Below are 71,541 nucleotides of genomic sequence, written 5' to 3'. Positions count from 1 at the left end.
CCAAGCCTAGCATTTTACTCTGGGGCAGTTTTCTCCAAGGGGGGAAGAGGTGTCTTTTCTAATGCACTTAAGGACACCTATGGGCGAGACGTTGTCTAAAGAGATTGCCATACAGGTCCAAAATTGGTCACATAGGAGGCTGCTCATGGCAGCAGTGTTTTGGGTGGTGGGAAGTCAGAGGCACTGGGGGTGCCCATTACTGGAGTACTCTGCAGCAGTCAGGAAGGATGGACTGGATGTGCACATAGCAATGTGGATAGGTCTTACAAAATGTGGAGTGGAAACAGTAAGACACGGAGTGAGACCTGTAACACAATGCTATTGTGTAAATTAAAATACAGGCAGAGCAGACAATAACACATCCACATGAACATATAGAAGCCAAAAAATATGAGTAAATGGATTAGAATGGTTGTTTGCAGGGAGGAAGGATAGGAGTGAGGAGCAGAAATAGGAGAAAATACAGGCATCCATATTTAAGAGTGGCCTTGTATGGACCGACTAAGGGAATGTGATCTGAACTAAAAAGTGCAATTAATTTAACACTCAACACCTGAGGCCTAATAAGTTTTTTAAAAAAGGTGCTCTAGACCTTGCCATTTGAGGCTTTCCTCAACCCAGCTGTTGACCAGCAGCATCGCTAGATCAACATGATCACAGCTTTTTAATACTCTCACCGACAGAGACTTCTATCTGGACTTGAGTGAGTTTCCTTGTAACATGTCTGCCCTTATCAAACTCAGGTTGGTCTGATGTTCTCCTGGTCCTTAAAATCCTTGGAAATTACCTGGCCTTATCTGCATTATTTTATTTTCCTGATAGCCGTAAACAGAAATGAAAGCATTTACTTCCCTGGAGATTTAATCAAACCATAAAAGCTATGTTAATGAAGAATAGGGACTGCAGAGAAGAGAAGAAAGCCCTCGGTTCTGTTTGGCCTTGTTTCCTATCCATCCTGTAATGACTTTTTGCATTCACTCAAGGCTTGCAGCAGATAGGTCAGATTGGGCCTATGGTCATTGGGACACGGTGTCTAAGTTTCTTTCAAGATACATCTAGAACGGGCGCCTGGGTGGCTCAGTTGGTTAAGCGACTGCCTTCGGCTCAGGTCATGATCCTGGAGTCCCGGGATCGAGTCCCGCATCGGGCTCCCTGCTCGGCAGGGAGTCTGCTTCTCCCTCTGACCCTCCTCCCTCTCATGCTCTCTGTCTCTCATTGTCTCTCTCGCAAATAAATAAAATCTTTAAAAAAAAAAAGATACATCTAGAACATTCTAGACCAATGCAATCAACAGTTGTCTGATGGCTAAAAACTTGCACCATTTAACAAGTATATGAGTAAATCCAGGACCATTTTTGAGATATTTCTTAGTCAACTTGGTGCTGCTTAAACCAAAAAAAAGATAATATTCTTCAAAGTAGCATGTGTTCAATAGGTATCTAAGAAGTGTCAGTTAGATTGAATGACCTTTTACTATCCATCCAGGGACCCCTCCTGTCCCTGTGGTACCTTACATGTATTAGAGCAGGTGCCTCTTCTTCCCGGCGACACAGCCCCAGAGTCAGGCACAGGCATAGCAAGTGGACTTGGTCTCAGCCCAGTCACCCCCTTGGTTATTAAGGGTATAATTTACACGACTGTAGGATGTGACCCTGCAAACAAATAAGCTCCCCCACCTTTCTCTCCTCCACCAGGTTCCCATGATTTGCAACATTTCTCTGGTTGATGTTGGAAAGGCAGGCTTGATTGACCATCCCATCCCCAAGTAGAGCGACAGTATCTGCCATGCTTCCATGCTCTTCTGCAGCTTTACCCCTGCCTCTGTAAAGGGGGAGTGTGATTCTACTCTTTTTGAGTCTGGGTGAGCTTTGGACTTGCTTGCCACCAACAGAGCACAGCAAAAGCGACAATGTGATTGATTTCTGAGGTTAGGTGATAGAAAGTGATGATCTAGCATCCACCTGCTGACTGGAATGCTTGGAGTTGGAGCCCTAAGGTGCCCTGTAAGAAGTCTATCCTGAGAATACCAAGCTGGGAGGCAGCCGTGCCACATGGGGAGGCTGTGTGTAGGTGCTCTGGTCAGCAGTCCGAGTTTTTGAGTGCTCCGGGCTCAGACACTGGACATGTGAGTAAACAGACCTGAGATGCTTCTAGCTCCCAGTTATGAAGTCATCACCAGACTTTGAATCTCCCCAGCTGGGGCCCCAGATAGCTTGGAGCAGAGAGAAGCTATCCCAACTGTGCTCTTTCTGAATTTCTGACACCTCGAATCTGTAAGCACAGTAAATTGGTATTTTTGTTTTATGTTACACAGCATATTTGAAACTTCCCCTAAGATAAAGTTCCCCGAAACAAAAGTGGGGGGAACTCACTTGTCTTCTGTCCTATTCTTCCAGGCTGTGGTTCTGTGCTAACAGGTGCTGATGGTTTAAATCGATTGCTCCTCCTGTAAGCATGACCTCTGTGTATTCTTGGAGGCTTCTTGGGACCTGGGACCCTACAGCAATGTGAGATTTCAGGCAGGGAAAAGTACTAAGGGGGAAAGCATATTCTTAGGCAAATGTTTTAGGCACTCCTCAAATCATTATAATTTGGGGTGGCTAGAATTCCCCTTGAAGACAAAATTCTCTTCTCTGACAATACTTAGTCCAGCCCTAGGTACACAAGTGGACATCCATGAATTCCTGGCGAAATGATGGAAGAAAGTTTTCAGGATTTACTCATCAGCCTACCCTGAAGATTAGGGATTGTTCAATTTTGAACTTTGAAATGTTTCTGTCCGCAGAAAGACAAGCAAATAGGCTGCACGTTAGTATGCAGATGATGTACTTTGGAAGGTCCTTCTGTCTGCTTGTAGGTTCTCTCCCTTGAAGAAAGACTGTTAACTCATGCTACAGCCTGCCGCTCTCTGCTTGGTTTGGGCTATGTCACTAAGCCCAAAATAGAAAGTTCTTTTACTGCAGGGCAGGGAAAGAGGTTGAAATTTATCAATTCAAATAACAAAGGGTAGCATTATACTGGCTCTCCTCGGGTGGGGGGTAGGGAAGAGATAATGGCTGCTTCATCAAGGAGAAGGAGTGATCTGACACTGGCAGGGGCTGGGACCAGGAGACAAGCTTCCACTGTGGCGAGTTGGGCTTGTTTCCCATCCTGGCCCCCCTCATTCCCTCCTTCCAACCATGTCACCTCTTTTAGGACGTGGGAAAGCAGCTGAGCTACTGGGGAATCAGTCCCAGAAATGTCACTGAAGTTATTAGACTGGAAACAATGCTCTGAGCCAAACCGCTTCTCTCTTGGCTTTTAGAGGAGTCAGGACCTTGCAACAAAGTTACACAGAAGGGAGATGTATCTTTTCCTTGTCACATGGTCAAAAATTTTTAATGATCCTTAGGGTTGGAAAGAGTTTGCAGAAACTGGCATTCCCAGATATTGCTGGAGGGAGGTAGACTGAGTCAGCCACTTGGAGAACAACCTGACAACACGGATCCATGGTATACCAGAGAATGTGGATCTAGAGGCTCTCTCATTTATAGCTGGTGGGGGTGCAAATTGGTTCCCTAGACCAACTCTTGTACATATACAACAAGGAACATTTACAGTATAATGTTCATAGCAGCAGTGGGAGCAAGAGCTAAATCCTAGAAACAATGTACCTGCCCATCAGTGGGAGAGAGGATGATAAACCGCGGTACGTCTACACAGTGGGGTATTTAATACCAGGCAAAATGACTACAGTGGAATACAACGATATGGATGAATTTTAGCAAAGTAAGTGGAAAAAACAAGTCCCCAAAGATTACGTACAGCTTGATGTCCTTTTTATAAAACTGAAGACAGTTCTAAAAAATTACTCTTTAGGAATATATACAGATACAGCAAAATCATATAAAAAGAAAAGGAAACGAACATACAATTTAGAACAGTTCCCTTGGGTAGAGAGCACAGAAGATGGGGTGGAGAGCTTTATGCTTCAGTATTGGTTATTGTTGAGGCCCTAGCTTTTGTTTTGGGTTGTGGATTGACAGGTACTGAATATGTTATTAAAATTAATGAATTTACTACCTAACTTAACAAAATCAGGCCATCCATACCAATTTTGAGAGTGTCAGAACAAAGGATTATGGTTAATCCAATTCTATATACCTGCCATTAAAAAACAAAACAAAACAAAAACAGGTTATAGAGCCTTTGGCACAGTCGTCTCACTTCCAAGCATTTATCTTAAGGAATAAACAAAGATGCAGAGAAACATTCATGAACAAGACACTTATTGTGACATTTATAAATATAAAAATAGGAAACAGTCTATCAAACTAAGGGATTAGTTACATAAATTGGGTTATACTGATATACCTGAAAACAAAGTAGTCTTTTTTTTTTAAGATTTTATTTATTTATTGACAGAGAGTGAGAGAGAGAGAGAGAGAGAGAGCGCGCACAAGCAGGGGGGGGAGTGGGAGAGGGAGAAGCAGACTCCCCTCTGAGCAGGGAGCCTGATGTGGGACTTGATCCCAGGATCCTGGGATCATGACCTGAGCCAAAGGCAGACGCTTAACTGACTGAGCCATCCAGGCGCCCCAAAAACAAAGTAGTCTTTTTTTTTTTTTTTTTTTTTTACAAAGTAGTCTTTTAAAAATATTTTCTAGGGGTGCCTGAGTGGTTCAGTCGGTTAAGCACCTGCCTTTGGCTCAGGTCATGATACTGGGGTCCTGGGATCAAGCCCCGAATCGAGCCTTGTGTTGAGCCCCACATCAGGCTCCCTGCTTGGCCAGGAGTCTGCTTCTCTCTCTGACCCTCCCCCACCTTGTGCTCTGTCTCTCTCTCTCTCTCTCAAATAAATAAATTCTTTAAAAATAAAAATAAAAAAATAAAAATATTTTCTAAGTATTTAACAATATGGGGAAAAGGTCATGATACATCAGTTGAATAAAACAAATTACAGAACAGACATACAGTGTGAACTTAGTTTTATATATATATATATTCCTCATTTCTGGATGTTGTGATTGTTTCTTCCTCAAACTTGTCAGTAGTTCACAAATTTTCTGCAGTGATCATTAATTTTTTTACAACCAGAAATAATTTTATTATGAAAATAGTTAATAATAATAGCTAATGTAGATGGAGTACTTGTTATGTGCTAAGAGCATTACATGGATTCATTTATTTAAAGCTTGAAATAAACTTATGGGGATGGTACTATTATGATCCCCATCCTACAGATGAAAATACTGATGGTTAGGTGGTTCCACAACTTTGCATGAGAACACAGAGGCCATAAAAAGTGGTGCCTTGAGCCAGGCTTCTAGGAGGCTCTTCAAAGGGTGTGCTGATGGTAGGGTCTTGGCCTCCCTGGTACAGGATGGCTGCACCAGAGAGAATGATCTCCCTGTGAGCAGTATTGGGAATTGAACAGTTTGATGTGGAACCTGCAACCTAAACAGGTTGAGGCCTCCAAGGGGTGTCTGAGCCTGAGTCCACATAAGGCAGCCAACCATCAAACATGGGTGTGTGTAGGGGGGCACACGTGGGGAGCCAGGTAGCCCAGTCCTTGAGGGTTTCTGATGAGCCCCTGTGGCAGATCCCAGTAAGTGTGGCCTGGATTGTAGAACAAAGATTTTACTCAGGACTCTGACTAACTCTGGTTCTCACCAGCCACTGTAGGATGGCCTCTAGAGCCTTCAGTGGAGAGGTGCTCTAGGGTTAGGACAGAGCCAGGGCTCAGCTGCGGTCTCTTCTCATCACTCATGCTTTAAATATAAGCTCTGATGTGATCAAGGCGCCAGAGATAAAATGCCTTTCTCAAGCTAAGCAGGCAGGATCTGTATCCCATTTGGACAAGACAGTGGAAAATAGACTCAGGGGGAAAATATCCCTTGGCCTCAACACTTACACGCGGGAGTTGAAGAATCTGATACCTTAACATTGTAGAATAAACAAATGGAGGCATAGTTTCCTATGTTTTCTTCAAAACATCTAGAATAGATACGATTTAAGTGGGTGTGATTTTAACAGCTAGTTCTTCTCTTCTCAGCTGAAGAATTCTGGATTATCCTTCAAGATGTAGCTCAAGCATCAGCTTCTGTGGAAATACTTCCCAAGCCGCCCCAAGCAACAAGGCCGTTCCTCTTCTATACATGTTTAATAAATGATTTGTTTATCTGTCGGAGTGTCTGTCTTCCCCTGCTGGAGCATAAGCTCAGTGGGCTGTGTTTTATGCACCTCTGGGTTTTCCCCGCTTTTCCTCCACTACTTCCCATCACCTCTCCCCCATGCCCATCCCTATGCCTGCCATGTGGCTTTCGGAACAGTCAGCTATAACATTTGGGGTATGGTCTCCTAGAATTCTCAGAGCTGGGACTCAACCCCCTTTTTGCATCTATGATACTTGAGAGAATCTGATGAAAGCTAAGAACCTTTTCCCCAGAAAAAACACGTACAAAAGAAAACTCCCGATTGTATAGCAGTAAAAGTCCCCTCGCCTGCCCCCCCCCCCCCAACACATATAAAAGTGAGTGCATGTAGAACTGGGGAAATCTGAATATGGGTTGTATCCGTATCAATGGCCAGTTGTGATACTGTATTATAGTACTGCAAGATGTTACCATTGGGAAACCGGGATCTCTCTGTATTATTTCTTACACCTGCATATGAATCTAAAATTGTCTCAAGGAGTGCAGTGGCTCCTGGGTGGCTCAGTTGGTTAAAAGACTGCCTTCAGCTCCGGTCATCATCCCAGGATCCTGGGATCCCTGCTGAGTCTCCCTCTCCTTCTGCCACTCTTCTCCACTCGTGCTGCTCTCTCTCAAATAAATAAATAAAATCTTAAAAAAAAAAATGGTCTCAATAAAAATTTCAATAAAAAAGAAAATTCCTTTGGGGGTTGATGGATTCCCCCTGAATCCTAGGTTGAGAGCTCCCCAGTATGTATAGTCCAATTGCTACATGGGTGACCTAGAGTGTGGGGCTTGAACGGGTCCTGAATGACAAGGAGTGCTCATATAGATACAACTGGCTGCCTGGGGAGGAAGACATGTTGCACAAAGAGGTGAAAGTAGGAATGGAGGTGTATAGCACTTCTCTGAGACAGTAAGAGGGCCACCTGAGCTGAGGGTAAAACCTTTTAATGAGAGGGAAGGAAGGAGAAAAGACCATATTGAAATGCTTTGTGAAGAGGCCATGTGAGAAGGCCACATGAAGGTGAGACTACTCTTCACAGGAAAGTGGGTAATATTAATATTCCAGGGCATAGAGGAATATTTAGCAGAACTATTAGCTGCATGTTGTTTGGGGCCTGTGCTTCCCCTAAGAGGTGCCTAGTCATGTTTACTCAGATATTCTGAAATTTTCTTTTCACAATTATGAGCAACATATTTTCATTACAGAAGACTCAAATATATAAAAAGAAAAAAATAAAAATCCCATTCACCAGAAGCAACTGCTATTAATACTTCATTGTGTACATTTCTAAAATCTCTCATGGGGGCACCTGGGTGGCTCAGTCTGTTAAGCATCTGCTTTCGGCTCAGGCCATGATCCCAGGGTCCCAGGATCGAGCCCCACATCAGGCTCCCTGCTCAGCGGGGAGTGCTTCTCCTTCTCTCTCTGCCCCTCTCCCTGCTCTCTCTCTCTCAAATAAGTAAATAAAATCTTTATTAAAGTCTCTCATAAACATCTATTTATAATATTTATTTAGTAAAATTAGGGTTTTACATCCTGTTTTATAAGGTAATTTTGTCACTTAATACTATATTGTGCGTAATGTTCCATGTCAATAAACGTACTTCTCTGATAAGATTTTTAATACCTGCATTGTTAGTGACAGTTTTCTTAAGGCTTATCCAGCCCTCTGGAGTGATAAACTTTGCCTTTTGTTTAAGATTATTTTTTTCCCCTGTAACGGAGAGAAATATTTCCTCTGTAAGTGAGAATGGTATCTAGATGTCATGGACATTACCAAGGGACATGGTTATTTCTCTTTTTTTCTTTAGTCAAACTGCAGTAGCTGGGTGAAAGAGCTTTATTATATTTGTGGCAAAGTTCCTGGCCACAAAATTTTGACCACATCTATAAAATTCTAATTTCAGGTGAAAGGGCAATGTAAGTTGAATTTTTCTGAAAACTGCAAAAGAGAAAAACGGATGGATACCAACGAGTTCCAAGCATCACTGTGTATCCTGCGTACGAAATCTTCTGGTAGTTGGGCAGGTCCAATTGGCCAGAGCATGGCAGGTTTCTCGTGGGCATAGCCACTAAAATGTTGACTAAGTAGGTCTTTATTTTGGAGCTTCTGGGGTATAGAAGGCCTTGGTGCAAAGCGCATGCCATCAGATATGGCACCCTTTACAGAGAAAAGATTCTGGTACAACAGGAACATAAGGCTGACCAACTGTATTAATTCTTGGATTTATTCCTCATTATCTTTTTCTCTACACAACAGGTCTTCTGAATGTTTCCATGATGTCAAGGGAAGAGAGGGGATGTTCTTTTTGTTTCATCTCTACCCTCTTTTCTTGAATCCTTTCCCCCCACCCCACCCATCTTCACTTCATCTAATGGCTTTGTATCTATATGATTTTTTTGATATCATGATGTTCTCTTTCCAAGGACCACTATGTATTTCACGGCAGGCGTTGTGGTGCTCCAAGTAGCATTAGAGGATATTTAGAATCAGAGACCACTTAGAAGTAATAAGAATAAGAATACTTAGGGACCCTTCAGTGACTCAGCCAGTTAAGCATCTGACTCTTGATTTCGGCTCAGGGTCAGGAGATGGAGCTCCGCATCAGGCTCTGTGCAGCCTGCTTGAGATTCTTCCTCTTCCTCTGCCCCACCACCCCCCCTCCCTCCCTCGAAGAAGAAGAAGAAGACGAAGAAGAAGAAGACGAAGAAGACGAAGACGAAGAAGACGAAAAGAAGAAGAAGAAGAAGAAGAAGAAGAAGAAGAAGAAGAAGAAGAAGAAGAAGAAGAAGAAGAAGAAGAAGATCTAACACTTTAATACTTACTGGACATTTATTATATGCTGTGTTGTGTTTTACATTTATAATTTCACTTAATTCTCAGAAGAACCCTATTATTTGGCAATTACAATTATCCCCACTTTATCAATGAGAAAACTGAAACTCAGAGTTTAGGTAACTTCCAAACTTCATGCAAAACCAGAATTCAAACCAGGTCCATCTGACTCCAGAGCCATTTCTTACCTATATGGCTCTACTTTCTGTCTCAGTAAGCTTAAAAGTCAGGGAACTGGAAGGAACAACAACAAAATAAACCTAATGTAAGGCCAAGAGAATTGCTGACAAAAAGATATATCTTTCCTTCTCGATGTTTAATGTCAATTTTTATACTTTGGCTAAGATATGTATTATAAAGCTATTTGCTGAAGGTCATTTTCCTCCTACCCCGCCCTCATCATCAGATGATTTTTATTTATAGCTATGTTTAAACATCATAGGTAACACTTAGACTTGCTGTATACTGAATTTTCCATCTGAGCAAAGATTCTTTCTCAAAGCATATTTGCTTTATTCACTCTCTGGTTTTTGCCAAGAAATTAAAAGGACTTTTTTTTTTCTTTTAACTTTTTGTTTCAAGTATTCCTGAGCTCTAGAATTTAGACAGTCAGGTCCAATTAGTCAAGACCAGATTAATCAAACTGAAGTTTTAGATCCATGGCTAGCTTGAGTTCCGCAAAGTAGAAAACATTCTAGATTATTTTTAAAGGAAAAGACATTCTGATTTAGTTCTGTATTGTTTGTAATCACATATGCTTTACTTCACAGCTTGAATGCTAATAAGAGCTTCCTAGAATTCATTCCTTAAGAAGTTAAGTCATGGCATCTAATTATTTGGCAGGGTGTTTTAAGTATATATAATTATATCTTCTCTCCATTTTGTGGTGGTGAGCCAAGTAATATGCATCAAGAGAAAATAAATAATACGTACATTAGGGCTACCAACTAGGAGCTCACATCACTTTGGAAAAACCCACTCATTTATAATCTTAACACATAGTAGGTGCTCAATACTTTTTTTTAGGGTAGATAAAACTCATGAGGTTTTTATTTTGTTTTTTTAACTACATGACTTCTGACAATATAGCATTTTCTAAATTTCCTTTTGAAAGGAATTTGTTTCTCATTGGAATTATGGTCCATGGAAACTACTTTGTAAAATGCTGCTGCAGATGCTTAAAATTTTGATGTCCTCAGGACACATTTGCACCCATTCAGGACCTCTGAAACATGAATGAATGCAGCCCTTAGGGTGCCCAGTACTTTTTAATGAACCAAACTAATCTCACCCCCACCTTTCTAAACAGGATAACTCGGGCAAAGCGAAATCATATTGACCCTATTCCATATTTCAGTCCTTGGAGGTCGGTTGTGTGAGTGTGCCTGAGACCCTGCACGTGGGACTATAAAGTTTCAAATCCTGATCACTACCTTGGAAGTCCCTTCTCTTTTCTGAGTGCTCCTCTGCTTCTTGCCCTATGAGACAGGACCAGTTCTCAGACAGTACAGGGCAACAGTGAAGAGTAAGACCTAAGATGACAGCACATTAAGCATGGCTTTATAATCATGAGCACTAAGCGATGATTTTTTCCTCATACATTCTGCATGATCTTAACTCTTACTCCTCTATTATTTGGGGATGATAACTGCAAAACATGGTCAGAATTTGGGCTAAAATAACTTTTTTTTTTCAAGTCTGGTAAATTATGTTACAAGCCTTTGGGGAGGTAGATCTGAGACACTTTCCCCTGGGCACGATGCTGGGAGGTAGAACGGAAAGCAGAATTGTCATTTTCAGTCTGGGAAGGCTGACCCTTCTTTCTCCCAAGCGTGCGATCGAGCACGTAATTGGCGCTTTACAGAAACAAATACTTCTGTGAATGCAGGGACTTGGGGATGTGAAAACATTTCACAAACCCCAAAGAGATTCATAGCCAGACCGAGATCTGATCCTAAGGTATCTGAGCTTTCTTTAAAACGCGGGTTGTAGCCGCTTCTGACACCCTCAGGTCGTCGTCCCTCTAGAAAGTAGGCCAGAGAGAATAGGGGTTGGGGCGGGGGGGGGGTGTTGTTCTCATTCCCACCAGGAACCCGAGGGGTAAGAGGGCGCACACCTGGGTGGGAAGGCAACAACGGGCGAGGCTGCGTGGGGCGCGTGGAAGCCAGGCGCGCGGGCTGAGGCTCCGAGAGAAGCCCAAGCCTCGGCCGCAGGCATCGCGCCCAACAGGACACCTCAGGCCCGAGGACAGGTGTGTGCGGGGGGGGGGGGGGGGGGGGGTCAGGTGCACCGCGCGGCACTCCCAGGGCAGACACACCCTCCTCCGCCCACGAGTGACCTAATTACAAGGTGCCTGCCGCGCCCAGAGGCGGAGGCGGTCACTCCAACCAGGCCACCACTCGGCGCCCGTTCCTGCCCCCAAAGATTTGGGTTCCCATACAACTCCAGCGCACCACGAGGTCACAACTCTGGTTTCTGTGACCCGGACGCCAACGCGGGGTGAACCGCAGAGCCGGCTCACCTTAGGGAAAAAGTCTCCGGTAGCTAAGCTCTCCGCCCACACCCTCCAACCCCGGGACTGCGTCTGCGCCACGCCGGCGCCCGCGCCGCGCAGGACGTTGTGCTCCGGAATTAGCTCGGCTCTCTGCCGGAGGCGCCGCACTTGCGGTGCCTCGGTCTTCCCTTCCCCCCACCCCCGACCCCTCCCTTCTGGGCGACCACGCCCTAAAAGCGAAGGTGCCTCAGTTACCAGCCGGCTACACTGCGCCTGCGCCTTGGCCCCTGGTTACCGCCCCCCTAGTCGGCCCTGGCGGCGGAGCAGCGTTGGCTCTGCAGTTGCGCAGCTCCTGTCCCGGCCCTTCTACCCCGCCGCCTCCTGACGCCGGGCGTGATGTCACCACGCCGGCGGCCGCCATTACAGAGAGCCGAGCTCCGGGACTAGATCGAGCGGAGCAGGGCTGCGGCCGGTGGCCGGGTGGTGCAGGGAGAGTTCGCGGGTTCGCGCTAGCGCCGAGCAGCCGCCAGCAGCCACACAGGTACCCCGGGGACCGGCGGCGGCGTGTGCGGTGTGGCCCGTGTGCGGGCGGCGGCGCGGGAGTAGCGCGGAGCGGCAGCCGGTTCGGGCGGGTGGCATCATGGACGAGAAGGTGTTCACCAAGGAGCTGGACCAATGGATCGAGCAGCTGAACGAGTGCAAGCAGCTGTCCGAGTCCCAGGTCAAGAGCCTCTGCGAAAAGGTGAGCTTCTCTCCAGCTACGGGAGGCGCCGCGGGCCGAGCCCCTCGGGAAGGAGGCGGCCGTGGGGAGGGTGCAACATGGCGGAGGCAGCCGGCCCGGGCCCCCCGAGCCTCCAAGACCGGCGCCCGGCGCGGTCCGGCGGCGGCTCCCGGGCGACCCGGCGCCCCCTGCCTCCAGCGCAGGGATTGGTTGTCGCCGCCACCGCCGCCTAAAATGGCGCCGTGCACCCGACTCCGGGGCTCCCGAGCCTCCCGGCTTTGGTGCCGGGCGAGGTGGCTGGGGGAGCAGAGACCCTGTATGTCAGGGTCGGGGACGGTTTTGAGGTGCATGTGCGAGGACTTGGGTTCTACGGCCTGGGATGCGGGACTGTGACTCTACTGTGAGGTGGGTAAGAGGCTTTTTGGTTGTACTCTGGCCTCATTCTTCGGTCCAAAGCTGTCCAGAGGATTCCCCCAAAAGCGAGCTCGTAGGCCGGATCGCAAGTCCTGTCTAAAGGTCGCTCACCTTTAGTACCATCCCTGGTGGTTTGTGTTAAACTCACCGAGCAGTCCTTTCCAGAGACCGATTTAAAAATGTGTGTTACAAGAGTTTAAAAATATATCTCTAGGGGCACCTGGGTGGCTCAGATGGTTAAGCGTCTGCCTTCGGCTCAGGTCATGATCCCAGGGTCCTGGATCGAGTCCCGCATCAGGGTCCCTGCTAGGCGGGGAGCCTGCTTCTCCCTCTGCCTCTCTCTCTCTCTTTGACTCTAATGAATAAATAAATAAAACATTTAAAAAATATATATATCTCTCTAACCTAATTTCTACGAAGGTCACGGTGGTAGGTGCAGGGAGGAGTACAACTTAGGTTTCATAGTTGGAAGAAATGGAGAATTTGGTGAGTCATACTACGTAAGGAGCTTTGGGTTTGGAAATCAAGTGTCAGTTTAATCTGTGATTTATATGCTGACTCAAACTGGGTACTGTGAAACCCTTCTGCGAGCTGAACGTACTTGGCATTTTGCCATCTATTTTTAAAACGAACAACGTAAACTGCGAGCAGCAAATTTTGTATACTGGCTCTTTGTTGGGAAAGTTACTTGTTTGTATTTTTGAGGCTCTAAGTAGCAAGATAATAATAATAACTGTTTGTTGAGCTTTTACTATGTCCCAGACATTGTGCTTAGTGTTTACAGATGTTGAAAATGGAATGCTATAGTTCCTTTAATAAGTCCATTTTAAATTACCTAATTCCGTTTTGTTTTTACCTAGGGGTTGGGGAAACAGCCTATTTAGCTATTGGCTGTGTTGTATTTTTGAAGGTCTTATGACTCAGTTTTCTGATATATAGAAAATGCTTATCTCCACTGTAAATAGTTTAACTTCTCTTGTCAAAATTAACTTGGCAGTATTTCATTGTAGTGCAGAATTGTGGAATACCGTATTTGCATTTTGTGTTAGTGAGGAGAGTTATTAGAGAGCAATTATGCTGACTCCTTTGCGGTTTGTTGGGAAAATTGGGTTCATGAGTTTGGTGTATATGTTCCTAAAGCAGGCTTTTTCAGAAACTGTGCTGTGAATAATTGCAATTTAAATGAGTCAAATTCAGATTGATTTATCCTTAGCCTGAACAACTCTCCTACTAGTTGATGAGGTGGTAAATTGTCTATTGGAGCTGAATTTTAATGTTAGCAATGTATTGAGTCTTTTGTTCCTTCTTTACCCTCGTCAAATAAGGATGGTGTTTGTATTAAGGGTTTAGAAAGAGGCTTTTAATTTTTAAAACTTAACGTATATTGTCAAGTATTAATTTCTAGGTGCTGGAAGTGATGATTTTAATGACTTTTAGGGATCAATACCTTATGTAGACTTTGAGTCAGCATTTGGTTAGATGACTAGTCATTTGTGTAGAAAACATTGGAAGAGAGATAATGATGTAATTGGAAGACCACTAGACTTACAAGTTAGACCTGGACGCTATTCCTCTTTCTGCTGCAGAGTAATTGTGACTGATCTTGGGACACTTAGTCCACATTTTGCTATTTAAACTAAAGAGTTAAAATAGATGTTCCAGAGTCCCTTCTAATCTGAGATTATATAATCCAATTTAAATTAGTATATTGTGTTTAAATATCGAACACCTACTGACTATCTGCGATTGCTTACTTTTATGAAAGGAAAAGCAATGAAGTATAATCACGTTTAGTCTCAAGGAGCCTGAATCTAATTGGAAGTAAGTAGTAGATGAACCAGGGAAGTAGAGGGTTTGTGTTGGAGACTGCAGGAGATAATACTGGGTGCTTAGATTGGGTGTGTCAAGATTGATGAATGTGGTAAAGGTGATTGCTTTCCCCATCTTTGTAAAACTAAGATGTAGTGAGATTAAACAATTTATACTTAGCTCTTCATTGCTTATCCAGTGTGTCCAGATTTTTGTTCTTAGAGCCAAAAAGGTGGAAATAATATTTGGAGGTAGGTTTCCAAGAAATGGATCATTTGAGGGAGAATATTATGCATTCTTCATACTCTTTTTAACTTGAAAGTTTTTGAACTTTTGGAACTACATTAACTTTGTAAACTAAGTTTTAAGGCAGCTTTTTAGGTATGTGAAATGAGTTAGGATGCATGACTTGAAATGATTTTTTGTACTAGGAAACTAAAACAAAAATTCTCTTTTCACTCTTAATTGAATAGCCAATAGCACATCTAGTGAAAGCTACATATTTTGAAAATCTTGAGGGAACCATCTTTCATTTGTATAATAGTTTTTTCTTTTAAAGAAAAGATACTTGTTGGAGATAGGTCCTTGGTAGTAGTTGATCATTTCTTTAATTTTAAGAAGGAAAAGTAATACAAAAGCCCTCCTTTTATCTGCCTGAAGGTGCCTGATCTGAATGAAATATTTAAATGGTAAAGATAGAAGTATACCATGAGAGGTCATGGTGATTAAAAAATTCAGAGACCATTATTATGGTCTCCCATTAGCAATTAACAGTGGTAGGTGTTCAAAATGCAGAGAATTCAGGTGTGTATTTATAGACAAAGGTAACTATGGTTTTTATGCAATTGACTAGTTAAGCTTTTTTCCCTTCAAGGTGTGATTAAGGTTTATATCAAAGCCAAGATGATTGTGTGTGGAGTATACTTTGTCATTTGGGGGATCATAATTTTAGTTGATTGTTGAAAAATTGTGGTGAGTGAATGCAGTTTTGTCTCAGGTACAGTTCTGTAGTCAGTAACATTACTACATTTGTATAACTGGATGGTATGTTTCCATTTACAGATTGGATGAAGTAAATAGTATCAACCACAGTAAACAGTCTTTTATTATGTGACTTCACCAGTAGTTTAATTTAGGTATGATTTTTGGCTTTGTCCTTTCAGGTCTTTCCAAACTTGTGGAGAATGTTGTTTGATAGCCAGTTTTTTTTTTCTTTCCCCAAAGGAATTCTTTACCTAGGTATGCTCTTTTCCATTGCTCTGCAAACACTATAAATAAAATGCAGTCATTAAGGCCTCACATTTGTACATGAGTATGGGAAAAAGCAAACCCTCCTTCTCACTGGATGAGCTGCAAAATGCTTGACTAAGATTAAATTTCTATATGAAGTGGGTAATAAATTTTTGTGAGTCTGTATGTGTGCTTAATTTAAAGGATTGTTTGGGAGCACCTGGGTGGCACATTTGGACTCTTGTTTTTGGCTCAGGTCTTGAACTCAGGGTCGTGAGATCAAGCCCTACATTGAGCTCCGCACTCAGCCTGGAGTCTGCTTGAGATTCTTTCTCCCTCCTGCTCATGTGCTCGCTCTCTCCGCCACTCGCCCTCCCTCTCTCTCTCCCTCCCTCCCTCTCTCTGGAATGGATAAATCTTAAAAAACAAACAAACAAACAAAACCAAACATTTAAAAGGTTGTTTGGCTCATTTTCATAAAAGTAATTTGAATATTGAGAACAAATGGGGAAAGCATGATGCAGAATGTTTGCATCATATTTTCACATACACAGTTCTTTTAACAAATTTGTGAGACAGTTATTATCCTCAGTTATAGACGGAAACCAAAGGCACAGGAAGGTAAAGTGACTTGATTCAGGGGCTAAAGTGAGATTGTGCAGGCTTACAGATTCTCAGCCCAGTGTTCTAGTGTTGCTTTACAGCCTCTCCTCTCTTTTTAGGTGGTGTTAATAATGAAAAATGGAGGTGAATTGGGGGCAAGCCAAACTGTAGAATCAACAGCTCTGTAAAATAAAGCATTATTATTATTCTCATTGCTTGAAAGCTTCCCATTCATGTCACGCACTGTTGTCTTACTTTGTCCTGGAGGAGGAAACCGTAGTTATTCTTCAATTTTGAATGTGGCTGGCAGCATTTGCCCCTCAAATAACATTAATGAGAAGAAAATGCCAGTTCATTTTCTGTGTATCCTTAGTGCAAATCATGGTCTAGAAACTGAACTTTAAAGTATTCCAGGAAAGCATAACTAACATTTATATTGTTCAGTACAGTTTGTAAAATGCCTTATCATGGCTCCCACAGTCAGACCTATATGTGCCTGTGTGTGTTTCATGATCTAGTCATGAAGCAGTAGTGCCCTTGGTTTTGGGTTGACTTAATGAGGAAGCGTCGAAAAGGTGAACAGTCGTACTGTTCCGAAACACAGGTCCCCCAACTTTCCTTTTATTTTCTCTGTCAAAGACAAGAGTTCTGCCTGTAAATATTGGCAGGTGAAACTCATGCTGTAGAAAGCATGAGGGACACTGGAGGAGTGTATGGGTAACATTTCTTTTTTTTTTTTTTTAAGATTTTTATTTATTTATTTGACAGAGAGAGAGATAGCGAGAGCAGGAACACAAGCAGGGGGAGTGGGAGAGGGAGAAGCGGGCTTCCCGCCGAGCAGGGAGCCCGATGCGGGACTCGATCCCAGAACCCTGGATCATGACCTGAGCCGAAGGCAGACGCTTAACGACTGAGCCACCCAGGCGCCCGTATGGGTAACATTTCTATCACTTGTCAGGTGTCTCTCTCCCACGCCCTCTTTAATGGCAGAGGATATTGCTGGTAGCCTTCTAAGTCATTTGTCAGTTACCTGTGGCTTTGTTAGGTTGGAGGAGGTGAGCTAGGAAAACCAGGAGATACTAGGTTTGCGTTGAGGTAATGGTAGGGAAGGGTCTTTTTTGAAGGTGCTCAGAAGAGAGGGAAAGTTTGGTGTGGCAGAACCCCCCCCTTTTTTTTTTACTTTTTTGACACATCTCTCATTTCTTTTTTTTTTTTTTTTCTGTACTCATTTCTCATAAACCTTCAAACGGCGCTTTCCCACCCAAGTGAAATAGGAATTGGACTAGAACTATGAAGGGAAAAGGTTTTGTTTTTTTTGCTGTTTTAAATAGCTTTCCTTTCAGCTTCTGGTGCAGAAGTGGTAGAAGAAGTTGAAATAGAGGTCTGGCTGCTGGTAAATGGTTGGGGAGGGATTCTGAAAAAAATTGTAAAGAGCAATCTGGGATTAACTGCTTAATTTCTTGGGGCGCCTGGGTGGCTCAGATGGTTGGGCGTTCGCCTTTGGCTCGGGTCATGGTCCAGGGGTCGTGGGATCGAGCCCTGCATTGGGCTCCCTGCTTGGCGGGGAGCCTGCTTCTCCCTCACCCTCCTGCTGTTGCCCCAGCTTGTGCTCTCCTGCTCTCTCTGTCAAATAAATAAATAAAATCTTAAAAAAAAAACTGCTTAATTTCTTAATACAGAGTTGCTGTTGCCTACTTATATATTGGTAGTGTGGTTTAGGATGGATGAACAAGGCAGTGACAGGTATGTATATCTGAATCTGGGTATTTTCTTTTCTTTTTTTTTTAATTTTTATTGTTATGTTAATCACCATACATTACATCATTAGTTTTAGATGAAGTGTTCCATGATTCATTGTTTGTGCATAACACCCAGTGCTCCATGCAGAATGTGCCCTCCTCAATACCCACCACCAGGCTAACCCATCCTCCCACCCCCCTCCCCTCTAGAACCCTCAGTTTGTTTTTCAGAGTCCATCGTCTCTCATGGTTCGTCTACCCCTCCGATTTCCCCCGCTTCATTCTTCCCCTCCCACTACCTTCTTCTTCTTTTTTTTTTCTTAACATATATTGCATTATTTGTTTCAGAGGTACGATCTGAGATTCAACAGTCTTGCACAGTTCACAGCGCTTACCAGAGCACATACCCTCCCCAGTGTCTATCACCCAGTCACCCCATCCCTCCCACCCCACCCCCCACGCCAGCAACCCTCAGTTTGTTTCCTGAGATTAAGAATTCCTCATATCAGTGAGGTCATATGATACATGTCTTTCTCTTTTTGACTTATTTCGCTCAGCATAATATGAATCTGGGTATTTTCTAAACTGTGTGTGACCAGTCGGCCAGTCACTCTGGTACTCCATGCCCTCACCTCTGCTTCAGTCATTCAGTTACTACTCCAGATGGGAGTATGGCTGATGTTGAGGGGGCTGCAAGAAGATCGAAAACCTTTTTCCAGAGTGCTCCTGGGAAGACAGTTTATTTACCTAGCTAGAGTTATATACAAAGTGTAGTTCACAAAGACTGTGGAGTGTCAGTGATGCTATTAACGGTGTGACAGTGTTCTGGAAATCAGTCAAAATTTATTAAACTCCTATTATGTGCATTACTCATTTTCACTGTTTAGCTTTGTCTAAGTAGCATTGTTTTAGGGATTTGCGAGTTTTTTGCTCTATAATAGTAGGGTTTCACATTAGCCAGGAGGTTGAACTTGTAGTAAACTCTACAGATGGGAAAGGTTTTAAAATATTTGTGCTAGTGGTGATCAAGTGCATTTCATTAGTCTGCCACCCATTGTTTGTCAACTGGCAGTAGTGCCCACTACCTGTTGGGTGCCTGACTTAGTGAAAAGGCTTAAGAATTGCTTTGGTAAAATTTCAGTGATGGAAGGAACCTTAAAAACCATTTAGGCCGTCACCTGGTACAGATAAGGGAGGAAAAAGACATCCAGAGTGGTTGATGGATTCATGATGGGTTGTTGTGGTGAGAATTTTTAAACAACTACATATATACCAACATTTCTCTGTTTAGATTATATATATTTTTCCCCTATGCAGGAATTATTGGGAATTTTTAATTCCTGCACATGTGTATTTGACAGAGGTGGAAAAACATCAACTTAAGTAATTTTTTTTAAAGATTTTATTTGTCAGAGAGAGAGCATGATCACACACAAGCAGGGGGAGCTGCAGGCAGAGGGAGAAGCAGGCTCCCCACTGAGCAGACAGCCTGATGAGGTACTCCATCCCAGGACCCTGGGATCAAAACCTGAGCCAAAGGCAGACGCTTAACTGAATGAGCCACCCAGGTGTCCCTTAAGTATTTTCCTTTAATACAATTTTAGAATTACCCTCATACCTGACCTTTTTCTTTTGGTTAGATCCTAACCTTAAAACCAAATAGTAACTACTAGTTCGTAGAACATTACATGGAGGATTATAGTACTTTTATAGTATAATCACACAGATAGTATACATACAGTATAATCATACAGAACCAAAATGTTTCATAAAACGTTTGAGGCATCTGTTCAGTGTAATTAATGAAAGACAAGTAATATGAAGAAAGGTTTGACAGTTGAAGATGAATAACTCAAGATTTATTTGCTTTCAGGGCTAGTAGTATGTCTACATTATGTATCAGACCAAAGTAAAAATCTAGCCATATATACTAGTTTGTCATGAACCTTAATTTTTTTGCCCAATTATGAAAATCAAGAAAACCTACCTTTTATCTTTCATAAAAGCAATATGAAGCAAAATGAAATTCTCTTATGGTATTGGAAAAATTTATTATTGCTTGCTTATTTGCCCTTTTTTAAAGATTTATTTATTTTAGAGAGCGAGAGAGAGAGACAATCTCATGTAGACTCCCCGCTGAGCCTGATGCTGAAAGCAAGAGTTGGATGCTTCACTGACTGAGCCACCCAGGCGCCCCATGAACTTGCTTTTTAAAAATGTTTTCAAGGGGCGCCTGGGTGGCTCAGTCGTTAAGCGTCTGCCTTCGGCTCGGGTTGTGATCCCAGGGTTCTGGGATCGGGCCCCGCATCGGGCTCCCTGCTCCGCGGGAAGCCTGCTTCTTCTTCTCTTGCTCCCCCTGCTTGTGTTCCCTCTCTCGCTATGTCTCTCTGTGTCAAATAAATAAAATCTTTTTTTAAAAAAATGTTTTCAAATGTTTATAATTCTGAAACTGTAAAGTAAAATTCAAAAATTAATTATTGCATTTTTTTAAGTTTGCTTCTCTCATGTCTTTATGGCTATATTGGTAGAAGATATACTCAATTGTGATTAAAATATGAAATGTTTAATTTATGTGAAATAGAGTTTCCAGTGAACATTTGAATTAATAATCAGATTTTTAATAGAAAAGTATCTGAGAGCATCATTTAGCCTTGTATCGATAGATAACTCAAAGAATTTGTGTGAACAATCTGTGTAAGAGGAGAAATAACTGATAGTAAATAAACATGGAATAAAAAATTTGAACTCCAAAATGAAAAGTACCAGTTAAATCAGAAAATAGCATTTTATATTTGAAATAGATGAGAATGGGTGCATTCTAACATTTATTAATGTGTATATAAGTTGGGAATAATTGAGCTTTATAGACTACCTATGTAACCAAAAAACGTTCACGTATTTTGCTCTCTAGTCCCACAATTGAAAAATCTCCTGAAGGGAAGTAAGTCAAATAAACAGTACATGTATAAATTTGGGAAGATACTATATAGCAGTTTAAAATGATCACTATAATGCTATAAGGCATTGGATTTATGAATATGAACTCTAAAGAATTTGAGAGAGAGAGCATGCAGCAAATGAGGGGGAGGGGCAGAGGGTGAGGATTCCCTCTGATCAGAGAGCCCGACGTGGGGCTTGATCCCAGGACCCTGGGATCACAACCTGAGCCCAAGGCAGATGCTTAACTGACTGTGCCACCCAGGCGCCCCCATGAATATGAACTTTAGGACAGAAATTGAGACGTTTACCAGTTTTAAGCACGAGGTCAGTATGTGGGTAAAAGCTGGAAGGGAATACAAAGAAATGAGAGTAGTTTTTGTTGGTGTGGTAGGTTTAAGACAGCCATAATCTATCAAAATTTTATGTTCTCTAGTGTTCTCATACAAAGAACTTTTACATAATTGTAATCATTTTCCATTTTAAAATGTTTGCTTGGTTTAATAATGAAAATGCATGAATATGTTGTGTGACTTTAATATAAAAATGCATTTCTTTTTCTACGGTACACGTTAAGGAGAAGTTATACTGCTATTGTGGGTCCTTAAGGAAATTAATATATAAATGGTTTGTGAATCTTTTGTTGGTTCCTGTTTTTTTCTCTTTTACTTGTCTTCCTTGAAAGATCTTGACGTGGATGGTTTTAGGAGTCTAATTTAAATTTGCTTTTTTGTAATTTCATATTATTATGGTGGTTAGGAATGGCCCATACCCAAGAAACCTGATGTTAGTTGAAAATAAAATTTTAAGATTTCTGAATCTGAACTCAGAAGGCAGAGAGGACATTAATAATAAATTACTGTCCCTAAAGGTTTCTTTTCTTCAAGTGAATCTCCAAATTGTTTGAATTTTAGGACTGTAGAAAAATTTAACTTTTAGTTAAGCTCTTATTATTGGACTAGCTTATTTCAGTTTCAGCCTTGTCCTATGAAGACTTATATTTATTAGATCTTTTTTCCTTGAATTCACTGATTTCAGTTTATGCCATTTGAATTTCAGTAGGGCTCCTACTGAAGAATCGATAAAGAAAGAAAAAATAAATATGCTGATTACACTATTTTTAAAAACTTGATTTTTAATTATTTTTTCCCCAAATGTTTATTAGTGGAGACTTTTTGAGGCCCTCAAAAAATGTTTTGTTTTTTTTTTTTGCTAAATACAATTTCTTTTTTTTTATTATTCTTATGTTAATCCCCATACATTACATCATTAGTTTTAGATGTAGTGTTCCATGATTCATTGTTTGTGCATAACACCCAGTGCTCCATGCAGAACGTGCCCTCCTCAATACCCATCACCAGGCTAACCCATCCTCCCACCCAAGCCCTCAAAAAATGTTTTAGGGGAAGCAGAAGTTTGGGGTGTGTATCTTTTGCTTTTGCTTCTTTGCATAATTCAGGTGACATGAGGCTTTAAATTAGAGGAATCAGAATACCAGAAAGTGAAAAGGTAGTTATTAGAAGTATAAACCTCTCTAATGTTAATTAAGTTGCTTTGAAAATCTGGTTCTGCCATTTACCTTGAATATTAAACTAGAGAGTTGAAGTATATCTACCTTAGAAACTGATGGTTGGTGAAGGCCTGCAGGTTCTAAAGGTGACTCCTTAGATTGCTTCTCAGCCTTTTGGCTAAGATCAAGTGTAAAGATGACTCATTAGAGGTCCCATTAGGTGACCCATAGAGGGGTTCTGTTAGGTGCTTCTGAGACTTGAAAGGCCTGACTCCTTGTGATAGCACAGCTTCTCAGACATTTCTTTTTCTGTGATTAGTTTTTCTTGACTGTAAAATAATCTTCAATGAGGAGATGTGCAACCATTATTGTTCTGGTGTTCTGGGATAGTGTATATTGGTGTAGTAATCCTCTGAAAGCTGAGTTGAGACCAAAAAAAAGGGTATACTTAAATTCTTTGTAAGCTTGAGTTTTTGTTGTTAAAATATACTTAATAATTGGCTTGATGGCATCTGATATGTAATAAATACTGTTTTCTCCCGAATTTAGTTGTAGTTGTTCTGGTCTGAAATTTGGTAGGAAGAGAAGAAAAGAGCTTTGGCTTTCCCAGACGTAGAAGTTACTTTGGTTTACTTTATAAATACAGTGTCCTTTCTTTTTTGGAGGACAATTTTATAATGTCAACATAAAAAGAAGCTAACTGTTCGATCTGCTAATATGTCAACTTCATGGTATCTTCTTTCAGGAAGTGTCTGTATATGTATACCAGATGTATACCAGGTGTATACCAGGGAGCAAATACTAGGATGTACATTGCAGCGTGTTTACCTTTTTGTCCTCCCCCTCACTGTATTATAATAATCTCTCAGGGAATACTCTACCTCCAGTGTGAGAAATTAACCAAGCCTATATGTATGCATTATGATCTCCAATATGGATTGTTGGCGAGAAAAGCAGGCTGCTGAATAATACAGCTCCTAGTTTTAAAGTGCAAAAGAAAATGATTATGTTTTTGTAGGCATATAATATGTATGTAAAACTTGTCAACAGGCTTTCAAAAGGATGTACATCAGAATACTCTTGGTGGTTACTTTTCCCAAGAGGAGTGGGATTGTGGAGAGTGGTCAAAGGGGACATTTGGTTTTATCTGCTGCTAAATTTTTTTTTCAAAGGATGTGTCACTATAACTTGCACAGTTTTAAAAGTAAAATTAAAGATCGGGGTGCCTAGCTGCTAGGCTCTGTAGGTGGAGCATCTGACTCTTGATCTCAGCTGAGATCTTGATCTCAGGGTTCTGAGTTCAAGCCCCGTGTTGGGCTCCACATTGGGAGTGGAGCCTACTTAAAAAAAAAACACCTGAATAAATAAATTAAAGATACAGTGTTTATCATTGTGATATGTCAAAATTGAAATAAAAGGAACAGCTAGCATTTAGGTTTAATTGTCCTTTTGTGATTTGAATAGAAATTTTGAGTAGATAGTAATAAGGAAATTCGGGCAATTGTGAATGGCAGCTTTTTATCATTCATATAGAGAATAGCCTTACCTGTAAGCAAGTGTCAAGAGATGTATTTTGGAATTTAACTTCTCATAGAATTGCAAGATTTATAGGGTTGTGACCATGTTTTCTTGTCATTGTCCTTTTAAAACTTCTGAGTAACTTGCAAATTTCTTTGAAGTGGGACCTATCATTTCATTCATGGCTGTTTTCATTACTATGGGCCAGGTGCTAAAAACACTGGACATGGTATTAATGCCAAACAGTCTTAAGGAATATGCCTAGTGAAATTCTGCTTTTTAGTAATAATAAATCATGGGAGATTGGAATTACCCTAGTGAGATGGATTATATGTATTTCTGAAGAACTATCACTTTTTGAGACACAGCGGAAATTTTTTCTAAACTTAAAAATAGAACAAATTGGACGCTTGCGCGGTGCGCGCTGGTTGGGGCCGTGGGTTGGGGCGGGTGAGTGGAAAAACGAGGGGCTCTGGGGGTACTCGGAGAGCCTTCTGAAAAAGACTGTCGGCACTTGGCACCCCGTGTGGTTGGGAGGAATGAGCAGGGAAGACCGTCCCCGCTGCCTTTCCATGTTGGAGGACGGGCCACAGGTAGAGATTGAGGGGGGCTTCCTGAGACCCCGCAGACTCCAAAAATCTCTGGTTTGCAATGGGGGAGTCAAAGACCTCGGGGTCTTGCTCCCCTGGTAGCTGTGGCGTGCCGGAAAGCATTCTTTCTATTCAAACAATCTGGGTTCAGAGCTTGGTTTCAGCACTTACTTCAGCCTCAAAGCATGGGACTTTCACTTTCTGAGTCTTAGTTTTGTCATCTGTAAAGTGGGGGCAATAATACCTTTTAATGGGGTTGTTGTGGTGAGGATGAAATAAAATAATAGCTTGAACCTTAAAAAAAAAAAAACAAATTAATGATTAATTTTTGGATGTCAATGATCAGTGTCTTGAACTAGGCTCCCCAAATGTTTGGAGACTTGAAAATAATAGTGCTTAGGGGTGACTGGGTGGCTCAGTCAGTTGGGTGTTTGCCTTCAGCTCAGGTGGTGATCTCGGGGTCCTGGGATGGAGCCCCACAGTGGGCTCCCTGCCCAACAGGGAGTCTTCTCCCTTTCCCTCTGCCCCCCTGCCCCCTGCTTGTGCTTGCGTCCTCTCTCTCAAATAAATAAAATCTTTTTTAAAAAAATGGTTCTTAAGCTTCACTGCACCTAAGAAAGCACTGGTATGGAATAAGGAGGGGAGACTAAAAAAAATTATTGATGCTTGGATCCCACTACCAAAGATTCTGGCTTGAGAGAGGAGTAGCCTTAGCATCTAGATTTTTTTTTTTTAAAGAGCTCAAATGATTTTTTTTTTAATTCTTATGTTAATCCCCTACATTACATCATTAGTTTTAGATGTAGTGTTCCATGATTCGTTGTTTGTGCGTAACACCCAGTGCTCCATGCAGAATGTGCCCTCCTCAATACCCACCACCCGGCTAACCCATCCTCCCACCCCCGTCCCCTCTAGAACCCTGTTTGTTTTTCAGAGTCCATCGTCTCTCATGGTTCGTCTACCCCTCCCGATTTCCCCCACTTCATTCTTCCCCTCCTGCTACCCTCTTCTTCTTCTTTTTTTTTTTTTTCTTAACATATATTGCATTATTTGTTTCAGAGGTACAGATCTGAGATTCAACAGTCTTGCACAATTCACAGCGCTTACCAGAGCACATACCCTCCCCAGTGTCTATCACCCAGTCACCCCATCCCTCCCACCCCACCCCCCACTCCAGCAACCCTCAGTTTGTTTCCTGCGATTAAGGATTCCTCATATCAGTGAGATCATATGATACATGTCTTTCTCTGTTTGACTTATTTCACTCAACATAATACCCTCCAGTTCCATCCACGTCGTTGCAAATGGCAAGATCTCATTCCTTTTGATGGCTGCATAATATTGTATTGTGTATATATGCCACATCTTCTTTATCCATTCATCTGCCGATGGACATCTTGGCTCTTTCCATAGTTTGGCTATTGTGGACATTGCTGCTATAAACATCAGGGTGCACGTACCCTTTCGGATCCCTACTTTTGTATCTTTGGGGTAAATACCCAGTAGTGCAATTGCTGGATCATACGGTAAGAGCTCAAATGATTTTTAATATGTGGCTAAGATTGCATACTACTGCCTTAAAACCGGTCCTTGTTACTTTTGGTTGTTGCTTAAAATCTAATGAGCAGTGGCTCATTAGCAACAGTTCGCTATGGCAGTTTCACCTCCATGTTCTAGTGTGTTGCCTTCCCCTGATGCAGCCTCCCACTGTACATTCTGGAACACCATTTCATAATGCTAGCTGCACATAGAAGAAAATGTTCAATAAATGTTGAGTGTATGAAGTAAATACTTTTAACCCATTTTCAGAACAGATTTCTTTTACCTTCTTGGCTGAACTGAAATCTGACCCTTCCGGAGGAAGTCCTATACTTTCTCTAATAGCCCTCCCAGATAGATGGATGCTGCCTTCCTCTAAGATAAAATTCCCTGTTTTTCAGGCTTCTTTTCTCTACCTGGATACCCAGGCACCTTTCCTTACTACTGTTACCTATTATTTCTTCATTCTCCAGAGAACTTGGTACCAGTTTCCAGGCCTGTACTTCTGATGTTGTCCTGAGAGATGTCCATGGGTTTCCCTGAAGATGACTTACCCAGTATCCCAGTATAAGTTCTTGATTCATTAAGCAAACAGATATTAAATGACTTTTACATCTCAGACATTGCCCTAGCGAGGTGCTGTGTATGCAGTGGTGAATTAAAGGAACCTGGTGAACATTTTTTTAGCTCTTAACTTGGGACAGTTGGGTGGAAAATAGATTGGAGTCAGGAAGAATGGAAGCAGGGAGTTCAGTATGGAGGCTAGCACAGTAATCCAGGTGAGGTAGTGGTGGCTTGGACCAGGGTAGTGGCAAAAAAGATAAAAATAGATTGATTTGAGATCGGTTTTGGAGGGAGGCTAGTGACCAGTCGGTCACTGAATACTAGTGGTCTTTAAGCTCTGCTCTGTCTCAGATATCCACATGTATGGCCCTACCTCTGAAATCCTAAATTCACTCAAGTTTTCCACCAGTGGATCTTTGTTCTAGTAGTACTGCTTTGATTAGACTTGTTCTTCAGTCCATGTCCATGCCCTATTCTCCCCCTCATTTCCTACCTGGGATGACCAACTATCATGATTTACTTGAGCACAACTGAGGCATTTCTTGGGATGCCAGACTTTGAGCACTAAAACCAGGATAGTTGGGTCACCCTGCGCCTACCCCAGTCTGCCCTTTTCTCTTAAGTGGTATGCTTCGGCCACGTAAACCTTTTCCTCTTCCTGAGAATTTATACACATGATCGCACCTTGCCTATGTTAGACCTCTTCCCATTTCCTACTCCCACCCCCTTCCTGTAACTGACTTTCACCCATTCCTTGGACCTCAGGCAGGTTTCCTAGCTGTCCTAGTTTGTGATCCTGGAGCACTGCAGCCTACTCTAGCATGTCTTAGCACTTGGCCTGATCATTTTATTGTCTGCTGCTCATGCTGCACTGTGTGCTTTTATGGGCAGTCTTATTCGTTGTGGTATCTTACGTAAATGGGTCTCCACCGTTTACTTTTTCCCTTTCTTTCATCACTTAACACAGCCTGTACTTTGTTGCTTGGTTACTTGTTTGTGGTCCCCTGTCCCCTGTGACCGATCTTGTACGCTGTGGTCCCCCAATGGCTAGCACAAGGCCTGGCACATAGTATCACTCGGATGATTGAGGAAGTGAATGATGGTCTTCCCCAGTGCACTTTGGTTTTTGGGGTAAGGTAAATGATCAGTAAATGTATGTTGAATGATGATAGGGTTTCGAGTGAGTGAAATGTTATGCTGCCCTTAAAAGTAATGTTGGAATTTGTGATTACATGGGGGAATGCATATGCTGCCAAACAACTTTATAAAAACCATGTATATTGAATAGTTACAGTTGTAAAACAGAAGTTTGTATTTTTAGTATTAAGAGTGTAAAAATACAGGTGAAATTTTAATGTATTGTTCCCCCCAACCCCCCCCAAAAAAACAGTTAAGTGGGAATTAGAAATCTTTCTTCATATCCTGGAATCCATAAAGCATATTAGAACTTTAAAGCTAAGGAACTAGGTATCTGAATGTTTTGTTCCATTTTCATTAATCTTATGTGGCTGCTAGTAATAAACTATTTAGCAGTTAGTTAGATGGTAACTGATAGGCCTAAAAACTGATAGTGATGAGAGGAATGGAACTATGCATCTTGATAACATGCTTTTTCTAAGTATCAGGAGTGAGATAACCAATAGATGGAATCTGGCCATATCTTGCCCTCTTTAATGGAATTATCAGTGCCTACAGTTTCGTCTTACACCAAGTCTGTTCTTTAAGCTGCATTAAGTTTATTTTTGTTAATGTTGTTTAATGCTAAATGTATTGGTTTATTTTATCTCCATCTGTAGGCTAAAGAAATCCTGACAAAAGAATCCAATGTGCAGGAGGTTCGATGTCCAGTCACTGTCTGTGGAGATGTACATGGGCAATTTCATGATCTCATGGAACTGTTTAGAATTGGTGGCAAATCACCAGATACAAACTACTTGTTTATGGGAGATTATGTTGACAGAGGATATTATTCAGTTGAAACAGTTACTCTGCTTGTAGCTCTCAAGGTAATTTCAATTTTGTTTGGGGGTATTTTGTACTGGGTGAGACAGTTTTGTTCTTTTTCTTCCCCAGTGATTTGTGATTTTCTCTGAATGTTCCATATTTAGGAATGCAGGTATTCAGGTTTGGGACTTATAAATCATACGTCTGTCTTCATTCTGAATAAGGGGATGGTATAGAATAAAAGTAAAAAAGGTTATTCTCATTCAAGTTATTTGAAAAACGTTAGAAAGCCAGTCAAATAAAAATATTTCTTCAGTTAATTAGGGTGTGGGGAGGTAGTATAACTACCTTTCCTAGGTGCTTTTGAAATTAAAGATACTAAATGTCAGGATGTTCACATCTTTTGACACAGTAATCCTATAATTAGACCTTTACTGAAGAAGAAATTCAAGAGGAAAAGAGCTTTGTGTGAAAACATTAATTTCAGCATTATGTTTAATACTAGAAAACGAATTGATCTAGATATCCAACAAAAGTGAATTTCTAATTTATGATTTCTCCCTGTGGAATAGTTGGCAGCCATTAAAACTTGACAATCTAGAACAATAAGAATGATAAAGCAAGCTGCTTTATACCAATTGGAGCTGTGGGAATTGTACAAAGATCTGAAAATGAGACACATGTAGTGGTCACTAGTTTTTGGAATGGCAGGTTTCTGCCTTTCCTTGGAAAAAAAGTGTGATTTTACCTTTAGGGGAGATTTTACTAAAGAACGTTCACAATGATAAAACCGGCTGCCAGAAACCTCTAATACTGCAAAAGTGGTAAGATGTGGTTTTGGGAAGAGCTGGATTTTAGGCAATATATAATGTATATGCTCATGAAGCTACTGTAATCTGAATCATGTAACATGCTACAAAACATTTTTGGAGGATATACTAAGTTCTCTGCATCTGTAAAATAAAGCAGTTGGATTAAGTGATGGAAAGTTTCTCTAGGTACTATGAAAACCACATTGTAAGCTAATTTGTACTTAAAGCCCAGGATGAATCCCAGTGCTTAGCAGAGGAATGAATATGCTGCCTTCAGGAATTTATATTTAAAGGTTTTGGGGCTGAATTGTGCCGCATACACCTCTTCCCCCCCCCCCCCCCCCCAATTCGTACATTGAAGTCTTAACCCCCGGTACCTCAGAATGTGGCTGTATTTGGTGATAGGGCCTTTAAGAGGTAATTGAGGTAAAATAAGGTCATATGGGTGAGCCCTAATTCAGTATGACTGGTGTCCTTGTAAGAAGACATTAGGACACAGATATAGAGGGAAGATGATAAGAAACGTGGAGAAGATGACCTTTTATTAGCCCCGTAGACCGGCCTTCAGAAGAAACTAACCCGGCTCACACTTTGTTCTGGACTTCCAGCCTCAAGAACTGTGAGGAAATTAATTTTTGCTCTTCGAGCTGCCCATTTGTTCTATTTTGTTATGGCAGCCCTTGTACACTAGTACGGGGGCACTGGGGGAAGGAAACTTGAGCGAGTACAGTTGGGTATCCATATACAAAAAAATGGGCTTAGGTACCTAATACCATACAAATGGGTCAAAATCAATCAGGGGCCTCAATGTAAGAGCTAACACTATGAAACTTCTAGAATAAAGCATAGGAGAAAGTATTTGTAACTCTGGGTTAGGCAATGATTTCTAAGATATGAAAAGCATAATCCATTAAAAAGATTGTTATATTGGACTTCATCAAAATTAAGAATTTTGGGGACACCTGGGTGGCTCAGTCATTAAGTGACTGCCTTCGGCTCAGGTCATGATCCCAGGGTCCTGGGTTTGAGCCCCACATCGGGCTCCCTGCTCAGCGGGAAGCCTGCTTCTCCCTCTCCCACTGCCCCTGCTTGTGTTCCCTCTCTCGCTGTGTGTCTGTCAAATAAATAAATAAAATCTTTTTTAAAAAAATTAAGATTTTTTGTTCTTCAAAGTATATCACTAAGAAAAAAGTATTTGTGTTCATATAATAAAAACCTTTTATAATTCAATAATTATAGACAGATTAAAAATGGACAAAATACTAAAGATGTGCAAAATCATTATACATCAGGGAAATACAAATTAAAGTCAGAGTCACACCCATTAGAATGGCTCTCATCAATAAGGCTGATAATACTAAGTGTTAGTTTATGGAGAGATTAGAACCTTATACCCATAGTAATACCCAGCAATTATATTGGACTAGGAATATACTCAAGAGAAATGAAAGTGTATTGTATGTGTGTACAAAAAACTTACAGGCAAGATGATCATAGCAACATTCTCATAATACTCAAAAACTGTAAACCATTCAGATGTTCCTCCTCCTGGGGAATAAAGAAAAAAGATATGGTATAGCCATACAATGGGATACTGTGCAGCAATAAAAAGCACAATAATAAGAATCCACTGATACATACACAGATGAGCCTCAAAAATATTCTGCTAAATGAATAAAGCCAGACACACAAAAAAACTATATCTTGTATTATTCCATTTATATGAAATTTTACAAAAAGATCTCAAAAGGGGAAATCATGAGAGCAGAGAGATCACACAAGTACGTAGTTTCTATGGTGAGTATTTAAGGAAATACAGAAAAGACAAATCAGTGGTTGCTGGGAGTAGGAGTTGAGACGGCCTGGGGGGATATTTTTGGACTGAAGATGGAAAGGTTCTAAAATAATTGTGATGGTTATTGCATACCTATAAATTTACCAAAAGTCATCTAACTGTAGAAAAAAATTTCACGGAGTTCTATGGCTGATGATTATGTTTTGTGAAATTGGTAGTAGCAGGAGTTTGATTGTAGTTGAGATAGGGTTTGCCGATAACTCCGTGGACAGATGTCTGTAGATGTGGGGGGATGGGATTTTTTTTTTCCCCACCAAAATTGGAACTCTGAATTTTCCTGTAGAAAGTTTGCTGAATGGTCATTTGGTTTTTGAAGAAGCCAGGTATTCATATTGTTTTCTGTTTTGTTGTTTCAGGTTCGTTACCGTGAACGTATCACCATTCTTCGAGGAAATCATGAGAGCAGACAGATCACACAAGTATATGGTTTCTATGATGAATGTTTAAGGAAATATGGAAATGCAAATGTTTGGAAATATTTTACAGATCTTTTTGACTATCTTCCTCTCACTGCCTTGGTGGATGGGCAGGTATGTAGGTCTTCCTAAAACTTACATTGCTGGTTATTTTCATGAATCTGCTTTCTTAATGTTTAGGTCCAGTCACTTTTCCACCCACACATCCCTTCTAGACTTCTGAAATGCCTTCTTTCTATCAAGCACTGAACTGTATGTTGGGACCACAGGGATGGAAGATGTAGCCCATCCATCCTCTCAGGTTGTTTCTGGACAAGTCTTGGAGATGTAATTAGCTGTTTATTGGTCCACATAGAGGAGTGCACAGAAGATACAGCAAAAAGTTCTATGAGAAGAATGGATAGTCTGTGCTGAGGTTAAGGTCAGAGAAACGTTTTCTGGGTGCAGTAGCAATGATTTATCTGGAAGAAAGGGAGTATATTCACTAGGTTAGAGTGGGCTAGAAGAAAGCCTCTGCAGAGACAAGCCTGGTTCTGGCAGAATACAGAAACACTAGTCACACCAAGTGATATGGGTTGCTACTTACAGCTTAGTCCAGAATGTTTAAAGTTTCTTCTATGTGATGTTAACATTATAAACCATTCTTTCCAGATATTCTGTCTACATGGTGGCCTCTCACCATCCATAGATACACTGGATCACATCAGAGCACTTGATCGCCTACAAGAAGTTCCTCATGAGGTATTGCCGTTTTTTTTTTTTCCTAATGAGTTATTGACTTTTATTTGGTAATAAAATCTTTTCAGAAAACCTTTTAGAGAGGAAAAATTTTACTTAACTTTCTTATGTGTGTTCTCTCCTTTAATGTTCAAAAATGACCCCATGTGGTATGAACACTCTTGTCAACAACCTCTTTCTTCAGAAGCTAGTAGTAAGAAACCTGTCAAGATCACAACACCTTTGGGACTGGGCCTTAGAATCTCGGTTGTTGCCTTAATTACTTGTCAATACTGTCTGACATTGAAATTTGCATACTATAGGGCTTTTTGCTCTTGGGGCTCATTGATGTAGGATATGCCTCTTAAAAACGTTGGGAAATAGTTTGTTTATTTGACAGAGATACTTTAAAGCAAAACCTTAAACTGTTCAGCAAATACCATTCAAAGTGTGACTTCATAGGGTGTTCCCTCTGATGAATTACTCAAATCATTTTTTGCAAGAGGCAATTTAAAACTTACTTTGCTTTTTAGGGTCCAATGTGTGACTTGCTGTGGTCAGATCCAGATGATCGTGGTGGTTGGGGTATATCTCCTCGAGGAGCTGGTTATACCTTTGGGCAAGACATTTCCGAAACATTTAATCATGCCAATGGCCTCACATTGGTGTCCAGAGCTCACCAGCTGGTGATGGAGGTATGTCCTCTTCTCTGAAATCTGATTTGCTTTTTAAGTAAACGTAATGAAGGAAGATACTAGGGAGGGGTTTTTTGGTGGTGGTGGGGTGCTAATTAATGATATTAATGAGGATACTCCATGTATCCCTTCCAATGAATTTGCTGTTGTAGTCTGAGCCTTTACAGTAGATGCACACTAGAATTAAAATCTCAACCTTTTGATCTCATAATGAGTTTCATAGTTGACATATTTTCAGAGAACTCTTAATGACTGGATAGTGCTTGGGATTTAAGCCTGGGAAAGTAAGGTGCAGGGAACAGGGGAGGAGGCAATATATACATATTTATCTCAGTTTTGTTTATTTCATGTGTTTAACATGTGTATGTATGGAGAAGAGATTGAGGTGAAATACCAAAATGTTTCAGTGGTCCTTTGGATGGTAGGATTATAGGTAATTTTAAAGAAGAAACTAAAAGGGAAATGGGACATTGATAAGCATACTTAAAATTAGGGTCCTGTTTACATTAATATTAATAACAACTGATTATTATAAAAGTATGACTTTGCTAAAGACAGGGAACAATATTTGTGTACAATACTTAAAAAGTAACTCATGTATTTACATGGATTTTGACAAAATGAGGCTGGAGATCCTAGAGGCCTATTTTCTTTGTACCTGGGCAGGGACCTTCACCTCTGACTGAAGAGAATTAATATGGTTTGGTCTTGAGGAGTATGTTATCTGTCTCTACAAGGAATGGCCATATACTCATTCTTGGATCATGTTTAGGGCCACTGTGGTGGGAAGCTGATGAGATACTGCTATTCACAGAAAGCCAGATGTAGAAGAAGCACTTTATTCTCTGGTGATTGGTGCTGTTTTTTAGTGTCTTTTCTATTTATAATCTAGTTTTGTAATTCAGGAAAAATTAATTCATGTATTTTTTTTTAAGTTGCACAGAGTACAGAAAATTATTAAAATATCCAGAAACAAAACATTATAGCTTTTAAGCCTTTTGGAAGGGGCTTTTTTCTTTTTGAGTCACATTTAGTTGTGTAAATAAGGGAGTAAAATAGGTTTTTATCACTTTTCTTTTCCTTGTAGGGATATAACTGGTGCCATGACCGGAATGTAGTAACGATTTTCAGTGCTCCAAACTATTGTTATCGTTGTGGTAATCAAGCTGCGATCATGGAACTTGATGATACTCTAAAATATTCTTTGTAAGTATTTACACCTAAGTAGTTGGCTGCCATTACAGTTGAGTTACACTGTATAGTTGGAATGGGAAGTTTAAGAGTTTTGAAGGGCTCATGCTAAATCCAGATTCCAGTTTGATTTTTATGTTCCCCCCTTTTTTTTTTTTTTAGATTTGATTTATTTTGAGAGAGAGTGCGCGAGTACAGGGAGGGGGAGAGGGAGAGAATCTCACGCAGACTCCGCACTGAGCACAGAGCCCAGTGTGGAGCTGTTTCAGGACCCTGAGATCATGACCTGAGCTGAAACCAAGAGTTGGACGCTTAACGGACTGAACCACCCAGGCGCCCCTGTGGTTCCTTTTGAACAGACTTAGGATATGTTGAAACTCATCAATAGAAACTTTTCCTATATAGGCCCCAATGTGAATTATTAGGATTTTAACTTTTAAACACATGTTTTTATTGTGGGGTTAATAAAATATATCCTGAGGTTGAGATTACAAATACAAGTACATTAGGCTCTTTAAGTTTTATTTAGTAGAACCCTTCTTTCAAAAAATCTTAGAAGGAATCCTGATGTATAAAAATTGTCTTAAAAAAAAAAATTCTCTGAAGTTTGCCTTGGCTCTTTGAGGAGACACGCAGCTAGAAGACTCTCATTAAATGGATGAGTAGGCTACAATTAGGATTCTGTTCCATTAAAGGCAAACTGAAATTGTATAGGAAGAATAATGTTCTTGATTGTCAGTACATTGATACATCAGTATAAACAACAAATATGTTTTGTTTTTCAGCTTGCAGTTTGACCCAGCACCTCGCAGAGGCGAGCCACACGTTACTCGTCGTACTCCAGACTACTTTCTGTAATGAAATTTTAAACTTGTACAGTATTGCCATGAACCATATATTGGAAATGGGAAGAGCAACAGTAACTCCAAAGTGTCAGAGAATAGTTAACATTCAAAAAACTTGTTTTCACACGGACCAAAAGATGTGCCATATAAAAATACAAAGCCTCTTGTCATCAACAGCCGTGACCACTTTAGAATGAACCAGTTCATTGCATGCTGAAGCGACATTGTTGGTCAAGAAACCAGTTTCTGGCATAGCGCTATTTGTAGTTACTTTTGCTTTCTCAGAGAGACTGCAGATAATAAGATGTAAACATTAACACCTCGTGAATACAATTTAACTTCCATTTAGCTATAGCTTTACTCAGCATGACTGTAGATAAGGATAGCAGCAAACAATCATTGGAGCTTAATGAACATTTTTAAAAATAAGTACCAAGGCCTCCCCTCTACTTGTGACTTTTGAAATCGTTTTGTTTATTTTCAGGGATACCGTTTAATTTAATTGTATGATTTGTCTGCACTCAGTTTATTTCCCTTCTCAAATCTCAGCCTCATGTTGTTCTTTGTTATTGTCAGAACCTGGTGAGTTGTTTTGAACAGAACTGTTTTTTTCCCCTCCTATAAGACGATGTTACTGCACAAGAGCCCTGCAGTGTTTTCATAATAAACTTGTGAACTAAGAACTGAGAAAGTCAAATTTTAATTGTATCAATGGGCAAGACTGGTGCTGTTTATTTAAAAGATATACATCAATTGATAAATTTTAGAATTTGTAGAATTCTAGGTAAAGAAAAATAAAAATCAAGGTCACTATATAATCTCTCTGGTAACTCCTTGACATTCTTCAGAAGATTTTCAAGACTTATTTGTAATCCAGATAGTACAATTTGTCAGATAGCCAGCGTGCTCTTCGTGGGTTCTTCCTGCATATTACCTTGTCTGCAAGAAAGGAAATCTGTGCAACTTCAGTAAGACTGGACTGTAAAACCATAGAACTTGAGATTTAAGTGTTTTGGTTTTTGTTTTAATAAAACATCATGTTTTCAGGTAGAGCTTGACAAACTAATGTGTCTACTTCTCAGTGCAGTTTCTGGTTATAAATATCATATTGCTATGTAAGATGGACAAAAAAATATGGACAGATTTTGTACATTGCTTGTCATGTTATTTTAAAGTTAACTTCGTGTCAGATAAAAAAGCTGTTAAAGTATTATCCTGTATTAAGCTCTTTAAGTGCTACTAGTTAAACCAAATAGTAAACTATTGCTAGATCACGGTTTGGTGTTACATACGTTCACCCAAGGACAAAAATGGCATTTGAAATGAAGTGGCAGTGCTAAGCACTTAATGAGTTTTCCCCACCCTTTTCTCCTTTGAATAGGATTAGGTCTTCTGTGGAAACTAATGGTAATCTTCAGCTATCAGGGTAAACTTCAGGGCACTTAATCATTACTTGTGTGAATGTAGTAATAAAAGTTCCTTTGCTTTGTATTGTGTTGAATTTGGAACTGATAAGGAAGTTTTCTCATCTAAGATGCTTTAGGAAAATACGTACACACACTCTATGTTAAAAAAAAAAAAGGTCTAGTTTCTTTTTATCTCTCCTCTGACCTAATTGACAGTATTTTTGGTGGCTTGTGGAGTTGGTGGTCCAAAGCAAAAAGCCCTGTTTTTCTACGTCTCCATTCCATTTTATTTTATGCTTTCACAAGAAATACATCTATCTGTGTTTTTGCTTTCTCACTTAAATGCCCTTCCTCTTTGAACAAATAATATATCTGGTGTGCAGTAGCTTTAACCCAGGGTCCAAGTGACCTAGATACCAAGCAGTTGTTTTCAGGTCCTGTGGTAACAGAACTGACTTCGAAAGAATGCCCGTTTTCTAATCAACATGTGGAACTATCTTCCAGGTGTACAGATTCTCTAATTCTAGTGGTTAGCAGAAAAGGGCTTGTGGCCAAAATGGCTTGGGTTTAGAATGGTTTCCAGAATTTAACTAAGTTTCTAATTGTACAGAATGGGTTTTAGTATTCTAAACTACAAAGTGTTAGTAACCTACCTGATTATGAAGTGGGTTTAAAAAATGCTTTGGTAAGTATAGTAATTTCACTTTAAAAATATATAATTGCTGTTGCTGATTTCTCAATTAGTAACAGATTAAAAGAATTTTTATAATAAACTTTTTTTAAAAAATCAAAGACTTGTCAACTAAAAATGAGTGCTTTGAGATTTCTATACCGATGACTTGTAGAAATTTGCTTTGGAACTTTGAAGGGTAAAATGAAATGGTAAAATGGTGTGCTTATTTCTTAGGTGGAATTTTTTTTTTTTTTAAGATTTTCTTTATCTATTTGACACAGAGAGAGAGAGTGAGCAAGCACACAGAGGGAGAGGGAGAAGCAGACTCCCCGGTGAGCGGGGAGCCCGATGCGGGGCTCGGTCCCAGGACCCTGAGATCATGACCTGAGCTGAAGGCAGACGCTTAACTGACTGAGCCACCCAGGCGCCCCTTAGATGGAATATTTTTAGCAAACAGGTGACTTTTTTCCTTTTCTTGGTTGCAGTAGATACGTTTTAAATGCAAGTATAGTTAGTATTATTTTTCAGAAAGACTTAGCTTTAGATTAGTACGATAAGGCTGGTTATTTCTGTGGTTCTTAGCCTTGATGCCCACAGAGATTCTGATTTAAATTGGAGGCATATCCAGGCATAGGTATTTTTAAGTTTCCCAAGTGATTTTAATTTACATTTAGATTTAAGAATCACTGCTCAGTATCCCAGCTACAAATTTAGGAAAATTGGCTTTTGTGGTGATTGGTGGTGGTTGTAGGTTTTGGTGAATAATTAAAATATACCATGTGACTCTTTGTTTCAACAGTTTTATCCTGTATAATATGCAGTCCCTTACTTTTCAAAAAGCCATAATGTGTTCCTAGAAATGGGCATTAGTGATGGGCATGTTCGCTTTGTAGTGGATTCTCTTCCCATGAGCTGCAACTTTTTTTTTTAAGCCTTCATCTGTTCTCACATTCTTTGACATATTTCTGGTTTTTGTAAACTTTTCTTTTTAACTTGGGTTTTTTCCCTTCACAGTTGTACGTTTATTTTATGAAGGCTGTGGATTTATTATTTCGGGCATTCCTGATGGTCTCCATACTTGTTTCAATTTTAGTTTAAGCCTATGTCCAGGGACTATAAGTACATTTTATTTCTCCTTTTTATTCTGCATATTTATACAGGTACGGCCATCTAGACAAAAATGGGATGTTGCTGAAATGGCACTGTTGCAGTCCTAGTGCTATCCTGTAAATATGTTAGTGTTTATCAGCTGGTGTATAAATTTGAGGGAAAGAAAATATGGATTATGGATATTCATACAAATTTGTTTAAAAGTTGAACTTGCAAAGATCAGTGATAACTAAGAGTAAGTGGACTGAGCAGAAAACCCTAGATGTGTGATTCCTGTCAAACCTGGACCAGAATCCCTCTCCCAGAGGGTAAAAGAGATAGATAGTAAATGCTTCGGAAAAGGCCAGGTCTTCTTTTTCTTAAAGGCAAAACACAAATTCTCACGGCTGAAGGTTTTGTTTTAATTCCAGTATAGTTAACATACAGTGTTGTTTTAGTTTCAGATGTACAATTCAGTGATTCAACAATTCTGTACATTATTCAGTGCTCCTCACAATAAGTGTACTCTCAATCCCCTTCACCTATTTCACCCATCCCCCCACCCAGCTCCCCTCTGGTACCCATCAGTTCTCTAGATCTCGTGGCTGAAGTTTAATTGTTTAAGTAGTTTGTGTCCTCAACAGGTTTGGGATAAGTAGATGGGCTGTTGAGTTTTCTTTCCCTAAAAGGCTACAATAATGCAACATGTGGCTCATACTGCTACTTAGATTGCCCCTTGGCAATCTCTCTGGAGATAGCCTTAACCATCCAGAGTATTGTCATTGGGAAAGTCCATTTAGGCTTCCGTGGACAGTACCAGTTATGTTCTTCAGTGATGATTAGCAGACATTTCCTAGTGTAACAGTAAGCTGTAGCTGCCAGCAAGTCCAGGGCCCATTGGTGGAAGTCAAAGACCAGAATTGTTAGAGAAAAGGGAAAGAGTGCTTGCTGTGGAGTCAACAACGAAGACCGAAGTGAAAGGTTCAATGAAAGCTATTGGAAATGGCAAACACCATGGAGTGCCTCTACCTCAAGGCTTAGCATACCTTCTGAGCTGTAAGGAGATTCAGTGGTCTAATTTGGTTTAAGCTTTTGCAGTAGATCCAGAACTGCTTTAGCATGGCATAGTACTAGGGGGCAGGGGCAATGGCTGGTAGTTAGGTTTTGTCAGCCTTGTCAAGGGGAGGCCTCCTGACTCCAAGGTCAGGAGTGTCCAGATATGTCTCAGGAAAAAAGCCAGGTTATGAGGTACAGTGAAATATACCAGATGTAAAATGTGTAGAAAAAGCCTTTCCTGTGTTGGGTCCAGCTTTCCTTTCAAGTACCTTGCCAGCAGTAGTGAGAGTCTGGGAGGTGTGTTGAATGCAGCAGGCCAGAGGAGTTGGGGGAGAAGCTATATAATGTTTGGTCTTAAGCATACTTTGTTTCCCAGAATCATGCAAAAAAAGGGTGATTAATCTCTACTTTGTTACACATAAAACTACCATTTTTATTTTAATCCTTTCAATGATCTGTGACTAAAAGTAGACCACAAAGACAAACCCCAGCACACTACTACCTCCCCATGACCACACTGGAGTTGGTTGTAAAGGGCTGGCACATTCAAACATGAATTAAGATCTTTGGGGTGGCAGTGCGATACCTCTCATGACTTGGAAGAGGTCAAGGTGATAGATCTGATTATACCCTCTTTGGTGTTACTACAGAATATTTTGCCCTTAGCTTTGGATATCTTTATGTTTTTAAGATTTCATTTGTCAGAGGGAGAGAGAGCACAAGCAGGGGGAATAGCAGAGGGAGAGGGAGAAGCACACTCCGGGCTGCGCAGGGAGCCCGATGCAGGACTCGATCCCAGGACCCTGGGATCATGACCTGAGCCGAAGGCAGATGCTTAACTGACTGAGCCACCCAGGCGCCCCTGGATATCTTTAAAACAAGATTGAGGGGCTTTTGGCTGGCTCAGTCTGTAAGCTTGCAATTCCTGATTTCAGGGCAGGAGTTTAAGGCCCACGTTGGGTGGGGCACCTGGCTGGCTTAGTGGGTAGAGCATGTGACTTGTGATCTTGGGGGTTGTAAGTTTGAGCCCAATGTTGAGTGCAGAGATTACTTTAAAAAAACAATCTTGATTGTGTTACAGGCCTTTGGGTGTTTGCAACTTCACTGAACATACTAGGAAAAATAACCCTACTCTAGAAATCAGAAGCCAGGGTTTTATTTTTTTTAAGTTTATTTAAGCTTTACACCCGACATAGGGCTCAAACTCACAACCCCAAGATCATGAGTCACATGCTCTTCTGACTGAGCAGGCCAGGTGCCCCAGGAGCCAGGATTTTAAAAATAGGGCCAGAAATGTGGATAGATGACATACTTCATGGGAGTATTTGTTGAAGGCACCTCTTGGAAGTACTTGGACATTTCTGCTACCTGAATGGTAGATGGCCTACATCATTAGGTCTGTTAGAAGAATGCGCAGGGTAAGTGATTTGTGGCTTCTGAAATACATAATCTCAGTATAAAAATCCGAATAGTGACAGCTGACATTCTGAACTAGGTTAGGGTTCTGGTGTTCTCAGCATCTGTGAATGAGGAGAGTGCTGGAATGACCATTACTTAATGTAAAGACCGTAGTTAAATCCAGAATGACTTGGAAGAACAGTAGGTACTGGACATTCAGAATGAGATGGCAGAAGTTGCTAATGGTGAATAATGTCTAACGTAGCATTTCCCATGTGCCAGACATTTTTACATGGATTATTTTATTGTCTCAACAGTTTAAAAGGGCAGAGAAGGTAAAACTGTTCAGGCGTCTGCCACCAGAGTCCCAAACTTAGAGAAAGCATTAGAGTTCTCTTTCCTTTGCTGAGATTAGTATTTAGTGGTCTTTGAAGGGTGGGCAAAACCCTCCACAGCTTTTGGTTCCAGAGAAAATGACCTGTGTCTGTGTCTGACCCCTGCTTCTAGAAGCTGAGTGTGTGCCAGGCCCTTTGGGAAGCATGGCGAGGGAGGTTTGCACTTTGGCCCTGTTGAGGTTGGCCCAAGTCATATCCTGGTCACTGCATTCCTGGAGTTAATGGAATGACTTGACTTGTGTATCTCAAGGACATTTATATGAACCAGATTTCGAAAGAGCTGAGACTGATTGAGAAAATAATTTTCAACTTAGCACCACACACCACAGCCTGTTATTTCTGAGAGTAAAGGAACTTTCACATTGGCCTTGGGTTGACAGATGTATTAAAAATGGAAAGGAGAACCCATGGTTTCTTTTAAGGAGGTATATATGGAATAGGACACCCCACCCCCAACTTCTAAGTCTTTAAGAGAAGTTTTGGATTCACAACAAAATTGAGAAGGCAAAGATTTCCCATCCTGTCCCCACATAAGCATAGCCTCCCCTATTATCAACATACTCTACCACAATGATAGACTTGTTAAAATTGATGAACCTGGGGCACCTGGCTGGCTCAGTTGGAGGAGCATGTGACTTGATCTCAGGGTTGTGGGTTTGAGCCTCATGTTGGGTGTAGAGGTTACTTAAAAATAAACTTAAAAAATTGGTGGTGGGGGGTGCATCTGGGTGGCCCAGTCAGTTCAGTGTCTGCCTTCGGCTCAGGTCATGATCCCAGGGTCCTGGAATCCAGCCCCACGTCGGGTTCCCTGCTCAGTGGGTGGCCTGCTTCTCCCTCTCCCTCTGTCTGCTGCTCCCCCTACTCGTGCGCTTTCTCTGTCAAATAAAATCTTAAAAAAAAAAATTATTTATGGATGCCTTCACAGGCATACATACTAGCACAAACAAGCCTACCTGTTTGTAGAATGGTCATACCTCATAATGTAAATATTAAATTGCCTCCTTTGGGAGCAACTTAGGTTAGCTTTGTGTGTGGGTGTGCGTGCATGCACGCGTTACTCCTTACCTTTTTAAAACATGGTAGCAGACGCTCTTGCACATTTCTTTTTTAGTTTAACATCTATGTGACAACCATTATTTTACAAGTAACTAGTAGTGAGTTGGTGAAAAGTATGCTGGGTCCCTGAAGTAGTTTAATGTTAAAACGGAGGCAAAACTAAGGTAACTCACCACGTTGTGCATGTGTGGTCCTAGTTGGGCACAGCTCCAATACAGGGTGACCAGTTGTCTTGGTGTGTCTGGGACTTAAGCATTTCCCAGGATGCGGAGCTTTCAGTCCTCAAACTGGGACAGGTGGTCACCCCACTATGTTCCGTGCCTACATCTTGTAGGCACAGGAAGCCTTTCCCACCCTCACCAGCTTTGTAGGATCCAGGCTCTTCTTTGGCTCTCCTCTGAGTTCCTGGTAGGAGAATGGGGGAGGTGGTAGCTGGATGAAGTGACTCAGACCTGAGTCCCAAGTCCATTAGTTGCGTGGCCTGGTGTCTTGGGTTAGCCGGAACCAGTCTTTGCATTTAAAATTTTTTTTTTTTTTTTTTTAAGATTTTATTTATTGAGAGAGAGCATGAGGAGGGGAGGGTCAGAGGGAGAAGCAGACTCCTTGCCGAGCAGGGAGCCCGATGTGGGACTCGATCCCGGGACTCCAGGATCATGACCTGAGCCGAAGGCAGCTGCCCAACCAACTGAGCCACCCAGGCGCCCCAGTCTTTGCATTTAAAAAACTTAGGACTCCAGGACATGCTGACTCCTGGCATTCGAAGCCTGTGCCATATCGATGGCTCTTGTTTGTGAGAGAATTTCAAGGCTTTCCAAGTCTTGAAGCAAAGGACAGAAATATTTGTTGAAGGGGGAGATGAGAAGAAGGAATAAATCGACGAAAAGAATAGGAAGAAAGGGGGATAGCGAGAATGTGTGGGTTTGGGGTTGGGGGTGGAGTATATGATTCTAGCAAGAGGGCTTAGTTCTCTGAGCCAGAGTGCAGTAAGGGGCTGCTTCCATCTGAGGGAGCAGAACAAATGAGCGCCAGAAAACATGTTGCCATGGTGTCTGAGTAATGTCCATGGGTAAGTCAGCCACTGCCAGGCACCAGCTGAATTAAATGGTTGGTGAGAGGGCGGGTAGTGGCTGGTGGTATATCACAGGTCCCTCAAGTAAGACAAGTGACTGGATGGCCTCCATGGGCTTAGGAGCCATTTTTGACTTTCACTGCAGCTGTGTCCTGTCTTTATAAGACAGAACAGCATGGTGTGGGGAAGGGGAAGCGAAGAGTGAGGCTCCTGATCCCAAGTGTGTTGTCCTGTTTTTCATCATGAGCACTTCTTCATGTTAGCCAGGAGCCTTTTCAAATATCACAACCTTTAAAAGGGCAAACAGGAGAAAATAGATTTAAACACACGCTCAACAACTACTTACTGAGTAGTTGTTATATGCCGGGTGTTAGTAGGGACTGGGAATAAATACAGTGCGGTCCAACACCAAGTGTCTGCCCTTGTGGAGGTTACATTTCTGGGAGACAAATACAAAAGTCAGATAGGAACAATGTGCTATGAAGAGAAGCAAAGCAGGGCACGAGGCAAGGAGGTAAAAAGAGGTACCCTATTTTTTAAAATTTAAATTCAACTAACATATAATGTATTATTGGTTTCTGAGGTAGAGATCAGTGATTCATCAGTCTTATATAACACCCAGTGCTCATTACATCACGTGCCCTCCTTAATGCCCATCACCCAGTTCCCCCATCCCCCTACCCTTCTCCCCTACAGCAACCCTCAGTTTGTTTCCTGTGATCAAAGAGTCTCATATAAGAGGTACCCTTTTTTTTTTTTTTTTTAAGATTTTATTTATTTGACAGAGAGACACACAGCGAGAGAAGAAACACCAGCAGGGGGAGTGGGAGAGGGAGAAGCAGGCTTCCCGCTGAGCAGGGAGCCCGATGCGGGGCTCGATCCCAGGACCCTGGGATCATGACCTGAACCGAAGGCAGACGCTTAACGACTGAGCCACCCAGGCGCCCCAAGAGGTACCCTTTTACCACACCCTACACATACATGCTGTTTGCACAGGCTGTCCGCAGCTCACCAAGTTTGTGAATCATGACGATTTTCTGCCTGATGGCATAATACATATTGATGTAGTGGCTTTTAAATGTTTCAGTTTATATAAATTTTATTTGAATTTAACACTGCACTGATTGGGCTGGTAATGAGGCTGGTGCTTTCTGAGGAAGTGACACCGAGCTGAGGCCCAAAGGATGAAAAGGAGCTACTCCTTTTCACCAGTCTTTATTAGACACGATCACAAGATCACCCTTCTTCTAAAAGAGAAAACTAGAGTGTAGTTTGTAGAGCAACACCGACCGTCACATGATGACATATCCAGAGATTTCTGCTTTTACCTGCTGACGGCAGGAGGTCAGGGGCAGCAGGAGGGAAGCTGCGGGATGGGAACCTATTGCAGCCCGGGCTAGGATTTTCTGTCCAGAGTCTGATGCCTGCACCCGAGCAGCAGGACGTGGACAGAGAAATGGACCCAACTGTACTGCTAGGGGCTCATTTATCCAAACGTCGAAGTGACCACAGTTACTGCCAGACAATCCCCTCTGCTTCCTGATTCACAGTCTCTTCTCAGATTGCCAGCACTCTCCTTTCCCGAACTCCAGGACTCCAATGACCTTGCCGATTTATACTTTCTTCTCCCTGCCCCCACCTCCACCAGCCTTTCTGCAGCCGAATCTGTAACGCTGACCTCAACTGGATTATTCCCAACAGCATACAAACATGGCTTCAGTATCTTCAATCCTGAAAACAAACTCTGTTGACCTCACAGCCCCCATAAGCATCTGTGCCTTCTCTTCTTGGCAAAACTTGGAAGAACTGTTATCCTTTGTCCATCTCCTCTTGCATTTTCTTCTCAGCCCATTGCTCCACTTAAATAATCAACTTTATCAAGGTTATTTTTACACTGCCAAGCAGAGTAGACTTTTTTTTTTTTTTTTTTTAAGTAGGCTTTACACCCACTGTGGGTTGAATTCCTGACCTAAGAGCCACATGCTTGGGGCACCTGGATGGCTAAGCATCCAACTCCTGGTTCCGGCTCAGGTCGTGTATTAAATTATAGTTTTGGGGCATCTGGGTGGCTCAGTTGGTTAAGCATCTGCCTTCAGCTCAGGTCGTGATCTCAGGGTCCTGGGATCAAGCCCCAGTCGGGCTCCATGCACAGTGGGGAGTCTGCTTCTCCCTCTCCCTCTGCCTGTCCTCACTGCCCCTCCCCCTTGATCGTTCTGTCTCCCCTGAAATACAATCTTTTTAAAAAAAATTCCAGTTTTTAGGGGTGCTTGGCTGGCTCAGTTGATAGAGTATATGGCTCTCTTTTTTTTTGTTTTTTTAAGATTTATTTATTTTTGAGAAAGAGACAGAAAGTGGGGTGGGAGGGGTGGGGACAGAGGGAGAAAGAGTATCCTAAGCAGGCTCCACGCTGAGCACGGAGCCTGATGCTGGGCTCCATCTCACAACCCTGAGATCACGACCTGAGCCGGAACCAGGAGTTGGATGCTTTACCATCTAGGTGCCCCAAGCATGTGGCTCTTAGGTCAAGAATTCAACCCATAGTGGGTGTAAAGCCTACTTAAAAAAAAAAAAAATTCCAGTTTTTAGCATTGGAGGCAATTGACCAAAACAACTTCCTGGAAATAATTTCTTTCCTTGTCTACCATGACACTTGCTGCACTTGTTTTCCTCCCTTTTGACTGCCCAAGTCTTTTGCTAAATGTTAGTGTCACACAATGCTTAGGTCTCTGTCTCTCTTCTACCTAGGTGATCTCATTTCGTCCCATCTATATGCCGAAGAGTTGCAAGCGTATATTCTTAGCCCCTGTTCTCCCTTGAGCTCCGGAGTTGTATCTCTGACTGCCTTCTTGTCATGACCCCAAAGTTTAACATGTAGCTCACGCTGAATTCCTGATCTCCTCCCACCCAAACTCCTGGGGTTCCCTATCTTGGTAAATGGTACCACCATTCACGCAGTTATCCTCCACGTGTAATGCATTAGCTATACCTCCACATGCGTCTTTCTCCTCATCTCCACTGCCACTGCGCTGGGTGAAGCCTCCTGAAAGATCTTACTACTTCCCTTCACACAGTCACAGAATGATCTTTCTCAACTGTCGATCCCATCAGGCCACTTGCTGCTTACCCTCCATCCCCTGAGGTTGCTAAATGCAAACAGAATAAAATCCAACTTTATGTCTTCCCTGCCAAGCTTCATGCTTTGGTCCTTGCCTGCTCCTTTGCCTTCATTGCATTTCACTCTCCCCCCCATTAAGCTCTGACGATGCTGGCCTTGCTGTTGCTGGAACATACCAAGGTCATTCTTAACTCAGAGCCTTTACACTTGATCTCCTTGAATAGCTGTTCCACTTCTTTCCATGGCTGGTGCCTTCTTTGGCAGGTTTCTGCTTACATGTGTTGCTGCCCCTGCCTCCCCCAACTTCACTATCTGGATCAGCATTTATTTTCCTCACAATACTTACCTATTTAACATTCCCTTATTTGTGTGTGCTTATCATATCTTAACCACTAGAAGACAGACCCCCTAAGACTGAAGTCCTTTTTCTGTCTTGTTTACCACTGCCTCTTACTAGGGAAATACTCATTGACTGGTTGGCACAGGACACACTAGCAGCTTTCTGGGCCAGTGAGGGTGTCCTGGGTTGAGCCTGTACACAAGAGATTCTCCAGAGGATGTCCTTGCCACTCAGTGGCCCCTGGGCAAACAGGCCTTCCTAACTAGGCCTTCAGCATTCACAAACTAGCCCTTGGTTTGTAAGAGATACTAAAGTCGTACTTGCTGGAGCGCCTGGGTGACTCATAAACGTCTGACTCTTGATTTTAGCCCAGGTCATGATCTCAGGGTTGTGAGATCGAGCCCAGTGTCGGGTTCTGCGCTGGGGGTGGACTCTGCGTAAGATTCTCTTTCTCCCTTTGCCGCTCCTCTCTCTTTCAAAAAATAAAAATAAAAAATAAAAAAATTAAGTTATACTTGCCTTCCCCTCATTGATGTCTCCCCAAGTCTGGCTTCCGGAATGTTCAGCATCTCAGGGTCCGGCCTGGAGCTCCATGGATAGCCAGCTGGCAGGCTGGGCTGTGGACCTCTCAGACAGATTGCCCCTCTCTTGTGGTTTTTGCCCCAGTGTGCTGGGCTCCAGATGCCACACTGGCCATGGTGTCCTCTGGTTCCCTAGGGAGGATATAGTGGGAGATAGTAGGTCATGCCTGTCATGATTTTGTCATCTACAGAACAGCCCTTGACGGCCTACACTGCCCTGCTTTTAAAGACTGAGCATGCCTGGCCCCTGTTGCTAGGACTTGTGTGCGTGAACTTGATTTCACAGAGGGACGCTGTTACAGGGCTGGAGGCTACTTCCAGGGTCACACTGCAGGTGTGTAGTCAAGTTGCACTGGCCTTCAGCCTCTGATGGTCACACCAGGGATCTGGACAGGACTCTTGGTCCTGGAGAGGAGAGAGGGCAGCTTCGGGAGGCATCTCAGGGAGGGGGCAGGCTCCGTGAATGACTGCTGGCCCTCTGGCACCATCTGCTGGCCAGAGCCAATCAGTGCTTGGGGACTGGCCAGGACCAGACTGTAGGGTAACCCTCTCCCTGTCCCTGCCTTTGCTGCGAAGCCACTCTGAGTACCCATGTATCCCCATGGGCTTTCCCTCTGGGGGGAGCTGGAACAGAGGGTAGCCCATGCTCTTCTGGGAAGCTTTGACTCATCCGTGGTTCAGTCCCACCTCCCCTGCTGTGTGGCTTGGGACAGGTTACGTACATAAGAAGCCATCTCAGCTTCATGGGCAAGCTCACTCTGGTTTGATAACCCTTCAGTGCAGCCTGGACCCATGAGTCTCTGATGGTGTCAGGCACAGATATGGGTCGGGAAGTTTTCTCCTCTTCCATTTAGGTGTGGATGCCACTTCTGTGTAGAGCTTCCATAGCAGCTTCCGGAGGATGGGTCCATAGCCTACCAGGGGAGGGCCCTGCACTGGCTGGCTGAGGTAGAAGCGAGGAAGCTGATGAGTGGCCCTCTCTGCAGCTTTGTCCAAGGCCTCGGTTGGACTCTTGAGCCCTGTGGAGGTAAGTCCTCCCTTGGCAGAGGAGCCTGGCAACCATCTCCCACCTTCCTTCCCAACATCTTGCATTACTCCTCCAGCCTTGGCTGTGAACGGTTGGGCACCCATGTGAAAGGAGAGGCTACAGGGGCTCAGAGTTCCTTGAGGAATTGATACTGGCACCATGCTAAGCATGCAACATACATCGTCACATTGTATGCCCCTCCCCCATTTTTAAAAACTTGGTCTAGTGCTCATGTGCAGTACACAAATATGAGTACTGCTTGGTGAATTTTTATATATGCACACACTCATGCAACTATCACCTGGATCAAGGTCAGAGAATTTCTAGCATCGCAGAAGCTTCCCTCATCTGCTAAAGGTAACTACTCTGCTATCTTCTCTAAATTAGTTTTTGCCTGTTTTCAGTCTTCATTTCAGCGGACTCAGGCAGTAAGTACTCCTGCAGTTTCTTTTGTTCAACATTATGTCTGTGAGATTCGTCCATGCCGTTGTGGAGGTCAGTAGTTTCTTTTTCTGCGCTGTTTACTCTTCCACTGGGGGAATATACGAGGTTATTTTTTCATTTACAGTTGGTGGATTTGCTGTGAACATTCTTAAACATACATTTTGGTGGACGTTAGAACGTATTCCCGTTGGGCATTTGTCCGTAATTGGCATTACTGAGCCATTGGGTATATGTATGTTTAGCTTTAGTAGATACTGCCAGTGTTCTGGTGTGCCGACCTGCACTCCCACCAGCTACGTGGGAGACTCGCAATTGTTCGTCCTTGCCAACAGTTGGTATGGCCAAGCTATTAAGTTTGGCCCTCCTGGTGACTAAAATAATTAATTTTCACAACAATCCTGTGAGGCAGGTACTGCTATAAGCCCCATCCTACAGATAAGAAGACTGAGGCTACAAAGAGGAAGCCAAAGACCCCACCCCGACAACACAGGATGTGGGTGACAAGTGGGCAGCAGCGGGTCTGCGGGATCCTTGTGCACCTGTGGCCATATGTAATTTTAAAGTCAGAAAACGTGGGTATGCCAAAACGATAGGTCTTTTATTTTCTTATTTCTGTCCATCTATTCCATTTGATAGCAGAAATGCAATGTGCTTACTTCCTGGCCCAGTGAAGTGAGTGTATGATCATTCAGGCATTTCAGGGGTACACTGAGTCGCATTGAGGGTTCTTGTCCCTCTTCTGTCTAGGGTCAGAGCTCCATCCTGCAGAGCTTATGTGGTCATGGCATGGAGTGGGTGATGAGGGTTGGAGGTTGTTTGGTCATTGGTCATCATCCATCACCTGTACTGCTCAGGGAGGCAGGCACACCCCACCCTGGCTGGTTGTGAGTTGTCATCCTTGGTTTCTGCTCTGCTGTGGCATGCCTTCTGGCTTGGATAGTGTAGGTTCACCTAGGTTCACCTAAGTTCCTTTGATTACATCTCACAAGCCCCTTCCTGGTCATCTATCCCCCCTTTGAGCAACTTCCATGCTGTTTTAGGGCTTCAGAACACATTTAGAGGGTCTCTGGGATCCCCGCACATTAAGCATGAGCCTGAGACACTTCCAGGCCTACCTGCCTAGGCACACCCAGCTGCTATTTCTACTTAACTGATCCCGTATTTTCTCATCATGGAAGACCTTAGATATTCCTCAAAGACCAAGGCATAGATTCTCTCTGCTCTCAGAGCCCGCAAAACTTTCTGGGGTTCCTAAGCTCTCCCTATTCCTGAGCAGAGAGGATGGGGGGAGGGCAATGCTCTCTCTGCTGCAATTTTCCCCCCACCCCTCTCCTTTTGGAAAATTGGTGCTGGTGTCATCATACCTTCTTTTCTCTAACTCTGCTGTTGCTGGCATACAATTCAAGATTTGAGTCCTTCAGCTCCTGGGCTTTCAGTGCTCCAAAAAAACCTTCTTGCTCTGAAGAGTCGATTTATTCTAAGAGTTCATTTTGCAAATCAAGATCCAAGAATTTGACTTTTTCTGCATTCAGCGCTCTGGAGTAATAAGGTGATCTGATTTTTAGATGGAAGGCGTAGAGTTTGGAAAAAGAAGAAGGAAGGTCAGAGATCTTGTGGGGACTGGATTACTTCTTAGCTTACATGCTGTCCTATGGGCTGGAACACACCTCCAGAGTTCAGTCTGTCCCGTGGGTAGGTGCCTGACAAAGGGAGTGTGAACTGACTTCTGGGCAGCAAAGTCCCATTTTAGATGCACTGAGAGAGCTGGTGCTCATAGGAGTTCTCCAGGGAACACTTAAACAACAGTGAAACTCAATTTACAAAGGGAGGTAATCTCTGGAAATGAATTCACCATAAAAAGCAGATTTTCCCACCTGGACTTGAATGCGAGCCCTTTAGCTTCGTATGCTGCAAACAGTAGTAAATCAGAAAATATTCCTGGCATTTGAGGGATGCAGCTAAAATTCAGTATCTGGGCTGTGGTGGCAGTAATATAGCTGGGGCTGGAGCCTCAACCTTGTTCCACAGTGGCTGTGTGACAGTGGGAATGTCTCTTCTCTTTGATTTTATTTCCTTTCTCTATAGAACAAAGAGCTTTGATTACACGGCCAGCTTTGAAGCCAGAGGAACCCCCCCTTTCCTCGCACTCTTACTCACCAAGGGGACTCTATGGGGGCCGGTCCTTCCTGACCTGGGCTGATGATTATGGATAAATGAGTGGGGATGAGTGGTCACCAGCCTGCACCTGACAGTCCTGTAACAGTCTTGTCCATCCTGAGGAGAGTTTGAAGGACGGAGGGCTGATTCGGAAAGTGTGGGGCTAAATGAGTCACCTTTGACAGACACTGCTGGCCCCCTCTTAGCAGTAATTCATCACTGAGACCCTACTACAGAGGTTTCTCAATTACCCTGGGCTGAAGAATCACTTGGAGAGCTTGTTTAAAAGGCAGAAAAATCTGCCGCCAGGGAATCAGATTCATTAGATCAAGAGTGGACCCAGGAATCTGCATTTTTCTTGACTCGATGCCAATTATTTTTTGAAGTAAAACATTTTTTTAAAAAAGATTTTTTTATTCATTTGACAGAGATAGTGACAGAACACAAGCACGGGGAGCAGCAGAGGAAGAGGGAGAAGCAGGCTCCCCACTGAGCAGGGAGCCCCATGTGGGACTCAATCCCAGGACCCTGGAATCATGACCTGAGCCAAAGGCAGACACTTAACCGAGCCACCCAGATGCCCCAAAGTAAAACATTTTTGAATATGTAATATATTCATATGGCTCGAAATCCAAAAGGTAGAAAAGAGCATAAAGTGAACAAATCACCCCAACCGCTGTACCCCAATCATCTAGTTCCTTTCCCCATGAGGTAAACAATTTCTTGTGTATCTTTCCTGAGATAATCAATGAATATAAGAGTATATGTGAATAAATGAAATCTGCATTTTTTTTTAAGATTTTATTTATTTATTTGAGAGAGAATGAGAGCACAAGAGGGAAGGGGACCAGAGGGAGAAGCAGACCCCCCGCTGAGCAGGGAGTCCGACGTGGGACTCGATCCCGGGACTCCAGGATCATGACCTGAGCTGAAGGCAGTCGCTTAACCAACTGAGCCACCCAGGCGCCCTGAAATCTGCATTTTAAAAACAAGCATCTCTTGGTGATTCTAACATTGGGGAGGTCCCCAGACATATTTGGAAAAATACCCTTCTTCATGCTGGGTCCTCAGGCTGGGTGTGTGACCGGGCATTGCTCAGTCCTTCCTGCTCAGGATGTTTAACAAGAGTTTGCAAGGTGCTACCTTGTATGCCACGGGCAAGGGAGCAAAGGGGTTGCAGTGGGCCTTGCCTAGGGACCTGAGTCGAGCCGCAGAGGGCAGGGCTGTGTTGTGGGGAAAAAAGTATGAGAGCTGTAGGTCCTTTCATCTCTCTGCCATTAGCTGTTGCACCTGGCAGACACTGGATACCACAGCTTGCAGACAAAGACCTGGTAACCCAAGAAGCTGCTTGGCCTCCCTGCCCAGTCCCATCCCAGAAGAGCTGCTGGCCTCTGGTTTCCTTAGGGGGCCCTGTGTGCAAGTGTCTTTTGTCTCCCTGGCGTCAGGAATCCCATCACATGCCTGGTGGTTAGGTGAGACAGGCGCCTCAGTCTCCTAGGGAGGGGTGGCAGTGTTCACCCAGCAGCAATAGGGTGGAGTCCCACAGAGCCCCTGACTGGATGGCATGGGGCTGGGGGGGCAGTGTTCTGCCACGAAGTCTAACGCCTCTCCTTTAGCGTTGGCTTTATCCCACGGACCCAGCCGACTTCAGGGAGCATCCCATGCAAGAGTTCTGTGCGTGCTGCACCCTGGCTGCCTGGTTCCCCCCCAGAATCCCGCAGCACTGCCTCACACACACGTTTGCTCAGTACTCGGTACTCAGTACACGACTGCTGAGTGAATGGATTTTCGCTGCCAGTGAGACCTCCCTTCCAGACTTGGGGTTTTGCTGCAACAATGGTTCTTGTGGCCTGGAGGCCTCTGCAGAAAACAACGGTAGGAAACAAGGCTGAAGAGCACTACACTGTGTTGTTGTGAATCTGTTCTGAGGTATAAAGCTGGGAAAGGGCAACAACACTTCACCTCACGGGTTATTGTGGACAGTGAACTAACGCATGCTGGGCTCAGGGGATGTCGCCGAGGGCCCGAGAGGAGTCTCAGAGCGGTAACCGCCACTGCCCATCTGTCACTCTTCCTCCAGGCTCCCTTTCCGCGTCATGAAAGGAGAGCCACAGCCCCTCCCCCACACGAAGCCCTCCGCGCCACACACCCACTCGCACTTTCTAGGCTCTTCAGGGCTGGGGTCTTTAACTCGGCTTCGGCCAGCCCCTGCCTGAAGGACCCTTGCAGGCTGCGGAGTACCCCAGCCAGTCCCGCGTTCCTGCTTTAAAGGACAGCGAGCCGCGCTTGCGGGGGTGGGGCCGGGTGGGGCGCGGGTGGCGGGGGGGTAAGAACGAAGCCCTGCCCCGCGCCGTCGCGCCCGCCGCCGGTCCGCGCCCCCGCCCCGTCCTCCGCCTGCGTCAGGCGATCTCGGCGGCCAGCCCCGCCGGCTCTGTGACGCCACGGGGCCCGGGGTCCTCGGCGCCTGCGCCCGCTCCTATAAAGGCCGCCGCCGCGCCGCGCCGCCGTAGTGGCCTTGTTCTCCGCCTTTCTCTTCTCGTAGCTGAGGCCGCCCTGTTCTTGTCAGCCTACGGCCCGCAGTCTGCCTGAGACCGAGCACCGTGAGTGGCCGCCGACCGAGCGGGAAGGGGCGGTGGCGCCGTGGATTGCCAGCTGGGTGGCCGCACGGTTGCGGCTTTGGCCTGCCGGAGGCGGGAGGCACCCGGGCCTGGCCTCCCTCAGGCCCAGTGGAACCCGTCGCGGACCTGTTCTCGGGAGGTGCCGGCGGGCCCCTCTCCTGGCCGCGCGTCCTCACGGCGCCTCGTGGGCGCCGGGGCGGGAGAAGATGCGAGCAGGGCCGGGAATTGGCCCTTCCTCGCACGGGGCGAGTGTCCGCCTGCGCGGAGCTCGGTTGCAAGGCCCAGGCTGCGGCCCGGAGCCTCCCTTGGCCCTGAGCCTGCCGGCCTCGGGGACCCAGGGCGGGGATGGCGGCGGGGCTTTCAGTGGAGGTCCCCAGGCTGTCGTGAGCGTGGGCGTGTGTGCGTGTTTGTTGTTTCGGTGTCCGGAAGGAGCGTGGCGGTGGGACTCTGGGAGCGCTGGATTTTTCGCTCCCACCCTTTCTCTTCCTTTTATCCGGCGTCACTAGTCACCGGTCCTGGCTAACTGTGCTTGGGCCGCATGTTTGCCCAGCAGGCTGCCTGCGCCTTCAGAATTTCTCTCTCCATTATTTTGCCATAGCTTGGAGTTGGTGAAACAACTGTTGAAATAGCAGATGTTCTTATGGCAGTGGCGTGACTTTTAGGAGGCCCAACTCTTTCAAAGCCAGACACTTCAAGTTTTACAGGAATTGGAGGTTTACCTGGATAAAGATCTCAGGTCTGGCTTTTGGGGTCATGAATTTTTCATCAGAGCCTCACAATAGAATGTATCTGTGTCGTAGAGCAATGCAGACTTGTCCATTCTGCTTTCAAAAAGGTGTCAGAATTCGGGTCACTGAAAACACAGGTTTTTCTTTACGTTGTTGATAGAAACTACTTCATGCCAGTCATGGAGGGTGATTGATTTTCAAGATAAGGAACTTAAGGAATTGTCTTGAGAGCATGTCAGAATCTCGTCCATTATCATCATTACACTTTTGCACTGAATTCTAGCTCTATGACATTAAAAAAAAACTTCTCTTTGAGTATTAAATTTGGGATCACAAAGTGCATTCAGTTACAGATTAACCCATTGCCTCCCTGCTTATTTAATAAGATCTCAACTCCCTAAAGAGTAACTTAATACAGGAATTTGACTATGACTAAGCAGATGTGGTTATTTACCATGAGTTATTTGAAAGAAGTATGAAATGATCATCGTGCTTAAAAGTAATTTTATCAATTATATTGCCAGACTTGTCTTTCTGTAGTATTCATTCCAGTACTATGGAATATAAAAAGAACATAGAATGTTTTGTAATTAAAAATTGGATTCCTGTTAAAATATTTCTTTGGGGGATACCTTTTGTTACTGCCTTGTCACAGGGAAGGTCCTCTGCTCTGGCCCTTCTCCATTGAATAGGATAACTGCATTATTGGCAAGCACTAAGCAACATGGAGGAACAGACATATTTGTGAACTGAAAAGTGAAATCTGAATCTTTCCAACCATGGATGAGTGAGAGCAGGATATTTCAGTGGCTGATTTTAAAATATAGCTTTACCTTTTTGCTTTCTTTCTCTGACAGCTTATTTGGGGAATGGAGATAATTGCCTAAGAAAAGCAGAATGAATATATTAACTGATTTAATGGAGGCTTTGATCCTAAAATAGGTGCAGTGAATGCTTTAAAAGCCAAATTCTACACTCTCGAGTTAATAGTGACATTGCAGGATTATGAATACCTGAGAAGCATGGGCCTTTAAAATCTATATTTGATATTTGAAGGGATCATGAAGTAATCGTAGAGTCAGGTGTTGCTGCCCTTCCTCCTTCCCTCAAGACTCTGAAGATAAATTGATGGCTTAGAACTTTTCATTCTAAATAAGTTTTTTTTGTTTTTTGCTAGAACTCAAGTCCTTTGTAGTTAATTGCTTAACTAATTTTTATCTAAGAGGTGCCTTTTCCCCAATGACTCAGAATTAATCTGAGTTAATAAATACATTTTTGAAGCAAGTAACATGTAATTTCTATGAGAATTTTAGCAGAACTCAAACTCAGTAATGAAAGATAAAAAGGACTGTTAAATTTAAGTACCTTATTTGGTTTAGCAGATTGGATGGACATTTGTTTATCCTTAAAGATATTATTATCTTATATATTTTACATTGATGCAAACATAAAATAAGAATATTCTCATATACTCTTTGGATCACAACTCATTTTTCACTGGTAAATCTCAGTATTGGAAAATTTATATCTTACTTTGTAGCTTTATTTTGGACTGACTACTCTCTGGTTTGCAGGAGGTTTACTGTGGCAGCTAACTATTCAGATGAGAGTAGTCAGTATTTAGTGAAAGCAGAAAGGCAGGCAAAGGGGTGCCTCGGTGATGCAGCCCGTTAAGCCTCCGACTCTTGGTTTTGGCTCCAGCCATGATCTCAAGGTCATGGGATAAAGACCCACATGGGGCTCTATGCTCCGCACAGAGTCTGCTTAAGATTCTCTCTCCCTCTGCCCCTCCCCAGTGTGTGCGCACACGTGGTCTCTCTTTCCTGCTCTCTTTAAAATAAATATATCTTTAAAAAAAATGCAGGCACAGACTAAATGAGTTTATTTTAAATATATTTTGCATTCAAAATATAGGATATAACTCTTAAATTTATACCAGTAGTGAGTTCAGTAGGGCAAGCCCTAAAAACTTGTGTTCCTAGGAGTTATACTTTGAAAAAATGGACAGCAACATTTCTATGCTAGCCTGTGAATAACCATTTGCAGAGTTTTACAGGGTTATATAGATACTACATGGCCTTAGGATTTTATAGGTAATAAGTTAGAGGTCTTCTAAGAACAGACTATAGTTTATGAAATGTATAAAACTAATCTCTCTTAAATTTCAAATTCAATATAATACCTTTTTTTAGATGCCTTCAATTAAGTTGCAGAGTTCCGATGGAGAGATATTTGAGGTTGATGTTGAAATTGCCAAACAGTCTGTGACTATCAAGACCATGTTGGAAGGTAAGTTTATTAGAAAACCTGGGTCAGGGGAGAGAGGAAGTAATTAGTTGGAGATAACCTGTGAACATTGAATTTATACAAGTCATCACAATTTGTCACTAAATGCTCAGGAGTATGAAAGGGTCATGTTTACATTTTTTAAATTAAAGAATTAACTGCATCTTTCTGATAGAGGACATCCTTTCTGCATTGTTTGAATTAATGGACTTTTTTCATATAGATAAGACCATAAGCTAATACTGAAGTGATTTCTAAGCATCAGACAATGACCCAATTCTGTTTCAAGTGAGTATGGATTCAGTTTCTAATGAGAAAAATAAAAGGCTCTGAAAAAGAGATACCTTCCTATATGTATCTAAATACAGTGCTTTGTTTCAACAGAGAAGTAAGCTGAGTAGGTGGTAAACTGAGACGTCTTTTTTTTTTTTTTTTTAACCAAGTTTTCCATTTTGTCCATTTTGTCATTCCTCTGAAATTGCTGCAAAGCATATACACAGCACATTGAAGAAATAAGGTTAGAAAACAGGTCCGGAAACATTTTGAAACTTTAACTAGTTAAAATCAATCTTAATATTAACCAGTGGGCTGACGGACATTAATAGTATGTGGAGACATTACAATTCAGTTTCTAGCATTGGTGAAAAAAAATTAACAGTAATAAGACTGTTCTTTAGTATTCAAATATAAAAGGTTTTTATGTAGCTTATGCTTAAGTGAAAAGTTATGTGCCAAGCACTAGCTATGGGGGTGAAAGGAAGATAAGTGAGAAATAGTCTTTGCTCTTACAGAATTTAAAAAGAAGACAGACTGTCACATGGTGTAATTAGTGTGTTAGTATAGTGTGCTGAGTGGTGCTGGGGGAACGTCTTGGCTGATGTTATTTTTCAAGCTTGTGGAGAGACTACAGTGGGTAGTACTAATGAGGTGATAATTTCAAATCTAGTAAAATTAGGGTGTTTTGGGAGATTATTCTGAGGTAAAGTAGACAAGATGTGTTAGAGAAAAGTAGAGTCGAGGTTTTTGGTTGGGGTTTATTGATATGGAATGAGATTGTGTTACTGTAGTTGGTAGAACTGAAGAATGGGTTTGAGAGAAATGGGAAAAAAATGACTTTGAGGTGACCATGTTAGGTATGTTTGATCCCCCTGCCCAGAAGATTTTTGTAACAGTCTGCTAGGCAGTTGAATATGTGGATCTTGGCCTCTGAGCTGTGGACTGCTGGAGATACATAGACTTTGTGTGGTGGATTATAGGAGTATTTATCTATGGGAGTAAATGAGGTTGGCAGTCAGCTATATTGGAATGGCAGGCAGGTGGTGTTTCTCGAGTAAAAGTCAGAAGTGGAGAATCGGTGGAGTAAGATTTATGGAAGCCAAGGGAAGAGGGAGGCATTTTGAGGTGACCAGAATGATTATCACGTTCATATACTGCACAGTTGTCATTTGGAATTTCATAGTAAGTTAGAGGATTTCTTAATGGCGTTTATTAGGTGTGGTAGAGGCAAAAGCTAAATTGCAGAGGGTGTGTCTTTTCTAAGCTGGTGACTTCTGTTTGCTGATAAAAGCTGAACATGTAACTCTTTTTTGGTAATTAGTACCAATCATGTGGCACTTACAGTCTTGTATCCTGGTAACTTAAATAAAGAGATCACTTCTATTAAGTTGTAAACTCCTTGGTACATCCCACAGTCACTGTTCACCAAGTACCTGTTGAATGAAGAACTATGGTATGGTCACTAATAAAGAGTGAAAGCAATCCAAGTGTCCCTAAAGGCAGGTGAGTAAGGCTTTATCTAGAAGATGTAGAAACTGATTCCCAAATTTGCTGCCTGAATACTTGCTTTGACAATGGCAATGTTCTTTATTTCATCTTAGTTGGTGTCTGGCACACTAATCTGTCCTGTGCTGCTTCAAAGAAGCATTTGCCAGCGTGAGAACATAGGGCTCCGTGAAGGTTTTCCTCGCCTCTGATCACCGAAGCAAGGGGAGCGATAGACAGCAACAGTTAAATGATTCTCTTCTTCCATAGCCTTTTGGTATCAGAGGGTGAATGGTTTTAAGTACCACTGGTTTATATAGAATTCTGACTGGTTCAGGATTGGAGTCTATTGAATTTGGCAACTTACTGCTTTTCTTGTTTTGCATCTGCGGTATCTCTGATAATGGTTTTTTTGTGACTTAGAAAACAAAAATAAAACCTAATCACAGGATAATCAGAAGTGAAAATCTTGGCAGGTGTACATGTGGATTGACTGATTTGTTCAAGTCCAGGTTGTGGTATCAGGATACAGTTGTCTTTCAGAAGTCCTTGAAACTAAATAGCTTAAAGGAATGACTGTTGATACTTGTGCATTCAGTCTAAAAGTAGAAAAGACATTGTACATCCTTAGTTTAAACGCTAGAGAAGTGATCTTTTACAACTGTAAGGCCCTTATTTTTAATACGACTTAAGTCTTCTTCCAAATAATGTTTGGATCTAAACTAGTTGGTCTTCTGTATTATGTTTTCTGTACTATCTTGATTCCCCAAACACAAGTATTTTATATAGTGTAACTTTGTTTTCTCCCCTCTGATTAAGAATACTTCATACTTGTACAGGAAAAGCAAAAGTGGCTTAGTCCAAATTGACACAGTCATTTTTAAAGTTTTACTCTAGATTAAGATGGGATCAAGGAGCAACATTAGTAGAAAGGAGGAGGGGAAATGAGTGATCCATCTCTACAGGAAAATAAGATACTTCTTGAATCTAATCTTTACCACTCCAGTGAAACTGCTCGTTAAGCTCCGTGACTGCCGTGTTGTCATGTGCGTCGTTTTATGTTTGATTTCTCATCTAGACCAGTTGACACCATTTGATCATCCCCTTCTACATTCCACTTCCAGGATACTTTAGTTACTACTTACTCACTCACAGCTTTTTGTCTTCTCATCTTTAATGCTTGTAATTCCCAAGGGCTGGGTTAATCATTGAACCTCTTCATCATATTTATACTCCTTCATTCCCTTGGTCATCTCACCTAGTCTGATAGTGTTATAAGCCATCTATACACCAATTCCCCAAACTATCCACAATTCTGATCTCTTTTGGTGTTTAGACTTGGCATAATTTAACTGCTTGGTCTACCCTTGCATCTCTAATAGGTACCTCAGACTTAGGAAACTAGAGTTCTTAATTCCCAGCCCTTCACAGTAACAGTTCTCTGACAGCCTTCCCCATATCAGTTAATGGTAACTGCAATGGCAGTTTCATCCATCTAGTTGTTCATGTCATAAACCTTAGTCTTCCCTGACTCACATTGTGCTTGCCATCTGTTGGCAAATCTTTTTGCCTCTGCCATCGAAATGCGTCCAGAATTGGATCATTTCTTCTTCCATGGCTGTAAACCTGTATAAGCCACTCACCGTCTTGTGCTTGGATTATTGCCAGCCCCATAGTTGATTTCCTTCTTTTCTCTGCTGCTCTCTACCATCTCTTCCCAATACAGTAGTTAAAATATTTGAGACCCTGTTACCGTCAGGTCCCCTGTCACTGGTCTCATCTACTTCTTTCACCCTTGCTAACCATGCTCTAGTAACACTAGATTGCTTTAGTGTTATTAGGACATTCCAGGCTGTCCTATCAGAAGGCCTTTGCATTTGTCATTTCCACTGCTTAGGTGTTCTCTCTCCTTTAGAATTTTACTACAGTGTCATCTTGTCAGTGAGACATCTTGAGCAGTTCTATCTAAAATTGCAACAATTCTTTTCTGTCCTCCGGTATTCATTGCTGACTCTCCATTGCCTGGGACACCTGTTACACATTGGAGCTCAAATGGTTTGACTCAACACTGGCCATGTCAGCATAACTAATACTCAGCTATAACCAATATAGAGCAGAAGTAACTTGCGGCCTCTAATACTGGTACTTGCTAACTATTAAATAACTTTGGGCACCTCTTTTTTAAGTCATGTAGAAACTGAAGGACAGACCCGTTAGCATGAAAAATACTCTTATTTAGAATCTTTAATTTTTATTTGTTTTAAAGATTTTATTTATTTGCCAGAGAGAGCGAGCGAGCAAGCACACAGGGAGAGCGGTAGGCAGAGGGAGAAGCAGTCTCCCCTCTGAGCAAGGAGCCCGATGTGGGACTTGATCCCAGGACCCTGGGCTCATGACCTGAGCCAAAGGCAGACGCTTAACCGACTGAGCCACCCAGGCGTCCCTAAGTAACAGGGATTTTAATTTTAAGTTTTTTCTTTGGACTTAACCGATCACTTTGAGAATTTGGAAGTTAGTCTTTTTACTAGGACAACCTGTAGATTCAAAATTATAGATAATATGTATGTGATGAATAACGGGTATACTCTGAAATTGAGTCCCTCAGCCCACATTGTTGTTAACTTCCCTACAGAAAATATTGTTAACAATTTCTTATGTATCCTTCTGGAGATATTTTAAAATTTAAATACATAAGTGTAGGGGTGCCTGGGTGGCTCAGTCAGTTAAGCGTCTGCCTTCGGCTCAGGTCATGATCCCAGGGTCCTGGGATTGGGCCCCGCATTGGACTCCCTGCTCTGTGGGAAGTCTGCTTCTCCCTCTGCCTCTCCCCTTGCTTGTGTTCCTGCTCTTGCTATCTCTCTCTGTCAAATAAATAAAATCTTAAAAAAACAAAAACAAAAAACAACAAACAAAACCTTAATCCTGAAATCATACCCAGTATGTATGGAGCTGCCTGCCTTATTTTTGTCAGTGGCTGCATGATTTGTTGTGTGTGTGTATATATACATCTTTGGGCTTTGGATTTTAATAGATTGAGATTCTGTTACTTGAAATACTTTTTATTCTATTTTTCTAAATGCTGCCCATCTAAAGAGTTTGGTATAAAAAGTAAGGATAAGGGTCTGGCTTCAATTCCCTCCCCCCCACACACATGGCTTTCCAGTCATCTCAATCCCCCTTGTTATTAAGTTACTTTTCTTCCTCATTAAGGATTCTGTTTATGTAATATTCCTGTATTTGTCTACTCATACAATTTAATATAGTTTTGGGTGGTTTATGGACCTCTTGTTAGAAACTGCTTATTTTAAATGCTCATAAGAGAACTGTTTCAAGTAGAGGATTTTTCATGGTCTTTTAGACAACATCTTACAAGGTACTTGAGATGTCTGGTTGGTGTAAATGTTATAATAGAATTAGGAAATAATGATAGCTCTTTCCTGGTTTTCTTAGATTTGGGAATGGATGATGAGGGAGATGATGACCCAGTTCCTCTCCCAAATGTTAACGCAGCAATATTAAAAAAGGTAAGGTAACAAACTATGTACCTGAATATGTACTTTTTTTTGTCATTTAACATCTTGGTGATCTTCCTATACTGCTACATAGGTAGCTTCCTTACCCAGACAGATTATGACTCTAGGTGTCTGTTGTATTTATTTAACCAGGCCCTGTGAATATTTGAGTTGTGTAGTCTTTTTTTTTTTTGGTAGACTCCATGCCCAGTGCAGAGCGCAGCGTGGGGCTTGAACTCACCACCCTGACATCAAGACCTGAGCTGAGATCAAGAGTCGGACACTTAAGCCGACTGAGCCACCCAGTCACCCCAAGTTGTGTAGTCTTTTTGATAAAAACATTTAAATTACTGAAATATAACAGTATGTGCTTAGCAAAAAGGAAAAAATTTTTTGTTTGTCCACTGAATAGCTGTGCCTCAAAGGGAGCTTGAGAACAAATGTACCGCCACTGTTGATCACCTTACCTTGTGTTTAAGCATAAAAGGCTCTTGACATTGAATAGAATTTTAGTGTTTCAGGGCACATGGCTCCTTAACAGAGCCAGCTATTTACTTGCATGCTCATTTGGAGAAACAGCACCTAGTTTTTACAGGGCAGAGGAAATAAGCAAGGCTTAGAGATGGGAATGGTTGGTTCCATTTGGCCCCTTTCTCAGAGATTTTCAAAAGTCATTAGCCATATGCAATTTCATCTCCTGCTTTCTCTTGACCCTGGTGTAAGATGCAGCTGTGCTGCATATTTTTCCATGTCTTACCATAATTGGCTATTATCAGTTCTTTTAATTGCTCTAGACTGGGTAAAAAGTGATTCTCTAAGCCTGAACATTTTTTACATGTATTACTGGCCATTTATGTTTCCTGCTTTGTTTTCCTTTGCAGGTCTTTCTAATGGGCTTTAAAAAAAAATTGTTATAAATATACATAACATCAAAATTACCATTTTTAACTTTTTTATGTAGACAGTTCAGTGGCATTAAGTACATTTGCATTGCTGTGCAGTCACCATGACTTACCATCTCCAGAAATTTTTCATCATTGCAAACTGAAACTCTGTACCCTTTAAACAATAACTCATCAATACTCCCTGCCTCCAGCCCCTTGTAACCACTATTCTACTTTCTGTCTCTATGAATTGGACTGTTGTGGGTATCTCCTGTAAGTGGGATTATACAATATTTGTCTTTTTGTTTCTGGCTTACTTCGCTTTGCATAATGTTTTCAAGGTTCATCCATTTTGTAGTCTAGTGGGCTTTTTATAGGAGTTGTTTATATAGCATTTCTATCACTTTGCATTGTCTTATGTCCATTTATATTTTATGGTTTAGAAGCTTTATATTTTATCTAGTTAGATCTTCTGGGTATTGTCTTGCAATTAATATTATATACTAATGTAAAGTGCATCTAAAAGGACTTAGTTTGCACTCATTCAAATGCCAGGTATTTTTTAGGTGCTGGAGGTATAGCAGTGAACCAGAGAGGCTCTGCCCTTAGGGAATTAACATTCTAAAAGTGTGGGGGAAATGTATAATGTAAGAAATATTTCAGATGGGAAAGCTATGGAGTGTAAGTGGGTTGATTGGTGGAGAGTTAGCTATTTTTAAAATAAAGGTGGTCAGGAAATGCCTTACTGAGAAGTTATCTTTGAACAAAGACATGAATATGTGGGGGAAGAGAATTGTGGGCATTGGGATCAAGTGCAGTGACCCTAAGACAAGAGCATGCTCTACCTTTTGAGGAAAGGTGGAGAGGCAAGTGTGGTGACTAGAGCATAGTGAACAAGCAAGGAGTTAGTACAGAAGGTCAGAGTTGATGGGCTGGGTGATACAGGGCCACTTCTGAGAGTAAGTTTTTTTTTTTTTTATTTGCATTATTAAGTCTTAGGCATATTTAAACTTACATGCTGAATAATTGCATGATCCAAAAACTGTAAAAGTACACAGTAAAATCTCCCATCCTTGTCTCAATCTGACCTGAAACTCCCTCAAGTAATAATAATCAACATTAATTTTTTTATTATTATTTTTTTAAAGATTTTATTTATTTATTTGACTGAGAGAGAGAAGACCGTGAGAAAGGGAACACAAGTAGGGGGAGAGGGAGAGGGAGAGGGAGAAGGAGGCTTCCCGCTGAGCAGGGAGCCCGATGCGGGGCTCGATCCCAGGACCCTGGGACGATGACCTGAGCAGAAGGCAGACACTTAACGAATGAGCCACCTAGGCGCCGCGCCCCTCAACGTTAATTTCTTACATGCTCTCTTTTTTTTTTTTTTTTTTAAGATTTTATTTATTTATTTGACAGAGAGAGACACAGTGAGAGAGGAACACAAGCAGAGGGAGTGGAGGGGGGAGAGGCAGGCTTCCTGCCGAGCGGGGAGCCCGATTCGGGACTTGATCCCAGAACGCTGGGATCATGACCTGAGCCGAAGGCAGGCGCTTAACGACTGAGCCACCCAGGCGCCCCTCTTACATGCTCTCTTAAGAGTTTTTTTTTAATGCCTACATAAACAAATACTAATTGCTGTTTTTTTTAATACAACTGGAATACTTCTTTTTTTTTTTTTTAAGATTTTTATTTATTTATTTGAGAGAGAGAGAATGAGAGACAGAGAGCATGAGAGGGAGGAGGATTAGAGGGAGAAGCAGACTCCCCGCCGAGCAGGGAGCCCGATGCGGGACTCGATCCCGGGACTCCAGGATCATGACCTGAGCCGAAGGCAGTCGCTTAACCAACTGAGCCACCCAGGCGCCCACAACTGGAATACTTCTTAAAAAGATAATATTTCATGAAAACTCCTAGCTTGGCTTTTCCTTCTAGAATAGATCTTTCCTTTTTTACCTCTGACAGTATAATTTCTTAGCTCTGCCTTTTTTTTTTTTCAGCATTTTTTATTTCTCCAGCATTATATACTATGAACAAAATTTGATCATACAGAAAAGTGATATTACACAGCAAAACCCCCTTTACCTGCCACCTAGATTCTACAGCTTGTAACACTTTCAGTGTTGATTTAGGCCTTTATGATAGTACATGTGGCCTAACCTGCTTCCTGAAACTTGATATATGTTTATTCCCCTATGAAGGGGACATTTCTGCTTTTCTTACTTTGTTCTTACACTCCGTAGTCTCGTGGTATTTAGAATTGCTTGGTGATAATGTATGCATATCCTCATCTTCACTAGGTATAGGTAGTTGCTAGATTACTTTTCAAAGGGATTATACCAATTTACACTCTCCATTATAAGAGTTCATGTTATCCTCACAATGTTGCCAGTGATGAGCATCAAAATCTTTTTTTTTTTTTTTTGGTCATTCTAGAGTAGGACCTGACTGGAGTATTGATTTTTGTATCTAATGAAACTGCGCATTTTCTCCTGTTTGAGTATTCAGATTTCCTTTGTGAATAGCCTGTTCATATCTATAGCCCGTTTCTTTGTAGTGATTTTTTTTCTTTTTAAAGTAAGCTCTATGCCCAATGTGGGGTTCAAACTCACAATCCTGAGATTGAATCACATGTTCTACTGCCTGAGTCAGCCGGGTGCCCCACTTTGTAGTGATTTTCAAAATTTATATTCTAGAGGGTAATCAATTACTTGTTCATGTTGCACATATTTTCCACTCATTATCCTGTCTGACGTTGTGTATTTTTTTTGCGAGGAGCTTTTTAATGCGGTCAAAATAGCAATCTATCTGCAAGGTTTGCTCTTCTCTAAGATCTTCCAGCCTCTAGGGTTGTGAAGATTCCTCAAGCTTCAGTTTTGCTTTTCAAGCTCGGCCAGTAATTTGCTTACTCAAGTCAGCTTCTAGCTAGTTCTTAGCCCATTGTTAGGAATAACCTTGCCCCAGTAGTGGCATGAGTACCTTGTGACATAATGCCACAAAGGAATGAACTTTCTTTGTTACAGGTCATTCAGTGGTGCACCCACCACAAGGATGACCCCCCTCCTCCCGAGGATGATGAGAACAAAGAAAAGCGGACAGATGATATCCCTGTTTGGGACCAAGAATTCCTGAAAGTTGACCAAGGAACACTTTTTGAACTTATTCTGGTATGTTTCTTTTTTTCTTTTTCTTTTTTTTTTTTTTTAAAGATTTTATTTATTTATTTGAGACAGAGAGAATGAGAGACAGAGAGCATGAGAGGGAGGGGGGTCAGAGGGAGAAGCAGACTCCCTGCCGAGCTGGGAGCCCGATGCGGGACTCGATCCAGGGACTTCAGGATCATGACCTGAGCCGAAGGCAGTCGCTTAACCAACTGAGCCACCCAGGCGCTCTCTGGTATGTTTCTTAATGCATTCTTTAAGATATCTCTAGTTCAGAGCCTTTAGCACTTGTAAGAGAGTTTGTTAAATTCACTGTTACTGAATTTTAATTCTCTCTCAACTCAAGTATGGTGGTATATTTAAATTCACATATTAACAATCACGTTAAATGCAAATGGTCTAAACAAAACAATTAAAGGGTACAGGTTGTCACATCGGATTAAGAAAAAAAGGTTCAGCTATGGTGTCTCCAAAACACCCACTTTAAAGACACACTTGATTAAATTATGATTAAAGATTAAATTGTGCTAACAGTAATCAAAAGAAAACTACAGTGACTATTTTAAAGTAGATTTCAGAGCAAAGAATATCAGCAGGATTAAAGAGGGTCATTGCATAATGGTAAAGGAATCAGTCCAATATTAAGAGGACATGACAGTTCTACATGTTTATCTATCTAAAAGATTTCCAAAAAGTGAAACAAAAACCAATAGAACTCAAAGGATAAATAGACAAATCCACTGTCTGCTGTCTCCCCTTAATTGATAAAACAAGTAGAACGAGTAAGGTTGTAGAAGATTCAAATAACACTATTGACAGACTTGTTCTGATAGACATTTATAGACCATTAAATCTCATGACATGCAATGAATGCATTTTCAAGTGTGTACTATTAAGATCGACATGTTCAAGGTAAAACACAAGTCTCAAATTTGAAAGGATTCAAGGCACACTGTTTTCTGATCACAGTGAAATTAAATTAGAAGTCAATGAGTGAAAGCTATCTGGAAAAACTTAAGTAACTTCTCAGTAACCCATGAGTCAAAGAAGAAATCAAAAGAAAAATTGGAAAAGAGAATTAGAAATTTTATGCCAGAAAGTGTTTTGATCTGAATGGAAATAAGAGCCAACATACGAGAATGTATGAGTTGTAGCTGAAGTAGTATTCAGAGGGAAGTTGGTAGCACTAAAGCACCTGTACTGGAAAAGAAAAAAGTCTCAAATCAGTGATCTAAGCTTTTACCTTAAACTAGTCCAAGATGAAATTAAACCCAAAGAAAGGAAATGTTAAAGGTAGGAGCATAAATTTATGTAACAGAAAACAGGAGAGAAAACCAAAGAATCTAAAAGCTTACTTTTTGAGAAGATCAGTAAAATGCAACGCTGTTATTGCTTCTGCCTCTGTAAATACTTCTGTCAAGATTTGCCATGTGGTGCGTATGTGCCTGTGAGCACACACCCACACCCACAAGTAGTGACCATTCTTTAGCATTTGAGGTGGTGTGGTTTGCTATTACAGAAGGTGTAACGAAGGGGATGTATGAAAATATTTCACCAAAGAATCTGATTTTCCCTTTAATTTCATGAAATTAGCATTTTAAGCTTAATTAGTATGGATTTACAGTCACTAACTTTGGATTTAGTTTAAAACATCACATATACTTAAATGAAAACAACACTTTCCAGGCTGCGAACTACTTAGATATCAAAGGTTTGCTTGATGTTACATGCAAGACTGTTGCCAATATGATCAAGGGGAAAACTCCTGAGGAGATCCGCAAGACCTTCAATATCAAAAATGACTTTACTGAAGAAGAGGAAGCCCAGGTAAGTTGCTCACAGCTTGTTCCTGATCACATGCTTTTTTAAAAAAAAAGTAAAACTCAAAACATGCCTGGAGATGGGTCTCTGTCAAGGAGACTTGACTTTCTGAAAGATGATAATAGGTACTTTCTGTGTCATAAAAAATACTCTTGTCGAGAGATTGGTCTGTGAGTCTAAACATTTACATGCTACCGCTCTTGTATAAGCATAAGAACAATTAGTTTTCAACAAAAGGTGCTCTTTGATATTTCCTCCTTCACAGTTACTGATTTGGGCACCTGGGGCCTTAAATGTAAGCCATAACTATTTGACTTCAGAACAGCAACCCCTGTGGGTGTTCTGCCAGGATACTTGAAAGCAACTTAGTGAATGGGGGAAGAAATGAATGAATAGATCAGTGCTGACACAGCTACAGACTAAAATAATGTGAATGAAGTATCTGAATTTGCTGTCAGTTCTGGTGACTGAAGCTTTAATTGCCCCATTGCTTTTGCTTTTTTGATCATTTCAGCAGGGCAGAATAAAAACCTGGGGAGGCGAGGAAGGGTAAGGAAGTGTACTCATAACTGGGTATTTTTCTAGTTTTCCGTCTGTCCCTTTGTGACCCTCCTCACAGGCTGTTAATGAATCATTAGGTGGTAGTCTTAAGAAAGACTACTTAAGGTACTTCCTTCTATCTGTCTCTTCTAGGTACGCAAAGAGAACCAGTGGTGTGAAGAGAAGTGAAATGTTATGCCTGACACTGTAACACTGTAAGGATTGTTCCAAATACTAGTTGCACTGCTCTGTTTATAATTGTTAATATTAGACAAACAGTAGACAAATGGCAGCAGCAAATCAGTTGTTTAAGCAGAATATTGTCCTCCTTGCATGTGTAGTTTGAGTACAGATTCCAAACTTATGGCTGAGTTTCTTCTAGTATGGATCAAAAGTTTCTTTTTTCTTTGCTCTAAATAAACCTGAACTGTGGGTTCTCTGTAGAAGGTGGCATCTTGGGCTTTCCGAAACTCTCTTTGTAAAGCGATTTCTGCCTAGTTTATTGTCTAGTTAACTTTAGTTTAATGACCTTTTAAAAGTTGGCATTGTAAATAAAACAAGTTGAAAAAAGTTTTCTGAAATAGAATTAACAACATATTCTTTTTATTCATGAGTTGGAAACTGGAAAAAGGCTACCTGAGGTAAATGTTTTGAGTGGGGTTATTAGGATGTCTTCCAGCTTCCTGGAGTCAAGGAGTACCCCTGGTATTGATTAGCCTGTATGTAGCAGGGCTCCCTTAATTGGATCTAAGGACTTGTTTTTGCATTTTTAATCCTCAGCTTTGAATATGTTGGCTAGAGACTCAGTTACTACTCAGTTTGTGGTTTTGGGGGGAATATAGCCAGTCTGTTAGCTTTTCGATTAAAAAAGACAACCCACCCATATGGTTATGTCATCTTCTTATAATCATTGATCCCATGTGGGGGAAACTTCACACTACTTGCATGTAAAAAATAATTTAACCTTTAACGTTAAAATGTCTGGCAAACCTAGAAAGCATCCATGAATGCAAGATACTTTCAATAAAAAATAAGTTACGTAGTAGGTGGTAAATGGTTTGCTTTTGTGTACTTAACTGTGTCTCTTCACTTACTATTAAATGAGTTAAGTATATGTATGGTTCTGTAGCTGGAGACTGCTTGCAGGAAGTTGATGTCCTAGCTCGCTGGAGGCTGCTGACCTAACCATTGGGTTCTGATAGACTTGTGTCTCTTCTGATTGTCATGATCTGGTTCCCTGGAGCCAGTGCTTCAGTTCTTACTGGTGCACGTGGCTGCACAGGACTGCACTCACTGTTCCTAGCTTCTGCCCTACAGTAGAATGAAGTTTTCTTGGTGCTTGAGATGGCTCACAAATTGTTATCTTTTTCTTTCCTCCTTGTGCTCCCTTTTCTCTTGCTTTCCCATTTAGCATCATCTCTATTCACATGTAGTCCTACTGCATTCTCTCCATGTTTACTGTGAGCTGTTTTGGCTCAGATTATTCGCTGGTAGTAGTTTGCCTTTATACTTCACTTCTCATTTGCCCTGAATCTGTATCTTGTTTAATAAAGTCCCATATACTATCTCACATGAATTCCTATTTGTCGTCTGTACCAGAGATTGCAAACTACAGCCCGTGTGTGGGTGAAATCCAGCCCACAGCCTATTTTTGCAGTCTTTGAGTTAACAATGGTTTTATGTCTTTAAAGGATTATTAAAAAATCAATACAGGAGACTGTATTTGACTTGAAAAGCCTAAAATGTTTATTCTCTGGCCCTTGAGAGAAAAAGTTTGCGACCCTTATGACTGCTTCTGGATCCCTGATTCCCTTTATTCTCAGGAATTAGCTTGTTTTCCATCTGTCCTGGGTTCACTTGGGAAGGTAGCAGAAATCAGTCCTAGCTGGAGTGTCTCACCTTTAATTCCCACCATAACAGTTCTTGCGAAAAGTTTAACCACCCCCAGCAAGATCTCTAGCATGATTGTGAAAAATAGAACTCTTGGACACCTGGATGGCTCAGTCGTTGGGTGTTTGCCTTCGGCTCAGGTCATGATCCCAGGGTCCTGGGATCGAGCCCCGCATTGGGCTCCCTGCTCCGTGGAAAGCCTGCTTCTCCTTCTTCCACTCCCCCTGCTTGTGTTCCCTCTCTCGCTGTCAAATAAATAAAATCTTAAAAAAAAAAAAAAAAAAATAGAACTCTTAAATGAAAGTTCAGGATTGTTAGCACATGCCTTGTGTAGTTTGGAAAGGAAATAACGGCTTCCAGGGGACAAAACCTATTACTCTTCTCTGTTAGTTCTGAATCTCTATAACCCCCAAGGATTGTTGGGATTACAGGTCTAAATAATGGCACTACCCATATTTAAAGGACACTGGGATCTTTTTGAATAGGTGAGACTGAGTGGACAGACAATATAGTAGTTAAGATTTTTGTTCTCTTCCTGATTTTCTGTAGACTGTGGCCCTAGGCTTTAAATAAAACGTCCTGATAATCTTAAACTCTCAGGTTTCATAAAGATCTGACAGCTCCTATAAGAGAAAATAGGCCATTTTTAGACATTGTGTGCCCACATCAGTCACGGGTAGGGTGCTCAGAGGCACTGCAGACTGGCTGCTGCGTGCTGCCTGCCCTATTCGCTCTTGCCTGCTAGTTGCTATTTCTTTAATAAGTCTTCCAAGAGTTTTCTGGGCCCTCACCTTACCCAGGGAAAGTGAGTGGCTCTTTCCCATTATCCATAGTAGCCAAATCTGTCTCCAGAGATACACTCTCTCCTACCCTCTCACTTCCCAGCTGTTCTAAACTAATACTGTGGCACCAAGTCATACTGTGAGGCTGGATTCCTGTTTCTGCCTCTTGGTGCCTACCTGGCCTCGGGTAAGTTGGAAATGGTAGCTATGTGCAGAGTGGTGCTGTTGGTGATGAAGACCCCCGTGTGATAGTTCTTTGGCTTCTCAGCTTTTCATTGACTGTGCCACTTATGAATGAGAGTAAACCATATTCCTTCTCAATATTAGCTCATTCCTTTTTCTCTGACATTGTCATGGATTAAGGATGTGCCCCCCCTCAAACAGATTCTGGTAATTCTTACATTGTAGAAGCAAGTTATGTCATTTGAAGTGCTATTATATTTTGTATTTTATTAGCTTGCCTTCATAAATCTACCTTTAATACACAAGGTACGTATTGCTTTGCAATTTTTATATTTTTCCAAAGATCCACAAACATCCCAGTAAGGTAAAAATTCCTGAGCAGCATTGCAGCTGTGATCTGTTGATTCTGCACC

At 42.0% G+C, this 71,541-nt stretch overlaps 2 protein-coding genes across 2 annotated transcripts; both read left to right on the top strand.

The window, feature by feature from the left end:
• Positions 1-11,871: 11,871 nt before the first annotated feature.
• PPP2CA (protein phosphatase 2 catalytic subunit alpha) lies at positions 11,872-36,225 on the top strand. The gene is made up of 7 exons (XM_035014137.1): positions 11,872-12,252; positions 28,481-28,690; positions 31,652-31,825; positions 32,363-32,452; positions 32,962-33,123; positions 34,211-34,329; positions 35,100-36,225. Exons 1-7 carry the CDS (start codon positions 12,151-12,153, stop codon positions 35,170-35,172), a joined length of 930 nt encoding a protein of 309 aa, XP_034870028.1. The 5' UTR covers positions 11,872-12,150; the 3' UTR covers positions 35,173-36,225.
• Positions 36,226-53,429: 17,204 nt separating this feature from the next.
• Positions 53,430-69,843, top strand: SKP1 (S-phase kinase associated protein 1). The gene is made up of 6 exons (XM_035014136.1): positions 53,430-53,565; positions 56,504-56,600; positions 61,809-61,882; positions 65,775-65,918; positions 67,599-67,739; positions 68,427-69,843. Exons 2-6 carry the CDS (start codon positions 56,504-56,506, stop codon positions 68,460-68,462), a joined length of 492 nt encoding a protein of 163 aa, XP_034870027.1. The 5' UTR covers positions 53,430-53,565; the 3' UTR covers positions 68,463-69,843.
• Positions 69,844-71,541: the final 1,698 nt, after the last annotated feature.

The sequence above is a fragment of the Mirounga leonina genome, unplaced genomic scaffold (assembly GCF_011800145.1).
Source record: "Mirounga leonina isolate KUSES-001 unplaced genomic scaffold, KU_Mleo_1.0 Mir_168, whole genome shotgun sequence".
In the NCBI taxonomy this organism is placed as follows: domain Eukaryota; kingdom Metazoa; phylum Chordata; class Mammalia; order Carnivora; family Phocidae; genus Mirounga; species Mirounga leonina.
This window is presented reverse-complemented; position numbering and strand designations above follow the sequence as displayed.

Bases quoted from the DNA above. Each gene is read 5' to 3' on its own strand.
- PPP2CA (XM_035014137.1), top strand. From the start codon at position 12,151: ATGGACGAGAAGGTGTTCACCAAGGAGCTGGACCAATGGATCGAGCAG. The intron at 28,691-31,651 runs GTAATTTCAATT...TTGTTGTTTCAG, and splicing joins CTCTGCTTGTAGCTCTCAAG to GTTCGTTACCGTGAACGTAT. The intron at 31,826-32,362 runs GTATGTAGGTCT...CATTCTTTCCAG, and splicing joins CTGCCTTGGTGGATGGGCAG to ATATTCTGTCTACATGGTGG.
- SKP1 (XM_035014136.1), top strand. From the start codon at position 56,504: ATGCCTTCAATTAAGTTGCAGAGTTCCGATGGAGAGATATTTGAGGTT. The intron at 65,919-67,598 runs GTATGTTTCTTT...AACACTTTCCAG, and splicing joins CACTTTTTGAACTTATTCTG to GCTGCGAACTACTTAGATAT. The intron at 67,740-68,426 runs GTAAGTTGCTCA...TGTCTCTTCTAG, and splicing joins CTGAAGAAGAGGAAGCCCAG to GTACGCAAAGAGAACCAGTG.